The sequence below is a fragment of the Dipodomys spectabilis genome, unplaced genomic scaffold, assembly GCF_019054845.1.
Source record: "Dipodomys spectabilis isolate Male_0828 unplaced genomic scaffold, ASM1905484v1 ptg000006l, whole genome shotgun sequence".
Taxonomy (NCBI): domain Eukaryota; kingdom Metazoa; phylum Chordata; class Mammalia; order Rodentia; family Heteromyidae; genus Dipodomys; species Dipodomys spectabilis.
The window spans coordinates 6683627-6735000 of record NW_024870683.1 but is presented as its reverse complement, the minus strand read 5'-3'; the positions used below and the strand labels follow the sequence as shown (position 1 = coordinate 6735000).

The 51374-nt window shown below is 46.6% G+C and overlaps 2 protein-coding genes across 2 annotated transcripts; one reads left to right on the top strand and one right to left on the bottom strand.

Moving 5' to 3' along the window:
* The first annotated feature begins 6924 nt into the window (after positions 1–6924).
* Enho (energy homeostasis associated) lies at positions 6925–8903 on the top strand. The gene is made up of 2 exons (XM_042696771.1): positions 6925–7044; positions 8099–8903. Exon 2 carries the CDS (start codon positions 8260–8262, stop codon positions 8488–8490), a length of 231 nt encoding a protein of 76 aa, XP_042552705.1. The 5' UTR covers positions 6925–7044; positions 8099–8259; the 3' UTR covers positions 8491–8903.
* Positions 8904–9139: 236 nt separating this feature from the next.
* Positions 9140–51116, bottom strand: Dnai1 (dynein axonemal intermediate chain 1). The gene is given in 21 exon segments (XM_042698543.1): positions 9140–9246; positions 12204–12389; positions 15322–15421; positions 15503–15651; positions 16773–16852; positions 17492–17579; positions 17738–17827; positions 23209–23456; positions 31991–32034; positions 32347–32464; positions 36596–36680; positions 41698–41832; positions 43065–43124; positions 44037–44152; positions 44404–44523; positions 44787–44913; positions 46288–46368; positions 46558–46656; positions 50012–50044; positions 50643–50693; positions 51045–51116. Coding segments are annotated over 21 exon segments (2181 nt in total). The 3' UTR covers positions 9140–9147.
* Positions 51117–51374: the final 258 nt, after the last annotated feature.

Here is a 51374-nt window from a genome sequence, read left to right as displayed (position 1 = left end):
GCTGAGTTCTGAGGATTGTGGTTTGAGCCAGCTGGGACAGGAAAGTCTTTTAGATTCTTATCTCCAATAATGACCAAAAAAACCTGGAAGTGGTTCTGTGGTTCAAGTGCCAGAGAGCTAGTTTTGAGCACAAAAGCTCAGGGACAGTGCCCAGCTCTGAGTTCAAGCCCCAGCCCACCCCACCCCCACCATGCCACAGACATACACAGACACAAACACATTTCATCCATATTTCTGGCTCTGTTTCAGAGCACCAGGGAAACTGTTACCTTCCCCCCCCTTCCTCCTCCACTTTCTCCTCCTCCTCCTCCTCTTCTCCTTCTCTTCCTCCTCCTCCTCCTTCTCCTTCTCCTTCTTCTCATTCCCCCCTCTCTCTTTCTCTCTCTTGCCACTCCTGGGCTTGAATTCAAGGCCTGGGCACTGTTCCTGAGCTTTTCCTCAGCTCAAGGGCTCTATCACTTGAGCATAGCTCCCCTTCTGTTTTTTTAGTGGTTAATTGGAGATAAGAGTCTCGTGGACTTTTTTGCCCAAGCTGGCTTCAAACCACAAACCTCAGATTTCAGCCTCCTGAGTAGCTAGGACTACAGGCGTGAGCCACCTTAGTGCCCAGCACCTGTGTCTCTTAATGTGAGGTATGGCCATCACATTTATTTTGATCAGTGCAATGTGAGCAAAAACCAGTGTATGCTTTCCCTCATTTCCTTCCCCTGTAACAGTGGACAGACCCTGAAACTCATGTTAAGGAGGTGACATCATGACTAGATGATGGAATCTCTAACAGCCTGAATCCTTCAGTGACCACAGTGAGTAGCACAGCCCCACTCAACCCCATGCTGAAATTATAGCATGAAGAAGAAATAGATCTTTATTGTTTAAAGCCAGTGAAGTTCAGAGGTTATTTGTAATTACTATGCTACCTGGATAATCCTGATTGATATAGGTAGAAAGTAGACTGGACACAGGGCTTCGATTTCTGCCATTGTTAGTAGTAACATAAGTGTCCGGCTTTGGGGGTGGTAGTAGCAAGAGCAGTGGTTTCACATTGCAATAATGAGTTAGTACTACAGAAGTACCATTGTAAAATTGGCAGTCAAATTGAGCTCTCGGTACTCAGTGTTCAGTGTGGCAATGGCTGTGGTTTCCTCATCAGATCACGTGGGATGGTTTCAGCATTATTCCTAGAAGCTTAGCCTCAAGGCCATTTCCCCATCCCTCCTAACAATTTTCAGCTAAATAATCTCTTTTAACAAATCATTTTTTTCTGCTTCAATTATCCAGAGTGAATTCCACTATTTGTGAAAAAGAACCCCAACTGACAAAATTACTACTATATTTAAGAAATTTCAGATTCCATCGATTACAAGAGGCAAGTTATTTTGTGAACTCCTGAGGAAAAAAAAGAGACTAAAAATCTATTACATGTCATTACTTGAGAATCACATTGTTGTTTGAGCTGGGGAAAAATGCTCCTTAGAATCAATGAAATCTGTTCTTTTAGAAAGATTCTTATTGTTATTATAAAGGTGATGTACAGAGGGGTTGAAATATGTTCTTAACAAATGAAATTCACCAAATGAAATTGATAGTCAGCTGATTGTGGTTTTAAGTGAATTGTATGCATATACATGCCAAGTTCTGGGTTCCCAACACACACACACACACACACACACACATACCACTAATGAATCATCTTGAGCCAGACACTGATGGCTCATGCCTTCAATCCTAGCTACTTAAGAGGTTGAGGTTTGAGAGTCATAGTTCAAAGCCAGCCTGGGCAGTTCAGTCCATGAGACTCTTATCTCTAGTAAACACCAAAAAAAAAACAGCAAAAATAAAGAAGTAGCATGGTGGCTCAAAGTGGTAGAGTCCTAGCCTTGAGAGCAAAAGCTCAGGAACAGCACGCAGGCCCTGAATTCAAGCCCCATAACAAACAAAGGAAAAAAAGAAAAAAAAAGAATCTATGTTCTGCTGGGTGCCAGTGACTCAAACCTGTAATCCTAGCTAGTGAGGAGGCTGAGATCTGAGGATTGCAGTTCAAAGCCAGGCAGGGCAGGAATTCCATGAGACTCTTACCTCCAATTAACCACCAGAAAACCAGAGTGAAACTTTGGCTCAAAGAGCACTAACCTTGAGCAAAAAAAGCTCAGGGACAGCACTCAGACCCAGAGTTCAAGTGTCAGGACTAGCACAAAAAAGAAAAAGAAAAAAAAAAGAATCATCTTGGAATGAGAGCCTCATCCACACCCAGTCCTCATAAATGTGGAGATCTATGCTTGTTCTATCCAAGGATAATCTCTAACACTAGAAAGTACGGTGCTAATTAGAACAGTGTCCAACAGGAAATCCTCTGCAACCACCCTCTCAGAACACTCCAGGATCTTATTATCATTGTGGGAAAAACTGGAGGTAACCAGATTGGCTGACTGAGAAACTTCACAGCCCTTCAAAGAAGTAAATCAACAAACAGATGCCGTGAGGCTTTCTACTCCCATTATCGTGATTATTATATATAGTGCTGTGGATTCGTACACATTGCTTCCTTTTTATTTCATTTATTTCTTCCATTCCTAAATACTAGAACATTTTCTTGTGGGGGCGGGAAGTTTAAAAGTAGCCTTAAAGCAGTTAAAAGGTGGTGAGATTATTAGAAGTCATATTCATACTTCATGGAGAGCTAACTAGAGTACAATGGGACATTGGTCAGACAACCTACATTTGAAAAATGATAATCCTCTGATATAACCTTCAAGAACATCAGCTGAAGAAAGTAGGAATGTGTCACTGAGTTGGTCTTCATTAAAAAGAAGGTAAATTTATTAGTGTATGTATAATGAGATGGTTGGATTAAGTAGATGTGTTAGTTAGCATCCCATTAATGTAATGAACACTTGGCATAATCAACTTAAAGGTAAAGGTTTATTTTGGTTCCCAGGTTTGGAGGTTTCAGATTGGTTGTCATAGTTGCTTTTGGGCCTAGGTTGCGACAGCACTTATCAGAGCAGGCAGTGTATGGTACAGCAAAACTGTTCATTTCACAGTTGGGAGAAGAAAAAAAAGAGGAAGAGACCAGAGTTTCAAAATTCCCCTACAGGGCATACCTGAAATGACCTAAAGTCTCCTACAAGCCCCACCTTTTTTAATGTTTCTGCCACCTCCTATAAATACCAAGTGGTGACCAAGTTTTGTTTTGTTTTTAACACATGGACCCTTGAAAGACATTTCACATTCAAATTACAACAGAAGGTGAGGGTATTTTTGGAATCATATACATAGAAAATGATGTATAGACTGTAGTAAATATTCTATTTTGTTTATTTATGATCTCTTTTCTCCAGGAAACTACCCTATCCCCACTATTCGTAGGGTTATCCTATGAATCATGTTAATCAATTTGACCCTCATCCTTTGGTCACTGTGTTATGTGTGTGGGTGAGGGGGAGTTCTGGGGGCTTGAACTCAGGGCCTGGCTTCCATTTAGCTTCCAATTCTGGCTTTTTGGTGGTTAATGGGAGATAAAAGTGTCACAAACTTTCCTGCCTCACCTGACTTTGAGCCAATATCCTCAGATCTCAGCCTAGTTAATTAGGTTTACAGGTGTGAACACAGTCTCTTTGCCCACTGTTGATGGTCCCAAAGTTAAGCATCTAGATTGAGCGAACAGAGTACTTTCTAAGGAATTTGCAAACTGCCTCTAAAGAGTAGCAGCATCATTAGTAGCCATCACATTTGTCTTTGGATACCTAGACCTTAAGGTCTTAATATTTGGAATTGTTTGGAATTTTTTAACCATAGGGACCAGGAGAGCATTGAAAAGAGTTGGAAGGGGGTGGGGGGAGTGGGGGGGGTCGGGGTGGTGTGTGTGTGTATGACAGGAGTTTGGGGAAAGAGGAAAGGGGAAAGGAAGGAGGGAACATACCCGTGAGGAGAGAACTTCATGGCTTTTCAGTCTCTTGGTTGTTCTTCAATCCAGGCAGCCCTGTCTTTAGGCTTCAATATCTAATTCTAAATGTATCTTTTTTTCTTAAACCACTTTGTACTCTCCCTGGGTGAGCTCATGCAGTTTTCTGGCTTAACTACTACTCTGTTGCTGAAAACAGAAAAAAAAATGTTATCTTTAGCCTGGCCCTCCCTTCTGAACTCCAGACCTGTTTATCCAACTGCCCACTGAACACGTCTACTTGGGTGTTATACTGGTACCTCAGATAGATCATTTCCAAAACTGAATTCATCATTCCCCTTCCAAGTCTTGCTGAGAATCACCCCTCTCATGTATGCTCTATGGCAGGATATCACATCATAGTGTCTCCAATCACTACCTGGAGAGTTATCCCATACTTTTCCCTCCCTCTGATCACCTCCATCCACTTAAGTTTCCATGTTTTGAAGCTGAAGCTCCTAAATATCTTCAGTGTCTATTCTCTCCTGTTTGTTACAATCATTTTAGCCCCTCATTATTACCCCTGGCTTTCCCTATCAAATTGCCTTACCCTTTATATCAGCAGCCTCAAATCATCCTTCCAGTTTCTGGATATGATCATGTTATTCCTCTGCTCCAAATCCTTCAGTGGCTCCCCACTGTCCCCAGATAAAATACAAACTCCTACAGCTAGGTCACAAAATTCACTCACATTATACTCAGATGTGTGGTGATATGCCTCCTGTTTCCTATAACAGATCTGATCTTTCTCACAATGCCTTTCACCCTGCTGGGTATCAAGGGGAAAACTAAAATTAATCCATTCTGGTAAACTCCACAGGGCCCAAAGTTTATTTTAGACAGTCTCCAACTCTGTAGCTTTGGATGACTCAGTCTTTCAGATTATTTTATCCTTTGATTTCTCTTTTTCAATATAGAATCTAGATTTCTAGAGATCTTACGGCATGGGAAGGAAAAGGCCCTTAGCCACTTGGTCCTTGGGGTTATATCATGTATTTGCTGAGATGTGATTTGTCTGGTATAAATTAATTAGGGAAAAATAACCTCCTAATGTAATCAATCATCTTACAAATGAAGAAGCTAAAGCTGAGAGTCATTTGTCCAAGGTTGCCAAATTAGTGGCAGAACCAGTTATCAACACTACCTTGATGCCAGTAGACATTTAGCTATATAAGTCAAGTAAAAAGAGAAGTTTAAGACTAGAAGTCTTTTTTTTTTTTTTTTTTTCTGTCGGTTGTGGGGCTTGAAGTCTGGGCCTGGGCACTGCCCTCAACTCCAGCTCAAGGCTAGCACCCTACCACTTGAGCAACAGCGCCACTTCAGGCTTTCTGGTGGTTTATTGGTGATAGAGTCTCACAGATTTTCCTGCTTTGAACCGCAAGCCTCAGATCTCAGCCTCCATACAGGAGTGAGCCACCAGTGTCTGGATAAGACTACAAGTCTTAATGATATAGCTCCAAGGATGTGACGCTTCATGGAGGACATGTGAGATAAGAGAGCCCAAAGCAGAACATTTAAGACTCACTTGGAGCAGGGGGCCAGTGGCTGGCGCCTGTAATCCTAGCTAGGAGGCTGAGATCTGAGGATCATGGTTCAAAGCCAACCCCGGCAGGAAAGTCGTGAGACTAATCTCCAATAAACTACCAGAAAACAGGAAGTGGTGCTGTGGCTCAAGGAGCTGAGGACAGCACCCAGGCCCAGAGTTCAAGCCCCACTACTAACCCCCCCCTCAAAAAAAAGAATCACTAGGACTAGGAGTATAATGGGTGTGTGCAGATGCAAGGCTCTAGTCACTTAGGTTAGATTCATGGGGTTGGGGGAGGGAAAGAAGAGGTGGGGGGGAGTGTTGGGGCAAGGAAGGGAGGCAGGCAGAAGAAAAGACCTCACTGGCATATCTCCCTATCTGACGGCTCCTGTCCAAGCTATATTCCGCCTAGGAAGGTTTCTAGAATGGAGAATCAGAACCTCCACCAGGCTTGTATCTATTCCAGCCAGAGCTGAACCATTCTTCAGGGCACCCCGTCCTCTGTCTCAGGTTCCCCAACCACAGAAAAGCACAAGTTTGCCATCAACCCTGGGTAGGAGCTCAGTAAAATGCAACCGGAGAACTTTTATCACTGAAGATCCTCACACCACCTTCTAGGGCCATGGAATGGGGAACCAACTGCAAACCCTCTCGACTGGGGGGCGAAGGGTCCATACCTAGGTGAGAGTGGGATGCGCGAGACGGCAGTGGCTTCCTAGCTGAGAGTCTCCACCTTGGAGACGCAAAGCCTTCTTCCAAATGACGGTGACAGACCTCTCCCTGACATGGAAGGGCGATTTCACGTGTGTGTGTGTGTGTGTGTGTGTATGCGCGCGCGCAGTGACCTTGGCCTTGCACCGATGGGTATATAGCTATCTCAGGCGTGGAAGGCGCAAAGACAAGAAAGAAAAGAAAAAACCAAAATAGCGGGCTTCGCCCTGCCCGTGACAGCCTCCGCTGGATGAATGTACACAAAGTAGCGGGTTCAGCCCTCCTCCTGTCCGGCGGCACCGGGGCGGTCCCGTCCCACCCCAGCGCTGGGCCAATGGCGCGCGAGCTGGGAGAGGCCAGCCAATGGAAGCGCGGCAGCGGTGCGGCGATGGCTCCGCCCCCGGCGGGCCGAAGGCGCCGGCCACCCGGAGGCGGGGCTCGTCCGTGTTTTTGCGGCGGGCCGAGCTTGACCGAGCTCCGCCGACGACCGCCCGCCGTCCCGAGCTCAGCCGAACGCAGCCGAACGTAGCCGAGCCCAGCCGAACCCCGCGCCGCTCCCGCCGCCGCCGCCCGAGCGCCGCCGAGCGAGCGAGGGAGCGAGCGAGCAGCCCCGGCCGCGGGGGAGGCGCCGCCCCAGGGGGAGGAGGTGCCGGCTCGCCGCAGACCGCCCGCGGCAGAGGCCGCTCCGGTCGCGCTGTGGCGGGAGCGGCCGGCGGAGGCTGCACGGCGGAGGGGGAGGGCTGGGGGAGTGGACGTCGCCCCTGCCCGCCTCCCGCCGCCCCCCGCCCGCAGGCTCCCGAGCCTCAGCCGGCGCCGAGCATCCCGCTGCCCCGGACCTTCCCGCGGGAGCGCACCGGGCTCAACTCAGGTAAGGGGGCGCGCGGGCGCGGGGAGGGGGGAGGTCTTCCCCCCACGGGCACGGGGATCGAGACTTAGAGACCCGAGGTGGAGATAAAGACACAAAGACCCACATTGAGACTAGACACACAGCCCAGAGGGGGAGAGCAGACAGACACAAAGGCAGGGACACACGGGAGACACACAACCACGGAGACGGACCCCACGGAAAAGAGAGACACGTCCACGAGGACAGAGGGACGCACAGCCAGGAAGAGAACTGATGAAAGATAACATGGGCAGACTGGAAGAGAAACGAAGACACTCAGAGATGGGGACGCACACAAATATAAATTAGAGCTACCCAGAGCGACAGGCAGCCACACACAATCATAGAGGTGGCAATGCAGAAGCAGAGGCACACATCCAGCAAGAGAACAGGGAGACATACACACATACCTGACCCAGAGGAACAGTCCCAGGGAGAGGCGCACCTAGGGACATAGCCTTGGACACACCAAACCCACACATGCCTGCCAGGGCCTCCACAAAGTTCCCTCTGTGCAAGCTGGCGCCTCTGCAGGTCTCTGGGGCTTGGCTGGCAGCAATCCTGAGAGAGAGGAGGTAACCTGGCCATACCAAAGCTGGTCACAATTCCCTTCCTGGCTGGGTCTTGGACTTCCTCAGTCCACTCACCAAAAGGGTGCCTTTGTGGATGGAAGCTGAGTAGGCAGGGCTAGGCTGTGCCCACCAGGAGAATGAGATAGAGGAATCTGCCTGGATTGGGGGTGTAGTACAGTGGTAGAGTGTTTGCCTAGAATGCTCAAGGCCCTAGGTTCAGTCCCACCACTGCAAAAGCAAAGCAGAGGCTGGCTGCCCACTCCACCATCCCTATCCTGGCTACACCCACATTCAAGTGCCCAAAGCTAGGCCTTAGGATGAGGGTGTTGGCTTTGTGGGATATTTAAGTATGCTGGAACCCAAGGTCCTTTGCCAGGAAAGCGAACAATGTGAGAGGGGAGCTTTTCCACTCAGTCTTACCCATTCCTCCCTCACCATCCTCTCCTTTGCTCTGTACCCCCCAGGCTCAGGACTGCAGTTGGGCATCTCCACTGCCTAGGAATCATTGCCTGCACGGACAGAACAGCCTCCTTGGAAAGCTGGCCCTCCCGGAGTTTCGTCTCGGCATGGGCCTTGTCATTGAAGCAACTCTGCTATCTGCACTGGTCTGAGGGTGCTGCCCGTCATGGGGGCAGCCATCTCCCAGGGGGCTCTTATTGCCATCGTCTGCAACGGCCTCGTAGGCTTCTTGCTGCTGCTGCTTTGGGTCATTCTCTGCTGGGCCTGCCATTCTCGCTCTGCCGACGCCGATTCTCTGTCTGATTCTAGTCCTAACTCCAGCCCTGGCCCCTGTCCTGAGAAGGCACCACCACCCCAGAAACCTAGCCATGAAGGCAGCTACTTGCTGCAACCCTGAAGGTCCCTTGGTCTACCCTGGAGCCTGGGACGTGAATCTACCCCATTCAGAGCCTGGAATTAGGACTCCAGAGTTCAGCCAGCCTGGGGTCCAGAACTCTTGAGTCCAACCTGCTTGGAGCTGGACCCAGCCTGGCTTCAGGAGATAGGTGGTCCTAGATAGATAGGCCCAGAGTGGGGGTTCAGGCGTTGGTGCTAGGGCCAGGGCCATCTGGACTCTGCTCCATCCCAAGGTCCAAGGGCTGGGTTTACCCTTTCCCTAAGCTCAGTGCCTCTGGGCCCTCTAGGTTGGGGAAGCAAACTGGAACCCATGGCAATAATGGGAGGGTGTCCAGGCTGGGCCCCTCCTTTGGTCCTCCCACTGTTTGCTGGATAATAAATGGAACTACGGCTCTATCCTGAGATTTTTTCTCCTTCCTGAGGGCCCCACAGTAGCAAAATTAAAGATAGGAGGTGAGCTTTTAAACACAGGTTTATTTGTGCAAGTCAAAAGGGAGTAATGGTGGTTGAGGGTCAGGTTTGGGAGAAAGGTGTCAGAACCTTCAGGAGAAGGGCAGATGCAGGGGTAGGATCACAAGTTGGAAGCAGGCATCTGGTACCCAGCCCAGGACCTGGAATATATTAGTTCAATAAATGGGCAGAGACTGAGACCAGACCATCAGATCTTGGTTTTCACTTCCCTCACCAGGTTCAGTAGTTTGTCCAGTTTTGCGATCTCCACAGCTGGGCCCTTCTGAACTTCCTGCCCCTTCTTTTCCTGGGAGAGGGGAAATACAGGTTGGAGAAAAATGTAAGGGATAGCCTGCTTCTCTGGGTACCCACATTGACTCTTTGCCTAGCCTGCCCCAGTTGTGCCCTGCCCTGCCCTGCTCAATAAATACTGGATCCTTGCCACCTCCCTCTCCCTCCTTCACCAATCCTTCACTTTCTCAGGTTAGGTGACTCAAGGGTCTGGATAGGGGACTACAAGAAAGCATCAGCTTTTGCTGTGAACCTCAGCTAAATATGGGGTCTTGATGCTTCCAGGAGTGGGAGTAGAAACCATGATCTTCCAAGGACTAAGTTTTTAGGCAGGAAGAGCAGAGGCTCTGGGGAGGGACAGGATCTGGTTGTTGGGACTTCCTTCTACCAATAGAAGCTAATAGGTATGTGCTCGAGGAGGGAGAGAGATCATAGGTGCCCTCACCTAGTGCTCTCTTACCTAATATGTTCAGGTCAGGTTGGGGGTTCAAACCAGACTTGCTATGGTGGGAAAAGTGTCTCCTGTGCATGAAGGTGGATGGGATACCTATGTGATTCTAGGTATCGATGGCTGGGACTATCCCTCAGAAGAGAAGATGTGGCCTTTACCCTGCCCCCCACCTGCAAAGTACTCTAATGCTTCCACTGGTAAGTTGGGCCCTGAAAAAAAAAGGAGTTGGTTTGTGTCACTCTCTACTGTCCCGTTGGGATGTCGGCTATGCTGGAACAGGCTGGGCAGCAGCCATTTTGTGCTTTCCCTCTGATCCTGGACTCCTACACCCTTAACCAACTGTGCCCACTGCTCACTGGCACCTGCTGCAGTCATGCCCGGGTCTGGTCATGGCTGCAAGGTAGGGGGAGCCTGCAGGGGCAGTAGGCCCCTTTCTGGCCCCATCCAGGTTGCTAACACCATGCAGAGCTCAGATTTCCTCTTGCCTTGACCCCCAGCACCACTCCCAGATCGGCCCTTGCAGGCCATTGAAGCCCAGTGCAGAGGACAAGATCTTTTTCTCACTTCCCATATTCCCTCCTGACTGTTCAGTTTCTCTTCTTAGCCTTAACCCTATCCCCTGGGATTTAAGGGACCTGGTTTTTAGTTCTAGCTGTCATTAATTCCCCATATGACTTTAGGTAAATTCCTTGGTCTTTCCAAGCTTCAATTTCCCATGTACATAATGGTTAGGTTAAGACAGTCCTTTAACTTCTGAAGCTCCCCACGCAGGGAAGTCAGTCCTTATGGGAAAAGCAGGGAGTCTGCAGCTTACAGAGGAAGGTCTGTAGGGATGTCCACAGGACTTCCTTTCATACAAATCATGGGGTTACTGACAGAGAAAGAAATTTCACAGGAACTACTAATCTACTCAAGTACAAGCCCCCCGACTGTCCCTTACTCAGGTCCTCAGAGATACTCAAGTCCCAGCTTTGAATGGTCCTTGGTGTTAGAACTGTGGGAGATTCCTGCCTCCCCAGATCAGGGTGTGTAGGGCTCCCATCCATTTCTACCACCCTCTTGGTGTCATGGCTGTTTCTGTCCCCACAAGTGACCATCCTCCCAGAGGGTCGTCCAGCTCTGCCAGCTTAAGCCAGCTCCTCTTTCATTAAATTAAGAACAGATTTTATCTGTTCCACAAACTGCTGCCGCCTTCCCCCCTCCTGAGGCCAACTAGCTGGGCTCTGCAAGGAGATTCAGACCACGCCCTGCTCCCCCACCCCCTAAAGCCCACCACAGCCTCTGGGCCACAGCTGCAGGCGCTTAACAGCCTTTTGAGTATTTATAGCCAAGTCTACCCCCTCCTCCAGCTGGCTACAATTACAGCCCGGCCATACTCCTGGTCCTGGTGGGGAATAGACCAAGGCAGCACCGGAGCAATGGGGCATGGTCGCTGTCTGGGTGGAGGCACAGTGGGGAGAAGTCAGTAGCTGAGACAGGCCTCTGCTCCTGCCTCAAATTGCAGTAAATGCCTCAAATTGCAAACAGGAGGTAGTCATCAGGGCAGCTTGGCCCGACCCTGACCCTGGCCAGGAACCTGGCAGAAAGCAAAGCGCCATTTCCTATACAAATGGGCAGGACTCACCTCTTGCTTCTAGGCTGTAAATTTTTTAAGTTGGATGCTGGGTCTTTTGGTGTGAAGTCTGGATTCTATTTTTTTTTTTTCCAGTCCTGGGGCTTGAACTCAGAGCCTGGGTACTGTCCCTGAGTTTCTTTAGCTCAAGGCTAGCACTCTACCACTTGAGCCACAGCGCTACTTCTGGCTTTTTCTGTTTATGTGGTGCTGAGGAATCAAACCCAGGGCTTCATGCTTGCTAGGCAAACACTCTACCACTAAGACACATTCCCAGCCCTGAAGTCTGGATTCTTAAGTCTGAATTTGGACTCAAGGCTAGACTTTGAGATCATGGATATGTCTGTGGTCTATTTGAAACACTTGGGCTCTGGGCAGGGTCTCATACCTGTCAGAGACCACAAAAACTAGAGTTCAAAAGGAGGACTGCATAGCTGCTGACCTAGTTCTCTTTTCACAGCTCATTTCTTTCCTTCCCTGTGTAGACCTGAAGCTCCCAACCCAGGGACCACTGAAGCTGAAACCATGTAAGCCCAGCAATGAAGTCTTAGCTAAGCCTCCATTCTCCTACCTGGGTGACCTGTAATGCCCATAGCATCTTCCACTCCCAAAGATAATGATGCACACACACACACACACACACACACACACACACACACACACACACACACACACACACACCCAGGATGAGGCCTACTTTCTGACTGGGTACCTCCACACTGGCCCCACAATTAAGGGAGATGCAGCATGTCAATTGATCTGTTTCCTCACAAACCTGCTTCTCCTCTTAGCCTCTTTATTCTGCCAGTGATATCATCCTTATCTTGGATACTCTAAGCCAGAAACCTGTGGCTCCTCCCCCTTTTCTCATCCCCACCAGCTCCCTTCTCTCTAGTGGCAGAGCCCATACCTTTGGCATCTTGCGCAAGTTAGGTGAGAGTTTGAGGCAGGTGATATGCCCACGGTCATCACCCACAATGATGATAGGGTAGATGGGGTTGAACTTCACATGGGTGATCTTATTCTTCTTTTTGGCCACCACGGGCTGGTTGCAGATGGCTTCATACTTGTTGATGGCCAAGTCAAACACATGAGCCTGTGGAGAGGTTGGTGTCATCACACCTCTTCTGAGGTCCCCTACCCTAGAAGAACTAATTCCCTGAACTCTCTGGGGATACTAAAGCAGGCTAATGGTTAGCAACCAGAGCTGGAGGCAGGGGAGAAGAAATTTTGTGTCTCTGCTCATGTTTTGCTTGTGGTTAAGGAGTGAGAATAAAAGTGTAGTAGATTTTTTTAAAAAATATGTGTCCAAATCCTAAGGCTTGAACTCAAGAGTCTGGGCTCTCTCCCCTAGCATTTTTCCCCCTAGCACTCTACCATTTGGGCTACAGCTCTACTTTAGGTTTTTGAGGTGATTAATTGGAGATCAGAGTCTCACAGCCAGGCGCCAGTGGCTCACACCTATAATCCTAGCTACACAGGAGGCTGAGATCTGACAATCATGATTCAAAGCCCACCAGGGCAGGAAAGTCCTCAAGACTCTCCAATGAACCACCAGAAAAGCAGAAGTGGCGCTCTGGCTTAAGTGGTAGAGGGCTCACCTTGAGCTGAAGAGTTGAGGGACAGTGCCCAGGCCCAGAGTTCAAGCTCCAGGACCAAGAAGAAAAAAAAAAAGTCTCACAGACTTTCCTGAACCACAATCGTCAGATCTCAGCCTCCTGCATAGCTAGAATTATAAGCATGAGCAACCAGCACCCAGTATTAGGGGAAATTTTAAGTGCATACAGAATGAACAACAATAACAGCTACTATTTTTCTAGTCTAATGTAGATTAGACTAGATTGCTATGTAGTATATTCTGGACATACAAGTGCAAAGTTACATCATCTAGTTACACTCTGTAGGCAGTTCTGTTATTATCCCTATATTATAAATGAGTTAGAAGGTCTTTGAGGCTAACTTATTAGTAATTGGCAGAGCCATGTTTGTCCTGGTTAATAGAAGTAAAGTGCTCAGACTGCTGTAGACATGTAAGTACTCAATAAATGTTTGATGTCATCTTTGCCACACTCAAAAGTCCAAACCTCTATCAACTCTTGCCCTGACAACTACGGCAGCCTCCTACCTGGTCTCTCTGTTTCCCCTACAACCCATTCCCAGGCAATAGCCAGACTTCCTTTTAAAAAAAAGTAAAAATCCTCCCAGAGTTTCCTCCTTGCTTTCATGCTTATTCCCTTTGCTCACAGCACTGCAGCCACATTTCCTTCCTGTTCCTGAAGCCCTTCAGGCTCAGTCCTACCTCAGCGTGCTAGCACCAACTCTTCTTCAGTGTGGACGGTCCCCTACTGTCTTCCCAAGACTAGCCCCTTGTTACTCAGCTCTCAGCTTGAATGTCTCCTCTTCAAACAAGCCTTTCCTGATCATGCTAAAAGAAAAAGAAATACCCACTTCTTTTCTGTCTGTCTCTCTGTCTTGAAACTGGGACTGTGTAGCTCAGTTTAGCCTCCAACTCTCAATCTTCCTGCCTTAGCCTCCCTACTGCTGAGACTGTAAGAGTAAGCCACTAGTCCCTCCCATCTCTCTTTTGATGTCAGTCCTAGGGTTTGAGCTCAGGGCCTAGGCATTGTTCCTGACCTTTTGTGCTCAAGGCTAGTGTTCTACAACTTGAACCACAGCTACACTTTCAGTTTTATTGGTGTTTAATTGGAGATAAAAAGTCTCACAGACTTTCCTGCTTGGGCTGGCTTTGAACCACGATCTTCAGATCTTTGCTTCCTAAGTAGGCTTACAGACCTGAGGCATCAGTGCCTAGCTCCTCATTTTAATATGACACTCTTATCAAGTTGTAATTCACATACTATACATAAATGCCATCCATTTAAAGTATACAGTTTTGGGGTTTTTCCATAAATTCATTCCATCAATACCACCAATTTTAGAATGTTTTCATTACTCCAAAACAAACTTTGTACCCACTAGCAGTCACTCTCCATTTTCTCCCAACCCAGTTAGGCCTGTGCAACACAAATCTACTTTCCATCTCTATGGATTTGTCTCTCTTGAACATACCATATACTAGGATTCTAGGCAAATCTATTTTGAATATATCATGTAAGTGTGATCGAGTCATACAATGTATGTCCTTTTGTGTTGGGCTTATTTTACTTACCATAAAGTTTTCAAGAATCATCCATTGTTGTAGGATGTATTGGTATGTCATTCCTTGTCCTTACTGAATAGTAATACCTTTGTAAATTCAGTTTGCTTATCCATTCATCAGTTGGTGGACACATTCTCTGGCTATTACGAATAATGCTGCTATAAATATTTGTATTCACACATTGCCCTTTTTAAATCCTCTCCTCTTAACACTATGGGAATTTTAATGTTTCTTTTTGTCTTGCCCTTCACACTATAAGAGAAGCCCCATACGAACAGAGCTTGAATCACCAGGGCCTAGCTTTGAGTGGGCATCACAGTTGGCCCTTAGTAAGCTTCTATTTAGGGAATGGATGACTGACTGACTTTAGGGTGATGCCTTAATCACTATATTTTTTCCTTGGGGCAGCAGAAGCTTTTCCATTTATATCAAAGTCCATAAAGAGAACAGGTTTGTAAGAATGTTCTCATTTCTAAGCTTGTACTACTTCTCCCATTTTGCCAGTGAGAAACCCTTTCTCAAAATCAGCTTACATGCTTCCAGAGATGAAGAACTTACTACCTGATAGACACTATTGCAGCAACAGATCAATTCTGGTTCATAAGCTTTTCTTTAGCTAAAGTTGGCCCCTGCTACCATCTACCTCTCTTTCCAGGGACCTCAGAGAAGATAACTACTTGATGGCATCTCATCGCCCAGAGTTCTTTCTCCACTGAATCGAACACTCCTTTCCCTCCTTGAGGCCTCTTGCAATGAATGACTCATCTTCTGAGAATACAAGTCCTTAGGTCCCATGTTCCTTACTGACCTGAGATCCCTTACCAGATCTCTAGTAGGGGCTTAGCGGGAGGAAGAAGGGGTCACTCACCTTCCCATCTGTGGTGACTGCAGCAAACACAGTGGAAGAGTATGGTGCCCAGGCCACATCACCCACGGCTGAGTTCAGGTCATAGATGAACATGGGGGTCCTGCAGTAGAGGAGGAGGGAAGCCTGTGACACAAGGGCTGGCTCACAGTGCCAGAGCACAGGTGAGGGGCAGGCTCCTCACTTGATGGTGTGGTCCCAGATCTTCACTGTCCAGTCAGAACTGCAGGACATGAAGACTTTGCTGTGGTATGGGTTCCAGGTCACAGCATCCACTGCCATGTTGTGGGCATCATAGGTGTCTAGGAATTGGCTGGAGTAGGCTTTAGAGCACTGGTACAAAGATGGAGGTGGGAGAGGGGAGTCAGCAGCCACCCTTCCATGGAGGCCCTGAAGGATCTGAACCTGAGCCTGCTTTTCTGCCCTAGCCCATCTCACTGTCACAACTGAGTTGGTGCCAAGCTACTGGCTGCTTTTCCCATACTCTGTTCCCCCAGAGAGGAGGGAGGTATGTAGGAGTTGTGGTCAGGGTTGACCACAGAGCTTTCCTGGAGAGGGAAAGTGGCTGAGCCTTGGGATTCCAGGCCCATCAGAATAGGGCAGAGCTGGTCGCAGGCCCTGGAAAAGGTGAGGCTATATCATTTCTTCAGGCCAGGGCCTATGGATAGAAAGACTGCTGGGTCTACCACTTTATGGACGACATCCTGCCTTCCTGGTGCAGGCCAGAGGCAACTTGAAGCCCCAGATTTCCCATTCAGTTTCTGGCCCAGCCAGTGAGCCTCTCCCCCTCCCTATGGGAGACAGAGTGACAGACTAGTCTCTACGTTCTCTCCAGCCCGCTGGGGAGGCCTCAGGAAGGGGTAGAGAGGGGGGGGGGGAGCCTTTTTTACATTCAGACCAGCTCTGGCTGGGCCTCAGGGGCTCCCGGGAGGCTGCCTGTAATTAACATTCTGAGTCTCAGAGCCTAAGAAAAGCTTGCAGCCAGAGCTATTTCTGGATGGATGGAGGTTCAGAGGATGTTCACCTACTAACACTGAGACACTGCAGACACTGGTAGTGAGGTTGTGTCCTGCCGGCGGGGATGCACTGGTATTAGAGATCAATCTGCTTGTTACCTGGCCTTCAAAGCCCAGCTGAGTTCAGATTTCCACCACAGAGTCTGCCTAGAATGTTCCTATTCCCCCAGTCCGCATTCCCAGCTGCTTCTACCCCTAGGAAAGGAGGGACAGCCCAGAGGAGAAGAGACTGGACTGGGCTTAAAGCCACCCTCTAGATTGCCCTTTCCTGCCTGTAGCCCCTCTTCCTGCCACCCAAGCAGATTAAGAAATTCTCCCAGAATTGATGAGCATTGAGATGTGTCAGAACAGAATTCGCTGAGTATTGTCAACAACTTGGGATAAGTTCTCAAGTCCATATAGCCCTGCAAAGAACTGCCAGGGACAGAACTGCCTCACCTTGTAGATTTTCCCCTCCTCTGTGCCTACTAGGAACATGTAGTCGATCTCTCGGTGGAAGTCGAAAGCAGTGCCACAGCCTTGGGAGAAGAGGGAGTAGCCTCAGCCCAGTTCTCCAAGGGAGCCGTCTGCCCTACCCTAGCTGAGCCAGGAACAGCCTGTGACAAAATGAGCTACGAACATGGTCCCAGAGAGGGCTGGGACAAGGCTAAGCAAATTGCAAATTGGCACTCTGGTATGCTTGTCCCAGACAGGACTCTGCAACCGGCCAGGGGTTCTGCAGACAGGAATGAGGGGCTGGGTAAACAAGGCAGGGATTGAGTTAAACAGGGTCAGGGTCAGGGTAAACAGGGATGGGGTCTGCAAACAGGGGACGTGGTCTGTGCAAACAGGGATATGGTCTGCATAAACAAGGTAGGAATTGAGTAAACAGGGACTGGATCTGGGTAAACAGGGCCCAGATCTGCATAAACAGGGATGGATCTGCATAACAGTACCTGATCTGCATAAACAAGAACTGGGTCTGCAAATGGGGGAGGAACTGGAGAGGGTTTGCAAATGGCCAAGGGCTCAACTAACAGTCAGGCTTTTTCCTGTCTCTTCCTGTCTGGGCTCCAGCATATGTCTGGGAGGGAGTTCTGGGAAGGGGAGGTCTCTTATTGACTCTGAGGATGAACTGTGCAGCTAAGGCCTGGAGGTAAGAGGGATGGGGTTCCTACCCACAGTGTGTAACTGCAGTCCCTCAGGAATCTCTGTCGTGCTGCCTTCCACCTTCAGCTTGATGACATCTGTGTGAACCAGCTCACTCTGTAGTGGGAGAAGGCAGAAAGAGGAACGAGGGTTGGGCTAGGTCAGCAGGGCTGGAAGATTTCTTTTCCCTCATCCTTCATCCATTCCTCCCATCTACCTCCCCGCTTTTCCCCCCCACACCCTCTGACTTGCATAACTCTCGAAAAAGCAAGCACCTTTACTAGTGTCCAAGACACGATCCGACCGTCAGACGACACAGAGAAGAAGTTTAGGTTGTGGTCCATGTCGTCCTTCTGCCATTTTACCTGGAACATACCAACCCATAGTAAGCTCTGGGACTCTGCTTGGGGCTTGTGTAAGGGCTCTGAACAAGGCTCCCCATGCACCCACATGAATCTCAGAAACATGTTCTGGGAGCCTATTTCCTGAAATCCTATAATTGGCCCCCCTTACCTCCTCCAACCCAGCTCTCTCTCTCTCTTCCTGACCAATCTAGGATAATTGTGCCAGTCAGAGCATTGCCCTAATGTATTGGTTCAGAAGTGGAGGTGCCTAATTCCATTTTGGGTTGGGTTCTAGATGCCTAGCTGCAGGAAAATTAGGTTTCTGAGTTCTAAGCTACTTTCATAGACTCAGCCCTGCAAACAGTACCTTCACTTATAAAATGGAAGTCATAATAGCATAGGCTTGTTGTGAAAATAAATGAGATACTATAGAGAGAAAGGGTGGGAAAATGCAAAAAAAAAATGAGATACTATATGTAAAATCTTTAGGCCAGAGCACTGCATATTAAGTGTTAAATAAATGCCAACTAATGCGGCTAAAGTCTGGTGGTACACATCTCTAATCCCAGCATTTGGGAAACTGAGGCATGAGAGAATCCCAAATTCAAGGCCACCCGGGCTTCCATAACAAAAGTCTGTTTCAAAAATAAATCAATAACTAATGTTATAGCTAATATCCTCATTATTACCATCACCCTAGGATTTCAAACTCCAAGCTTCTGCAGAGGGCTTTTCCCTGTTTGCTTGGGAGTGGGTGAGGAAGGGGAGGAACTCACCCCACCTCCTGCCCTCCTCTTCTAGGCCTGGCCTTTCTCTAGGAACTGTCTCCTCTTTTCCAACCTTCACATGGACACTAGCTCCTGCTCCCAGAATTTTGCTCCCAAATCCCAGATTTAAGTTGTATTTCTCCATCTGCAAATCAGGGTTAATTATCCTGCCCCACCCATCTTCTCTGGGCTGGAAGCAAACATATGGGAAAGTGTTTTGGAGACAGAGCTGTTGTCTTATGAAGATGACACGCTTGAGGCTCAAGTTTCTGTTGCCAGATGTGGAGGCCTGGCCACGCCAAGTTCCAGAGAGATGGAGTGGGGCTGGGTGCCCAAAGCTTTCCATCCAGAGGCTCCTTCCAGACCGCCCATGCTGGGACCACTGTCCAGTGCCCTCCCCCTGTCACAAACAGAGGCCCAGTGAGGGAGGCCAAGAACCCAGTGCTGTCGTCTATAACCACAGCTGTCACCATGGCTGTTGTGGGGTGAGGAGAAAGGATTGCCTCTCTCCAACTACCACCCAAGCCTGGAAGGTCAGAGCTGGAGGAAGGGGGCTGAGTCCTGCCTAGGCTTGTTTGGATAATGGGTTGTTTTGTGCTCTCATGGTAGGGGGGGGGGGGGAGATGTCAGAATGCTGCACTGCCTTTAAGGCACAAGTCAGATACTGAGACTACTTCTTCTGTACAATGGTGGTCCCTCTAAAGGGAGGAGGGGACAAGGGGTGTCAAAAGCCAGGCTGTAAGAGGCGCTAGGGAGCTGCAAAAGGAAGTGTTTAATGAGCAGATGCCCTGCACTCAGGGAAATTGTATTTCACACCCCACTTAGCAGCCTGATGCCCAGTGGGGGGGTGGAGGGGTATATTTTCAAGTGACTGTGCATGTGTCACACACGTGCTTCTGGAGTAGAGGTGAGAGGGTAGGAATAAAGCAAGAGACAGAGTGGTAACTAGGCTAAAAGGAATGAGTAGAAACCCAAGGACTAGATAATAGAGAGAATGTGGAGCTGAAGCTTGCTTAATTGATTCTTCCTCTCCTGCCTTATCTGATTAGGGCAGAACAGCCTGGCCCCAGTCTCTGTTTTTCATCCTTCCTTCTCCCTTCCCAAGAACTGCATAACTCATACACAGCTCAGAGTGTTGCTAGTTAAGGCTTCATAGTAGGGCCGAAGCAGGGCTAGGCCACCCAGGAAGGCTCTCTAGGGAAGCAGTCGACTCTTCTGAGACATATCTCTTCTTACACACTTCTGTCATTGGCTCTAAAACCTTCTCTGGCTCCCCATTGCCAATGGAATAAACTTTCTGCCCCCACCTGGCACTGAAGTTCAAAACAACCTTTCCTACCTCCTCAAAGTACTCTGTACACAGTCCCTTAAAAAAAAAAGAAAAAGACCTAAGCCTGTGCCCATGGCTTGTGACTATAATCCTAGCTACACGGGAGGTTGAGATTTGAGGATCATGATTCAAAGGTAGCTTGGGCAGGAAAATCCGTGGGACTCTTTTATCTCTAGTTAACAAACAAAAAAGCTGTACATGGAGCTGTGACTCAGGTGGTAGAGTGCTAGCTTTGAGTACAAAAGCTCAGAGACAGCACCAGGACCAGCAAAAAAAAAAAAAAGAAAAAAAAGCCCTAGGCTCTGGTGTTTCTGGCATCTCACTCACCAGCCTGTCTGTCTTTCAAGCTCGAGGCTCTGAGAGCCAATTGCTTGGACCAGGCCTCCCACTGGGTGTCACAGGCTTTTTAGATTCACTTCTGGCCAAACCTGTTCCCTTCTGCCTTTCTACATCTGCGGATGCCTTGGTGGGCACACTAAACCTCAGCATCATTGATTCTTCTCTTTCCCCAGCTCCAACCAATCCCTGCCTTCTATCAGTTTGACTGCCCCAACAACTCTGCATCCATAGGCCACATCCCCATCTCCAGTGTGTTGCCCTTCCTTATTCTTTGGACTTTCTCAAGGTGTAACCAGAAGCACTTTCCAGGACTTTGCATGACCGTATACCTCTACCCTCTGATGACTGGGCAGCAATTTTTTTTTTTTTTTGGTCCATCGTGGGGCTTGAACTCTGGGCCTGGGTGCTGTCCCTGAGCTCTTCAGCTCAAGGCAAGTACTCTACCACTTGAGCCACAGCGCCACTTCCAGTTTTCAGTCATCAATTAGAGATAAGAATCTTATGGACTTTCCTGCCTGGGCTGGCTTTGAACCATGATCCTCAGATCTCAGCCTCCCGAGCAGCTAACATTACAGTCCTGAGCCACTGGCACCCAGCTGGGCAGCAATCTTCTGACCATGCCCAGGAGGAATCCTGAGGAGCCTTGAGAAGGTACCTTAAGGGATGGGAAGAATGATACCACTTACGCAAACAGGATCCTGATTTCATAGCAGGGCCACTCTCATCTTTTTTGTTGGTGGTGGTAGTTATGGGCTTGAACTCTGGACCTGGGTGCTGTCCCCGTGTTTTTGTGTGCAGAGCTAGTGCTCTATCACTTTGAGCCACAGCTCCACTTCCAGTTTTTAGTGGTTAATTGGAAATAAGAGTCTCACAGCCTTTCTTGCCCTGGGGTTGGCTTCAAGCTGTGATCCTCAGATATTGGCCTCCTGAGTAGCTAGGATTACAGGCATAAGCCACCAATGCCAGACTCATCTTTTGTTAAATATATTGTGCTTCTCTATTTAATATTTCATTTGAAATCGCTGCCTTCCATTACCCATGGTTCTTCCCTTGGATGAAGCACACTCAACAGTGCCAGCCCTTTCCTCGGGTGTTGCTCCCCTCTCCTCATCTTCACATGTGCTCTGAATGGTGATGTGTTGTTTCCAGCAGGTCACTGTGCTTGAAGCTCTGCGTCTGTACATGTCACCCCCTTTTGTGTTCACCTTTGGCTTACTAACACTCATCCTCACAATTCAGCTCAGCAGTTGCTTTCTCTAGAAAGACTTGCCTAGCCCTTCCTGGCCCTAGTCCCTACTCAGGACAGTGTGTGTGGACATCATACTCTTGTACTTATACTTTAGCACTTAGCATTCTGCCCTGCACTGGTCAGCTTGTGGCTGTGGTTATCTTCCCACCAGAACCCCAGAGACTACGCCCTGGAGTGTCCTTTAGTAGCCAGAGGAGGACTTACTGAATGGACAAGTGAATGAATGAATAGCTGATGGATGAATGAGGAGAGGAGGAAGGGAATGAAAGGAAAAGAATATGAAGTGCGTAGATGAATGAGTCACAGGTCCCTCATGGGTCATCTGCTATGGTTCTGGTCAAGAACCCTGACTTTTCTGCTTTGCAAAGGTGGTAGCCTTTTTTCCTGGCAGGATAATGGGGGAACAAGCAACCCCTGCCCAGGTGAGCTGTGATCTTCCTGGAACTTATACAGTGAAAAGGATAATATGTTTTCCTGTCCATTTTTTCCAGCCAACCAATCTGTTGTTTGATCTAGAGAACACAGTAGAGTAGGAATAGGGTGGATGGCCTAGGTCTCTCCCATCTCCTGGGTTTGGACAGTCATCAGTGTTTTAGCATTGGGTATCTGAGCTAGAAACTAGGGGAAGGATTAGCATTGTTTCCATCTGATTGATTCATTTCTCTTCTCCCTGGACTTTAAAGTCTCTATAGACATCTTTCTCAAGCCTGGAGATTGCCACCTGACTGGAGGTAACAGAATGGGAGGCAGACTTTTAGATGCAACCTCCTCTCCTCCTTGTGGAAAGTAAGGAGAAAGGTGTGGCTGTAGGGTTGCCTCCCTTTCAGCATAAGGCTCTACATAAAGCATGAGGCTGGGAGAGTTCCATGTCTCCTGTGCCTGCCTCTGCTCAGGCTTGTCTCAGATCCAGAGCCTGGAGCCAGCATCCATATATCTCTGGGAGCACAGGGCCAGCAGAGTTGGAGTACAGAGCCTGAAGGCTGTCAGGAACACAGGGCAGCAAAAGATAAGAGAACAGAGCCCAGTGCTGCCTGATAAGTCCAGAGACTTTGTGATAACTTGAGGCAGAAATCCAAACTTAAGTTCTCCCACCTATGTTTATGGGGTTAGGTGCAAACTTCAGAGGAGGAAACCTATGGGATGCAATGAGAAGAGCTTGCAAAGCTAGGGCCAAAACTAGAATTCTGAGAGTGAGACTATGAATTGTACTCCCAGTGGAGTAAGATGAGAGACAGAGTCAGGGTGAAATTCAGCCTCAATGTCTTGGCAATAATACATCAGGGACACCACCTATCCCTCCAGTACGTCTAGAGAAGAAAGGGGTGCTACAAGAGGCTCCAGAAAGACTTCATATACCAGATCCTCCAGCCTTACCCAGCGGGTAAACAATAGAAAACCTGTCTAGGAGCTTTTCAAAATCTAGCCCAGGCTTCAGATGACAGCCCCATGAGGATCTGAACTCCCTAACTCAACCAGAGTCTGTGAGGCCCTGCAGGCTTTCAGCTGAGACCTCTGAGTTACTGATTACCCCTTCTAGGAGACCCTTGGCAGACAAATGGAAGCCTCTTGCTGGGAGTTCAGGGGCAGACCCCAGCTCCCTGTCCTCACATCAAGTATCTCGGCCTTGCCTGTAATCTCTTTCCTTCCCATGGCCCCTCCTCCAGTGGTTCCTAGGCCCAGGTGCTGCTCCCATCCAGGTCCCTAGTCCAAAGCTGACCTGCCACACAGGGTCCGTGTGCTTGCCCGACTTTGCCGTGCTTCGGAAGCAGGGCTGAGAGTGGGGCTTCTTGAGGTTGTAAATGGCCACATTGCCGTCATAGTGGCCCACTACCACCAGGTAGGGATGGTCCACGTGCATGTCAAGACACATGATGCCGCTCTCACTGCTGAAGATGTATTCAGGAAAACTGGGGTTCTTCATGCTGTAGAGGAGCAGCATGCCCCGGCTTTGCTTCATGAAGTCATCTGTCCAGGGAAGATGGGCAGTTGTGGTTGGAAGATCCATCAGCTCTGCCAGGGAAGTCCCCTAGCCACTGTCTCACCAGATGGGAAACCCTTGCCCTGCTCTGCTGTTGGAGTGCATGGATTCCTCTGGTATTCATCTTCTCTAACTTGGATGTGGAACTATGAAATCTAGCCTGCCCCTCCTCAGGGCTCATGGAAGGATCCAAGAACCAATAAAAGTGACCTGGCTATAAAGGGCCAGTCATCCTCTTTAATCTCCCTGGGGCACAGGAAAGAGAGACCCAGGCTCATAGAATTGTTAAGTGGAAAAGTATGTGGACTTGGGAATTCTCTCTTAGTACCCTCAAAGGGATACAGATATCCAGGCCCGGGGGCAGGTTTCTGTCCCATAAATGCCTGAATAATGCCCACATCCCCCTAATCTCTCATCTAAGAGCCAGAGCTAATTTTGAATTAACATGTTATTTTATATAGTTAGTCCCAAGTTGGCCACCATGAATATCATCTCATTCCCTCAGGCTTCACAGTTCCTGTTACAGCCTGTGCTCTGGCTCTGGGTACTCTCCACAGAGAGACACAAGTCTCCAGCCAATCAGCCTTCCGCAGGCCCACTCAGCCTTGCCTCAGATTTTGGTGATCAACAAATCAACTCAGCACAGGTCCTCCTCCCTACCTTTCCCTACTTTCTTCTGATTCTGATATGCAGTCATGGAGCAGCATATAGTCCGAGCCTCAAGACCAGTTGTCTGTCACTGGTTGAGACCTCCTAGCTTCTTCCCTAACTAGAGCTGGGGAGTCAGAAGCTACTTTAATCACTAATTTAGGACAGCCCATGACAAAGCGGCCTTTTGACCTTTCCACTTAGTACTGTTCATGGTCCCTTTCTTTATCTGGCAACTGCAGGGACTGGCACCTCATAACCAGGTAGCCAGTCTTTTTTTTTATTGTGAAAATACTGTACAGAGGGGTTATAATTACATGGACAAGATAATGAGTACATTTCTTATCAAGCATTGTAACCTCCTCCTTTGTTTCCCCTTCCCATCCCTTCCCATCCTCCCCCTGCCCCCCCCCCCAATCCTCCCCATCCCCAGGTAGCCAGTCTTGAGGGGTGAAGACCATGGGTGGGAGAGACAGGGAGACAATCCCAACTTTGCTAATTTTGTTGACTCATTCTGTATTATTTTGGGTGGTACCCAAGTTTGAATTCATGGCCTCAACTATTTCTGAAGAAGTCAGCTTTCCCTTACTGTAACTAATCCTCACCAGCTCTGAGACTGCCGGGGAAGCCCTCCTCAGATTACTTGCAAAGGAGGCCACGCGTGCAAGGAAGGTCTGCACCTAGGGTGGAAGTTTCCAGGGTCAGGCTGGAGCTATGGAGAGGGTATGCTGCGGTTCAGAAAGGAAATGCTTCTGCTCCAGACAAAATGACTCTCCAAGGAAAGAGGGGGAGTTTGGGGCCCTCCAGATCCCCTGAAACCAAAGCTGGAACACCCTGGGCCTGGATCCGTCTCAAAAGCCAGCTGAGGACTAGCCTTGATATAGAAAGGGGGATGGAGCTGGGATGTGCCCCAAGGGGGATCGGACTCTCTAAGGAAGAGATCTGCTGCTGGCTGAGAGTATTATCTTTTTTGCCCAGAACACAAAGCACTTAAAATAGGCAATGTGACCCTCACTTTAGCTCCTTTTGTTTATCAAGAAAATCTGAGAATCTGATCTCAGCTGCCCCCTGCAAGGTCAAAGACACTCCACTGCTAGATGCTCCAGTAGGCCAGAGGTGATCATGATTCTGTTCTGTCCTTGATGCTGGTCAAAACCAACAGAGGAAGAACAGGTAGACAGCCAAGGAAATGGGTAAATGAGTGAAGGCTCAATATAAGGACTTAGATGCCATCTTTATTGTACCAGGAGTCAAAATTGGACACAGCCCATACAACTGTTTTTTACTAGGCACCAGGGCCTGGACCCTTGAGGGACAGCAGTGATGACTTAATTTCTCTAGAGAAATACTTAGCACCCATTTCCCCCTACATGCATGCTTATGTGTATCAATGACCAATGGAGCCAGGGAAGGAAGGTTGGAGGGTATAAGCTGGCTTAATAACTCTCACTGGAGAATATTTGACCCATTCATGGAACCACTGGGATTAGAAACTGGAATTACCCTAATTTCATAAATGGGGAAACAGGCCTAGAGGAAAGTAATGGTGTGCTCAGCTACATGACACATGTCACATGGTATTTGCCATGACCCATATCCTTTTTCATAGCTGAAATTATCCTGCTTAAGAAATCTGGTCTTTAGCTGGAGGTGGACAAAGGAGAAGGAGGAGGACAGATCTAATGGGGTGGTGGTTAGTGGCCAACCCAATCCAATCCCTCCAGGTTCTAGATAGAATGTAAAAGGGACAGGGAGGGCAGTCAAGCACGATTAAAGGGAGTAACTGTGCAGAATAAAGCAGGGATAGCCAGGTACTGGTGGCTCCTGCTTGTAATCCTAGATACTCAGGAGGCTGAGATCTGATGATCCAGACTGGGCAAGAAAGGCTATGAGACTAATCTCCAATTAACTACCAGAAAATCAGAAGTAGAGTTGTGGCTCCAAGTGGTAGAGCACTAACCTTGAGCAAAAGAGCTCAGAGACAGGACCCAGGCCCTGGGTTCAAGCCCCACAACCGACCAATAAAAAAAAAAAGGAATAAAGCAGGGATTTCAGGAGAGAGGGACACAGAGCCACCAGTCATACAAACTCCTGGGCCATACGCAAGCTCTACTCTCAACCTCACATTAGTGGTTCTTGGCGGGAAGCTAGTCCCTAATCCTGGCTAGACTACATGTTTCAGGAATTCTAATTCAGGGATTTTCCTGCCAAACTATACTAGGAAAGTATTTAACTGGTATTTCCTCTCAGTTGGACTCTTTTTGTGGGGGAGAGGGTGAGTTTGAACTCAGAGCCTCCCGCTTGCTAGGCAGATGCTCTACCACTTGAGCCATTCCACCAACCTTTTGACTATATCTTATACTGTGGACTCCTCATCCCTGACTCTAGTGCCATCTCTGAGACCTCACTATTCTATTTTCCAGTGTGACATCATAGCCTAACTGTCCCAACATATCATTATCTTATCTTCTAAAAGCCCTCACTTAAATGATATCATTATACAAACTACTAATGGTCTTCATGTGATATCATCATTCAGTGACATCACTGCCCAATCCTCCAACATCCTTAATGTCACCAATCAGGGCACCAGCAGTCTAATGATATCATTGCTTAGCCATCCAACATTCCCAGTACAACATCACCAACCAGTCACCAGAAGTACCAGCAGTGACATGGAACATCCTCACCCAAGCCATCCACCGTGTCTCAGCTCTCAATGTAGAATCCCACCAGACTCAAGGCTTGCAGAGCCTTGGCTCTTGGTCCCTGGGATACTTAGTTGGAATACCACAAACTTCCTAAGCAATCAGAGAAAAGCTATAGAGTCCAGTAATCACCAGATTATGAGGAACTGAAAGCAGGTCTTTTCTTGGCCTTCCATGAAGAACAGAGGGAACATATCTGGCTTGCTCGTTTTTTTGGTAAAAGAGCTGCCTTCGGTTTACCCTGTTGCCCAGTAGATAACAGCTGTAGATCATGGAGGCCCACTCTAGAACATTCTGGCTGTCAGGAGAACCCTCAGCTTCTATTCAGGACTTAAGAGAGAGTGAAGCAAGTCGAGGGCATGTTGGGGCATGGGGCTAAATCCAGGTCAGTGATCAGTAAGAAGTAGATGCCAAACTGCAAAGACAAGGATACCATGCCAGCCAGTAGGTCTTCTTGTACAGTGGCATCCTAAACGAGGCCAGCCCTGGACTGGCTCCAAGGCAGCAGCTGTTTGATGACTCCCTTATTTAGTCATACAAGAGGTACTTGGAGGCAATGTTCGGTAGGCAGAATAATGTCCTCCCCCCCAAATGTCCACATCCTAATCCCCAGTCCTATAAATATGTCACTTCGCACGGCAAAAGAGACTTTGCAGATGTGATTAAGTTGAAGATCTTGAGACGGGGAGATTATCCTGGATTATCTGGGTGGATTTAATGTAATCACAAGGGTTCTTATAAGGGAAAGAGGGAGGCAGAGGAGTCAGAGGATGAGATGTGACGACAAAAGCAGATGTCAGAATGATGCCATTGCTGGCTGGAAGAGGGCCACTAGCCGTGGAATGCAGGCAGTCTCGAGAAGCTGGGGGGGAAAAAAAAGGAAACAGGTGCTCCCTGCAGACTCCAGACCTGATTTTAGCTCTGTGAAGCCCACTTTGAACTTCTCACCCCCAGAACTGTAAGATAAGAATTTCATTGTTTAAGCCATTATGTTTGTGGTCATTTGGTCCGAGCAGAAACAAGAAGGAGGCAACAATGCTTGATAAGAATTGACTCATTATCTTGCCCATGTAATTGTAACCCCTCTGTACGGTATTTTCACAATAAAAACAAATCAAAACAACAACAACAACAAAGAAATGAATATTAGAGGCATTCAGGAAAGGCTGACCCAAACTCTAGTTTCAGAAGTCAGAGATGGCAGCTTTTGGGGGGATGATTCAGAAGCCATTCTAGAAATCAGGGGGATGAATGTAACAATATTCAACATTTCTGATGATAATAATGAATGCTCCCTGTTTCCCATACCCTAGCCTGCTACTTTGGATTCCAAGAACAGAGATACCCTCTGTGTAGGGATTTTCAGTCTCCAGAGGCAAAGGACAGAGCCCAAGGCTGGTCATGAAAAGGGTCATGAGTCACTAGAGGGTTCCAAACCTCAAACATGGCCCAGAGGCTCTGCAGCCAAGCCGGGCTCAGGCTCCCAGGCTTTTCCAGGCCCTCTTGTTGGATTAGAAGTCTTATTTAAGCAGTATAGAAAGCACGAACAAGGCCTCGCAGACAAAATACATCAAGGGGACATTTAATTTGATTTAGGGAAAAATGAGGCAAACATTTGGGAACCTAAATAACTAGCCAGTAATTAAACTAACAACGGGAATGTCCTTGCACTACAACCCAGCAAGCACCGTGGCCTTTATGGACTGTATTTACAAAGAGACCTGACAACATAATTAGTCCTGTAAATTTTACGCAGCCTGCAGCCGAGGAGTGATGGATTTTGTGTGTGGAGGATGAGCAGGGAGAAATGAGGTGGATGAATTTCCATTTTCAGTAAATGAAATTAACACTGCTTAATTAGTGAAGCTGACAAATAAATGATCAGGAAAGATTTAAATCCCTATGAGTGCATCTCTGGCCCGGGCAAGCTCCTATGGTGAGACAGAACAGATTTAGTGCTGGGGGTTAGGGTCTGCATGGATTCCTTTTAAGCATGTGGCCCCCAGAGAGGGGCTAGACTGAGGCACAACTGGCTCTTCCTGTTCTTCCCATATTTGACCTGCTGACAAGTTTCTTGTCCCATCTCTTGTATGATAACCTCAGGAACTCACAGAGTTTCTATGATGTGTTCCACCATGCCTGCCTGGCAGACCATGGAGAATACCCATTTCTCTGCTATGAACTGGCTAATGAGCTAGAAAGGACTCCTTTGGTGTAGTAGGCTGAGATAACTGCATCCCAGCCATCTCTTTTTGGACTCGTTGCCTTTTGTCTTCCAACATTCCTCCACTTGCTTTTACCTGCTTATAGCCTCTTTCTCTATAAGGAGCCTGGCCCTAGGGAACATCCCTGTCCCTGCTTTTTTATCTGTGTGTGTGTGTGTGTGTGTGTGTGTGTGTGTGTGTTAGTCCTAAGGCTTGAACCTTGAACTCGGGGCCTGGGTGCTGTCCCTGAACTTCTTTTGCTCAAGGTAACATTCTACTATTTGAGCCACAGCTCCACTTCTAGCTTTTTGGTGGTTAATTGGAGATAGGAATCTCATGGACTTTCCTGCCTGTGGTTGGCTTAGAACATCAATCTTCAGACCTCAGCCTCCAGAGTAGCTAGGATTATAGACACAATCCACTGATGCCCAGCTCTATCTCTGCCTTCAACTAGCCTAACGTACTGGTAACCAGCCACTCTAGAAGGGAGGCAGGTGTGGATGCTTCTGTGATGCTGCAGGAAGTTACCTGGACTCCCTTTTCTCTACCTGCTTGGTCCTGACCTGACTCCAGGCAACCTTTCCCACCCCATGATGGGATCTAGGCCTGGTCCTCCCTACAGTACATGCCTAATCCCATTATCAAAGTTTTATGTAGCTGGGTCACAGAATGAACATCTGGGAATTCCAGGCAAAAGGAGGTTTATGAGGTCTAGACTAAGCTTACAAGGGTCAAACCCAGCAATAAACCCAGTGTTTGTCTACACAAGGCACAATCTTTTTTATGGGAGATTGATATTTGCGAGCTTCCAAAGACTGATAGAAGCTGGTGAGCTCAGCTACTCCGTACAATGACCCCATCTGGCAACTAGGGTGCCCTCTGCCTGCCTCAGCTGTGCACTGTTTCTTCCATGAAGACACCCAAACACCCAGGAGTGTGGGCCTCCCAGGAGTGACTTCAGGAATAGATTCAGGAGCCTTTCAGAGCCTTTCTAAGCCCACACTGGCTGTTCAGGCCTTTGCTGATGGTACTAAAAGATGCACGACTCTGTAATAGATGAAAGCTGCCATCAAGCTCATCTGAAAGCTGGCCAGCAACTCCTGAGCTACTGCCAACCACTGCAAATATCACAGCCACTGACACTGGATCCTACCACCTAAGAGAGATTCCTCAGCTTCCCTATTCTGCTCCAGTCTCCCAAAGGTGTTTCAGGAAAGCCAGGGGGAAGAACAACAGACAGATCAACAACAACCCACTTTCATGAGCAAGTGGTTCTTATGGCTGGCAGGACACGTTAACTTCTTTTCTCTGTGTGCCTCACAGTGGCATTGCGATGGAGGCCTGGCAGTTTGTCAGCTCTATGTGTCACCCATGAGGAGACTAAGTCTCAGGAGTACATTCCTGAGAACCAGTTCTCCAGGGGAAAGTCTATAGCTGCCTGTGGGGACCACTCAGGTACACGCTGTGGCTAAAAAGACCAAGGGAGGGCAGAGACCTTTCCTGGGTAAGTACCTAAGCAAAGGAGGCCACTAGGTCTGTCAGCTTGAGGTCATGTATTTGTGAGAGGTGAGTTACCCTTCTCTACAGTTCCTGACCAAGTTTGTTTTCCATGGATAGCTTCCCATGACCCCAACCAGCTGACACTACTTCTAAACATGGGTGGAGGTAGAGGAGGCTAGAACTAACATTTTCTCCTCCCACCTTCTGGGGAACACTCACCCCCTCCTCACCCCCAACCCCACACACCTCAGTCTTGGGCAGACAGCCTGGGCCTGGAGCATTTTCACAGGGGGCTCCACACCCACTCCTGGGAGGGCCCGCCCAAGCCTCAGGCCCTGTTCCAGGCCCAGTAGCTGCAGCAGAGGGGGAGGAATGTTCTAGTTCCTTGCCAGAGGGGGAGGGCGCTTCCCATTTGGCAGCAGCCCACCCTCAGGAGTAGGGACACAAAGCAGGCATTTAGGGCATCCTCAAAGGCAGCCCAGACCACAAGACTGGGAGCAGCTCCAAGGTCTCCTCCCTGAGAGGAATGACAAACACCAACTCCTCCCTTCAACCCCTGCAAACACCTCCTCCCCCATCCTGGTCAAAAAATGGGCGGACAGACGATCTAAGGGGCAGCGACCAGGAGCTTGTATGCTTGCCAGCCAGCAGCAGCTTGGAGAATGGAGAGGTTTTTCTGTTTGCAGAGGCTGATCCTCCTAGCCAGAGAACAAGCTGTTAGCATTAGAGAAGTACGCCTGAACATGGGGAGCCTGAACGCAGGGCCCTCTCCCGTTAGGAAGGGGGAATGTCCAGGCCAGTACAGCAGTAGGGGCTTTTACTTGAGCCAAGTAACATTTGGAAAAGCAAATAGTCCAGTCACAGTTACCACCATGGGCTACCTCCCTATCTTGTCTGATTCTTGACAGGGAGTCTTCAGAGCTTCAAAAACTCTCCCCAACTCACCCTCGCCTCCATTCTGCTCCAGGGCCTGGTGAGGAGGAAGTAGAGGAGGAGGAGAGGGCCTCGATCTAATTCTCCTGTGTCCTTCTACCTCTCTCTCACGTCTCCCAGCCTCCAATCTGAAGCCTACAATTCCTCCTTACATAGGCCTCCTTGTCCTTCTTGAGTTTCTTCAATGGTTTTCCTTGAAGAGTTTTGTTGGAATGGCTTAACAAGTCTTTTAAGGGCTGACTCAAGCCCCCTGAACAGCTTTATTTCTTGCCATCCCGCATGCTTCTAGACTTAGCCCACATTGGCTTCTCTGCTAGGATGATCTCCCTCTCTTTCTCTGAGACCCAGTGGACATATTCAGTTTGATAAATTCCTAAAGCCAACACTAAATGCCCATACAATTGTAATCTTCACTATCAGATTGTGATTGTGTTCTATTTCTCACACATGGGAAGGAACTCTGAACAGAGTAGGAACCTAGTGTTTGTTCTTTACATGAACAAATGAATGAATAGCTAGATCACTTACAGGAGCCGTGTCCCACTGCAAACAGATCATTGTACTTTGGATTCCTGCAAAAGAAATGTGGACCTATTGGCACACAAAGTAGACCTTGTAGCTCTTATATAGTTAATGATCTTTCTCAGGGCCACTGATGCCTAAATACACTGCCGACATCTACTATCCAGCCTAGACCCTTACCACCTGGGAAACCCTGACTGATCCTGCAGTCTAATAAGAATCCCCATTCTGGACTTCCATAGTACCACATTTCACAATCAATGTGGTTAAGTGCAATAAAAAGGGTAGCTCAGGGCTTGGCACCAGGTACATGCCACAGATACCCGGGATGGCTCTAGGATTGCTGCAATGCCTGTACTCACCAGCAGAGGGCGGTAACAGCCAGGCGCTTGGCTTTGTCATTTTGGAACTTCCAGAGTGGCAGTAGCGTACCCTCCTGGTCTCGGTATTCGTCAGCAGCATCCTCATAGTACTTAAAATCTTAAACATGAATAAGCAGAATCAGATCTCAGACTGCCATTTTGCAGCAAACCAAGGTCAAACGCTTGTCTCTTCTTGGACAATACAACAAACCTTTCTGTATTTGGATGTGGGAAAAAGAGTACCTATCTCAAAAGACTTGTGAAAATATATTTTCAGTTAACACATGCAAAGTGCTTAAAAAAATGCTCCGTACACAGTGAGTTCTCTCGGTCTGTTACCAACTGTTACCATCATTGTTACTGGGCAAATTACAATAAAGCAGCTTTGTGTGCATGGATAGAGTCCCAGGTTGGTTTCAGTACTTATCCTCATGAATTTCTTTCTGCCCTTGGGAAGGTTCAGATTGGAGTGACCAGATTTCAAGGGCTCAGCTGCCAGAGACTGATTAATACTTCTTTTAATTCTGCTTCCCAAATCCCTGAAAGGCAGCCCCACTTCATAGTCATTGCCAACCCTCACTATAATAAAGCTACCTGGATCCCCATGGATCCCCCAGAATCTTCATCCATCCTCAAAACTGTCTCTTCCCATTTCTCCAAGCAAGGAAGAAGCTCTATCTTTCCACCTGTCTAACCAGCAACCTGGGTAAGCTTTGACTGATTTTTTTCTAGTATGTCTCATATTTTCCTCCTATCTTTTTAATCCATTCATTTCTGTCCAAACCCACAGCCACTACCTATGTTCAGGTTTCAATGATCTATCACTTGGTTAGTACACACATCCTCTAACTGGTCTCCCTCACTCTGTGAGCCATCCTGCAGATCATGTTTCAATCAACCAGATGAGTGAGAGCAAACAACCTCTTCACTACATCAACCCTCTCACCACAGTGAGACCTCTCAATGGCTCTCCTTGCACAGGGACTCCTTAGTCACTAGGTCTACATCATTTTGAGCCATCTGTTCACATGTGATCTGTACCAAGTGTCTGTATTCATGAATCAAATGGTGTCAGGTATCAGTGTGTTTCTACATGACTTTCCATGACTAAAATGTCATGTTCATGACAGACTCCTAACCTGCTTCTGACCTAGATTAATCTCTTCCTCCTCTGTAACATCTTCCTTGTCTTTTTTCTTCTTTTGTGTGTGTGTGTGTGTGTGTGTGTGTGTGTGTGCACGCATGTGCACGTGCGTGTGTGTGCATGTGTGCACAGCACATGCCCTGGTAACAGAACTCGAACACAAAACAGGGGCACTGTCCCTTAGCTTTTTTGCTCAAGGCTGGCAGTCTACCACTTGAGTCACAGTTCCACTTATGGCTTTTTGGTGGTTAATTGGAGATAAATGTCTCACAAACTGTCCTGCCTGGGCAGGCTTCAAGCCATAATACTCAGATCTCAGCCTCTTGAGTAGCTAGGATTGCAGGTGTAAGGCACTAGCTCTTGTTCGTTTGTCCTTTTCTTTTTGTTTTTGAAATGAGCTCTCCTTTTTGGCCAGTCCTGGGGCTTGAACTCAGGGCCTGGGCACTGTCCCTGAGCTTCTTTTGCTCAAGGCCTGAGCCACGGTATTACTGCTGCCTTTTTCTGTTTATGTGGTACTGAAGAATTGAACCTAGGGCTTCATGCATGCTAAACAAGCACTCTGCCACTAAGCTACATTTCCAGGATGGTCCTGAACGCTTGAGTTTAAAGCTTCCTCCTACCTCAGCCTCCCAAGTAGCTGGGACTATACTCATGTACCACCTCACCTACTTGTTTTGAGTACAGTTAATTTCTCTTCTCTGTTCCAACCCTGCCTCTCCTCTCCATTACACTGGCCTTAGGCCTGGCTTTCCCATTTCACAGCAGGAATCATGTTATATTCGTCTCAGGGTCACATAGCACAGGGATAGCCACACAACAAATATAAGAAATAAAGTAACAATGGGACCAATTAGAGAATGAACTCTCTCATCCAGCAGGGCCAAGGACATGCTCAGGCTTGCCCCAGCCATTCTCACAATACACCTCTCCCCTGCCCCCACCCCCCCTACACTGTGGTACTACATTCAAAACGAAAAAAAAAAAAAAAATTAGAGTGGCCAGAAAGGTGTCAGCCTTGATCAGATCAGAGAGTCCTGAGCTTGGGTATCTTTAAAAAATACTTCATTTCAAAGAGGAGATTAATTGGTAACACTTCTCTATTCTATTTTCACTTCTTCATGATTACACTTTCCCAAAGGGAAAATACTATACAATTCAAAGAAATCAAAGTTCAATGCATTTTTATGTGACTGTGGTCTTATAAATGAAAGTGGTTCACAAGGCCAATTTCTCCATGGATATTAATCAGGTTTGCAGCTCTTTGGTGGGCCACTTGTACAGACTGGGTTTCAGGAAGCCAAGCTGTGTGAGTGACAAATTCATTCACAGCTGCTCTGTACTTTGACAGCTTTGAAAAGCACTCAAGGTCGTTTTCCAGCCTGAATGATAACTAGGGGGCTTGTTTAGGCTGCTGGTCTTGGCAGCCTTAGTTTCTATGTCCCCTGGGTGAGCAATGAGCATCAAGTCACCAAGACGAGCCCTAGGCTGTCAGCAAAGGAGACCAGCCAGAAGCAAGGAGTTGCCAACTCTGGGGAGGCAGCTGCTCCAAATAAATGCACAACCTCTCAAGGAAATACAAGCCACTTGGGAATGTGCTGTTCATGCCATGGGAAGGATTCCATTTCCCTGGCACTGTCAAAGACACCAGAATTTCCCAGGCTCCCAGGATTTAAGTGTTTCTGAATCAATCCCTTTCTTTGCTTCATCACTAATTAATCACCAGGATAGATCTAGTGAATGTGTGTATTTGAAATGTCTCCTCCCTGTTCAGTGGTTCTGTAGCCTAATGGTAAAGTTTTTAAGCAATGGATCCAAGGGGCCTGTGCTCAAGTTCTGGTTTTTACCACTCACATCCCCCACTAGCTATAATTTTGAACAAATGGCAACATCCCAGCCTGAGTTTTTCATCTATAAAATTAGATAATGGGTTGAGGAGATAGCTCTTTGGTAGAGTGCTTGACGAAGTGAGGTTCAATCTCCAGCATAAAAAAAAGAGGAAAAAACCCACAACATAAACAACAAACAACAAATAGCTGAATATGTCAGACTATTTTTGCCAGCATAATAGTAGTTGAGTGTACTAGGAGGCTAAACAGGAGAATCAAGAGTTTAAGGCCAGCCTAGGACTACAAAGTGAGACCTTGTCTCAAAAATAAAAGAGAGATAATAATGGTAGATGTCAGCCAAAAAAAATATGTAAAATGTACCACACAATGCCCAACATATAGGCCATTCCCAGTGAACACTTGCTCTCCTTTTTCTCTACCCCTTATAATGAAAGCTGGTCTGATGTGGTAGGGCCCATTCCATACCATTCCTTCACCTCTGTCCCTGTATTCTCCACAATCACATCTTCCTCCTGGTCCACTCTCACTGGGCTGTGTCCTAGCTGACAGATGCTAGTTTCTCTGATTGGTATTCAAGACCCTTAATAAACTGGCTCCAACTGCCCCTTAACTTTCAGCTTTCCAACAGCTCCTGTTAGGGTCAATTAGCCTGCTGTCCTTTGTCCCCAGGGTCTATTCATACTCATTCTCACTGCCAAGTCCCTGCTTGTGCCATCTTCTGTCCAGAACATTCTCCCTTCTGCTATCCTCCCACTCAGATGCTGCTTATCCCATAGCATCTAGCTCAACCTTCCTGAAGCCTTTCTTGTCAGCTTCCACTCATCCCTTATTTGCCCTCTTCTTTTCTTGGGAGATCCCCAGAGCAGTTTCTATCCTTACATTCTAGCATCATAGTAACCCTAAGAAATCTGGGTGGTGAAGACAACACAGAATGAGGAAGCTGAAGATCTAGGTTCAAGTCCTCTTTGCCACTAACTAGCCAGGTGGCCTTGGCCCTCATTGCCTTGAAAGCAAAGTCAGCAGTCATTTTCACTCTGCCTGCTTCCCAGAACCATTGGGAAGATGATGTTAGATCATTATGGGAAGGTGCTTCTGTGCTACAGCACGGTAAGATCGCATCACTATACGCATTGTCCCTTATGGCATTGTCCATGGTTGCCTTGCATCAGCCTCGTCTCTTCACTGACATCCAGAAGAGGAAGGGATTCTCTTTCCTACTTTATATATTTTTTTGCATCTGTAGGGTCATTAATCTTACCTTGAGCAACATCATCATATGTATTCTGGTTGACCATGCGCTCCACAATTTTAGCAGCTTGGGACACTTTTGTGATATCATCACTCTGTGGGGTGACAGAAGCCACATATTCTCTTAAGCCAGGACAGATGCCCCAAGACAGAACCCAGACTCATAACTGATTTAGCTATGCCTTCCTGCTGTCTGCCATCATGCCTCCATGCCATAGTACCCACCCAGATAGCGCTATTATTATTATTATTATTATTATTATTTTGTGGCCAGTCCTGGGACTTGAACTCAGGGCCTGGGTTCTGTCCCTGAGCCTCTCTGTGCTCAAGGTTAGCACTCTACCACTTTAGTCACTTCCAGCTTTTTCTGCTTATGTGGTAGTAAGGAATTGAACCCAGAGCTTTGTGCATGCTAGGCAAGCACTCTACCACTAAGCTACATTCCCAGCCCCCAGATAGCTCTATAATGGTATCTCTGCATGGCTCTAGTTCACCCTACCGCTGTATTTAGGAGCCCTTCCGTCACAGGTGGAAAAAGGGGTCTAAATTTGTGATTTCAAGCACGTGCATAGAGCTGGCTTCATGTTCCTTTATTCAGTACTTATTTTGGAAAATGCCTTTTCCATCTCTGAGTGTAAGGCAAAACATCTAAGTTATAAGTTAGTCCTTTGCTCTTGAGAGAGCAGATAAGAATCAGTTCAGGGCCTTTCTAGCGGGATACAGAGAGATTTCATCAGCTCAGAAAGTGACAGATTCCCCTTAAAGGTCTCAGAGATCTTCTGGTCCAATCCTTCCTTTAGTCACAGGCTGAGGAAGTCACAGAGGCCCAAAGATGGGGAGAGATATGCTTGTAATCCAATAGACCTGCCCACTGCCAGAGGAAGCAGAACGTTTGACATCAAGGAAAATAACTCATTCTGAACTAAAAAGCAAGAGTATCATTGTGTGAAATTCCACAAGGTAAACCACTTGGGAGCCTAGTAAAGGAGCCAAGAGTTTAGGGGAGGCTGAGTGGGATCTAGTCATCCAGAGAGCCAGTGGCTCCTGACGATCAATCAGCTGTCCTGGGAGTGGTAACACCAGTAGTTTAAAAAGTGGATTCTAAGCCAGGCACTGGTGGCTCAAGCCTGTAATCGTAGCTACTCAGGAGGCTGAGATCTGAGAATCACAGTTCAAAACCAACCCAGGCAGAAAGTCCGTGAGACTCTTATCTCCATTTAGCCACCAGAAAACCAGAAGTGAGGCTGTGGCTTAAAGTGGTAGAGCACTTGAGCAAAAAGAGCTAAGGAACAGTGTCCAGGCCCTTAGCTGAAGCTCTGCAAACAAAAATGGCAACAAAATAAGTGTATTCTAGAACCTCACAGATCTATCTATCTATCTGTCTGTCTGTCTGTCTGTCAATCTATCTATCTATCTATTCTTTTATTCATTCATCCAGAGTTTTGTTATGTTATGCAGCCCAGACTGATCTCAAACATAAAATCCTCTCCCCAAACACTAGGATTTCAAGTAGGCATCACCAAGAGTGGCTTAAAAACCTGCATTCCTATTCTATCCCAATGTTTGGAAGCCAGGCAGTAACCTTGAGCAACTTCTCTAAGTTGCAGAGTCCTTTTGACAAAGGGGGATGAATGGCAGCATCTGCCATTTTGTCAGATCATTGAGAAGATTGGACATAATATTACATGTGTTGGGATTTGACACAGTTCCTGGTGGTAATGGGTGAAGGAGTGTCAGGGCGAAAGGCGGCATCATGAGGTGAAGGCTTGGAAAGTTGCATGTCGGGAAATGGTCCTGTGAGGGCATTTTGCCACACCTCAAACTGGCTCCAAATGGACCAAGAAGTGTGACAGTACATACAGTCAGAACAAAGTTAATGAGACCTTAACTCAGAAATAAAATATGAGGGTTGTATGCCTCACTCAAGTAGTAGAGTGTTTGCCTAGCATGGGTGAGATTCTAAGTTCAATTTTCAGCACCATAAAAAGGAAACAAAAAGGAAGGCATTGTGTATTTGTAATAATAGTCCTCAGAATTTATCTGGGTCCTAGCTCCTACACCTACTCCTTAACCCAAAGCACCATCCTCTCCCCCTTGGCAGTTTCCCAGCATGCTTAACTCTTCCCTATGTAAGGTAGAAGTCTCTCTGATCAGATGGCCAATTAGTTGAAGTTTGCTTCTACGAATAGTTCTGACTCTATGTGATAGTCATGAAGTGTTGTGTGCCCAATGACAGCACTTCTGCTGTAATCGGACAGTGCCTCATTTCCTCCAGTGAGCACTCCCCAAGTATCCTCTACCAAGCTCCATCAGCCATAGCATGGCATATTAATAACAGGCAAGTACTCTGTTAGAAGTTGTACATACGTTATCATGGGTTCTCCCAACCATCTTGTAAAGCAGGTATCATCTGAATGGCTTAATGAGTGGGGAAATGGAAGTTTCAGAAAACCCCAGTTAATGCCCTGGTACCAGTGGCTCACAACTAGCTACTCAGGAGGCTGAGATCTGAGGATCGCAGTTCAAAGGCAGCCAGAGAAGAAAAGTCCCATGAGACTCTTATATCCAATTAACCACTCAAAAACCAGAAGTGGAGCTTGAGCAAAAGAGCTCAGGGGCAGCACCTCAGCCCATGAGCGCAAGCCCCATGACTGGAGAGAGAGAGAGAGAGAGAGAGAGAGAGAGAGAGAGAGAGAGAGAGAACAGAGAGAGAAACACACACACACACACACACACAGAACCTTAGCTAATAAGGGTCAAAGCAATGATACAAGCATAAGTCTTTGGTTTCTAGCACCTACTCTCTTGTTCTGCATGGAAATCTATTACCTCCTCAATCAGATTACCCTCTCATGATCCTAGGAGACTCAGGGCTACGGATATGTGCCAAGGATAGAATACAGGTGGCTCTCCCCTCTCTTGTAATGGATGCCATGCTACTTGAGCAGTCACATCTTTTTTTATTGTTTCTTCATAAGCTTGTGGCCTTCCTCCCACTCCTGCCTAATATTTCAGACCAGACAAACTTACATTCAGTACTGTGCATTTAGTGAAGTCATTAAGGATACCATGGTCTCCCTCGCAGGAGAGCTTCTTACAGAGTATCATAAACTTACTCTCTTTTCTTCCCTCATGTACCTGATTTTTATTTTACTTGTTATTTTTATTTTTTATCCTTTCTCTCTCTCTCTCTCTTTCTTTCTTTCTTTCTTCTTTCCTTTTTGGCAGTACTGGGTTTGAAATCAGGACCTTGGGCATACTAGGAAGGCACCCTGTCCCTTAAGCTATACCCCCAGCTATACCTATGTTTTTTCTTTTTGGGGGGGGGGGGTCCTGTCGTGGGCCTGAACTCTGGGCCTGGGTGCTGTCCCTCAGCTCTTCAGCTCAAGGCTAGCGCTCTACCACTTGAGCCACAGCACCACTTCCGGCTTTTTTTTCTGCTTATGTGGTGCTGAGGAATCGAACCCAGGGCCTCATGCATGCAAGGCAAGCGCTCTACCACTGAGCCACCTTCCCAGCCCATGTTTATTCTTTTTTAACCAACCTAAACAGACTTGGATCTTTGAGAAAAAGGTGTTATTCTATTCATTCACTGAGCCTGGACAAAGAGAAAGTCATTTACTTTTCTCACTGTATTTCACAGTCAGCCTACTTTAATAACGGGATTTCCAGTTAGAACTCAATTCATTTTTTAGGAAAGATTGCACACCATTGCACTTCCTGATAAGTGATTGTATGCTATACTCAATGACGTGCCTCCACTGTAGCATCTTCATCCAAAGGGCTGGAAACTTCCTGTATCATAGTCTTACATGTCAGTCAAGCTGGAAGATCCCAGTCTGAAAGAAGGAGTGGGGACTGTCCTCTCTGAGGTATTTGTTTTACACCAAACTCTGTCAGGGCTGAGACCCCAGCTCAGTTTTCAGTCTCAGCCAAAGGATCTTTTTCTATTGGATTCTAAATCTTAATGATTGTATTTGAGGTTTCTGCAACCATGGGTACCAGCACAGTCCATAATCAAAATCTGATGGATCTTCATAAGTGCCCTGACCCGGGACAGAGCCCTTTTGAAGCCTCTAACCTCTGGGGAACGATACAGTATGAGCCAAGAATCTGCACAGAACAGCCTTAGGGCAGGGACTCTATTCTTTCACCTCAGAGTTCCAGTACCCAGCATGGTCATGATCACTAGGTTCCACCCTAACAGATATATTGGAACAAATTTCTATGAAGCCATAACAAGAGACCTTCTAACATTCCCTCAAAAATGACACCATCAGGTTAGAGAACAGAGGATTGAGAGGAAGGGAGCATACTTCAAAGGAAGCAGAACTTCCTTCAATGGATCTGGTTTATTCTGAAGTGGAGCTCCAGCTTCTACTTCCCTGAGAGTGGCTCTGTGGGAGCTGTCCGTGGTGCTGAAGTCTGCCCCCAGCTTCCTCTGGCTCTTTTTCATTGCAGACCCAACCCGTCCTCATCTTAACATGGACCTGGCCTCCAACCCAGATTTCTCACTGCTGAAGGGTAGGCTTTAAACATCTCCCTATGGTGACTCTTCCTTCAGTGACTACTCATCACTAGATTACTATTCTGTGTGGTTCCACAAATATATGCTGGCTATGCCCCTGTAAGCCTCCACTCTTGATCTTTAAAATGACTCTTACATGGCTCCTCATGGTAAACCCAGCATATTGCCCATGATAGTACCTGTGCTTATCTCTGACATAGCTATTGGCTCTTAAGACCCACCTTAAATATCAGGCACAATTAAACCCAAGGATTTAAAGCAGAAAAGCTTCTTACCCACCCAAATCTTTTGGAAGTGGTATCTTGTCCTCACCTTCTACCCCTATCCTAGGCAGATTATTTCTTCTTGATATCTATATAATGGTTTTAAGAAAGTTCATGGCTTCTTTGGGCCTATATAAAATTGGCGAAGGACACAAAATGCCAGAGGCAATTGTATTTCTCCTCATATCATGCCCCAAAGAAAGAACTATTCACACTTCAACATTAGCTGTCTTCTTAAGTATTAGTGAAGCCCTTCCCAGTCAGGCTTCCATCTACCCAGAGACTGTTGCCTGACTGAGACATTCCGTGACAGAGACAAACCTGGGACTCCATGGATGTTAGCTTCCTTGAGGCCCTCTTCCCTGTTTTTTTAGCCACTGGAGTCTTTGCCTTTTCTTTCTCTTTGGTCTTTTCCAGCTTTTCAAGTTCATCCATGTAGGCATCATAGATTTCCCACTAGACAAGGACAAGATGAGAGCGTCATCACCCAACCAGCTTCTCTTCAGCATTCCAACTTGAGGAATTGGCCATGAACATGTCACAAGTCAACATAGTATCCTCTGTTCTTCCTAGTGTAATTATGTATTCAGTGTCTGTCTTCCCTGCTAGCCCTCGGCTTTGGAACAAGACTGAAGGCACTCTCAAGGACACTTCTGATCTGGCCTACCAACACTGGAGCCCAGTGTCTCAGTCTTTAGGTAGAGAGCAGCACTGCCTTAGCCTGAAGTCTCCACTGGTCAAAACAAACCAGCAAACATCAGCTGGCTAACATCTTTGTTAGTGACCAATAAGACTCTGAATTAGGAAATTGAAAACATGTCTCCCCCATCAAAAAAAAAATACTGGCTCAGGCCAGCTATCTATAGCACTGATCATAGCTCAGAATTAGAAAGAAATAAAAGATGAGAACCCCTGCTAAGTGGACCTGAAGAAAGGGAAGTCCAATGACAACAGCTGAGGAAGCAAAGGATCTGGTGCTGGGACAATGCAACAGACCAGACTGGGCAGTCACTGCCACCTGGAGGCCAGATAGGCACACCTTACATTTAAAAACTCACACATAGGCCAATATTTACTCTGCAGAATATGTCAGCATAGGCTAATCTTACTGAGAACTCTCCAAGAATCCTGTGAGGCCACTTTCATTCTCTCTTGACAGAGAAAGAAACTGAAACATGTGTTGCTCAAAATCTAATCACTGGAATAGCAGAGTTACAGCCTAAGTTTAGGTCTCCTAGCTCCAGATCCTGCCCAAATCAGCATGGTCATCTAGGAGTACTTGAGGGGGCGGTAGGAGAGTCTACAAGTGCCAAAGGCTTTTGGAAGGGCAATGTTAGACTACTAAGTCAGCTACAGGGTGCCATGGGCTCCAAAGAGTCCATGAGAATAATTACCATCACCCAGTCTGGAGAAAGCTCCAGAAACCATGTGTACTTTTGGCTGGGACAGCCTTGCTCTGTGTGATGGCATGTAGCTAGCTGATCTAGAGCTTGCTATGTGGAGACCTACTGTATGCTGTACCTGGTGTTTAGAAACTGAATGCTCAGGACAATGAGAAGATAGGTGGATAGATGAGGACAGACTGACAGAGGAGTCCTTAACTAGGCTTGTCTCCTTTGCTGCTGAAAGTGACAAGGATGAATGGCACTAGGGATAATGATGGGTTTCAGGCCAACCCAGGGTCTTACCTGATTGGCTGTGGCTGAAAAGTTTGCCCTGGGAGGAGGCTCCATCTGGCATTCTCGGTCCTAGAGAACAATGATACAGGAAATTCACAGAAAACCCTCAATTCCTCCTCACTCCAATTTAGGAGATGGTTGAGGAAGGGGTAGGACACAAATCTGGGAAAATAAAGAAAGGGATTGAATAATGCATTCAAAGCCCACATTCTTTCCATTCTGGCCTCTTTCAGAAGAAGCTGAAGCTAGAAAGCATGACAATGTAGACTTATTGTCTCTGTTTTAACCAAGATAAATTCCAAGTGGTGGATGAACAGATCTACAAAAAGCCAAGATGTCACCAGCTTCCAACAGGCTCTGGAACTATTATCCCATATTCTGAAAAGGCTTCTTTCTAATACTGGAGTCTTTGGCTCCACTAGGGAAAGTCACTCTCCCCCATGATATATCATCCAGATTAGCTGATGTCAACATAAGGGACCATAAAGAGTGTAAATCTTTGCCCTCCATCGCAGATTCATTTCTGTCAAACACTGCTCTTGTTTGTGAATCTCGTACCTAAAACCTTGTAAGGCTCCCTCAGCTTGGTTCTCAAGATCTTCCATACTTACAAATCAGAGAACCTTCTAGATTTAGTTAGTCTACCACAGAGACTATCAACTTCAGTTGGACTGATTCCTAGGCCCCCTTCACCCTTAGCATGATGTGACATTGTCTGTCCCTCCCAAGTGCAGTTTTCTATTCCTTAGCCAAAGCTTAGTTTTAGTCTCTTTGGAGTTTGCAAGATTCATACACTCCTTGTCACTCCACTTGAATTGCCCAGATGGCTTACAAGGACTTTAATGTATGCCCCAGCTCTCCTTAGAGAGGTAAAACTGTGGTCTTCCCTGCCACGCTTGCTAACTTGAGGACTGCTAGGATGGGATCAGGTTTGCTTCTCCCCTGCTATACAAAACAGTGTCAAAATAAAGGAGACTGTACCCGAAGAGGGTTGTTTAAAGTCTGTGATGCCCTCTCACTGAAGTTAAACTGGTTAGTGAGTTTTCGCTCCTTGGGCTGCACAGGAGCCATAAATTCTTCTTCAATTACTTTTTCAGCTGCCTGAAAAGAAATAAAGATCCAGAGGACAAGCTGTAAGAGGAAGGCAGTGGGAATTCAGGAGAATCAGGCATAAGGGGCATTCCTGAAGTTGGATAGAATGCGGGTGGGAGAGGTGATGCTACAGACACATTGGAATCTGCAGCCTCTAAAGTCTCACGTTTGCCTCCCTCCTTCTGTCCTGAACCACCCCTGCAGCCTCTATCCACAGTTTTCCCTGGAAGGAGTGGGTCAGAGAGTAACAGCATACACACTTCAGTTACAGGCACATCTGTTTGACTGCCAGCTTCTGTTCCTGGTTCCTTTGGTTCTTCCTCTTCTTCAAGGACTTCTGTGTCTGAAACCACCTGCTTGATGGACTCCTGGGAACCTTGGTTGAAAATTTCCAATAAGCCAAAGTCCAGGCCTGTTCCTCCATTCCCTGGCAGGATGGCTTTTTTGGTGCCTGCCTGTCAGAACCTGTATGTCCTTGAGTTTTTAGCCTGGGTATTAGAGGATAACTCTTGGGCCTGTCCCAGACACTATGTAAGTGAAGGCTCTGCCATGTTCTGGCATAGGAATCAACTCTTTGGAAAGCCCAGACAAAGGGGACTAGGTTCAAGATTTCAGCCTCAGGCTGGTCCACAGTCCTACCTGCCACTAATTCATTGCGGTAGTTCTGCCGCCGTCCTTCGTCAGAGTCTTTGGGAATCAAGTTGCCCACCTGGCTGAAGTGAACTGCAAGTTGGCTCACAAACCCAATAGGCTTATATGTGCCTTCCTAAAAAGAGAGGAAGATGAGTAAGACCAGGGATCCCCAAAAGGGATGCTGTCAGAATGTAGTCTTCCTTTATTTTCTAAGGCTAGACAACTCATTTCTGTTAAAAGAAATACAATTCACCAACTCTTCCATTAACTTGAAGTTTTCACCAAATTTCAGTTTAAAGAAGCAAATGTAATCCAGCATTTAAAAAAGTTCTCATCAAATATTTCTTTCTAAATACCCTCTGCTTCCAACTTGAAGCAGTTCCACATTTTCTGATCACTGGTTCAGGTGCTTTGTCTCCTCTGTCTACACCAAGGATCCTAATCCATCTGCCTTACCACAGACCCTGGGCAGAGCAGATATAAGCACCAAATGCACCTTCACGACCCTACCTCCACTATTCTCAGTAGATACCAAGTCCAGCTGGATATACAATTCCTACATTAAAGCAACATAATGATTATATATGATATTCTATGAAAATTTCTAACTAAACAAGAGACATGGCTCATGTCTACATTCCCAGCTACTTGAAAGGTGATCAGGAGGGTTCTGATTCAAAGCTAATCTAGCCAAAAAGCTTGAGAAACACCATCTCAGTCCATAAGCTTGGCATAGGATCTGTGCCTCTCATACCAACAATGTGGGAAGCATAAATAGGAAGATTAAAATCCAGGCTAGCCTGGGGATAAAAATGGAAACTCTTAAGCTGGGCGCTGGTGGTTCACGCCTGTAATCGTAGCTACTCAGGAGGCTGAGATCTGAGGATCATGGTTCAAAGCCAGCCCAGGCAGGAAAGTCCATGAGACTCTTATCTCCAATAAACCACTAGAAAAACCAGAAGTGGCGCTGTGGCTCAAGTGGTAGAGCACTCGCCTTGAGCTGAAGAGCTGAGGGATAGTGCACAAGCCCAGAATTCAAGCCCCATGACTGCCAAAAAAATATAAATAAATAAATAAATAAAATTGAGACTCCTGTTTGAAAAAGAATAAAACCAAAAATAGCAGAGGATACAAATGATAAAGTGCCTGCCTAATAAGCACAAGGCCTAGTTCAAATCTCAGTAGCAAAAGAAAAAGAAAAATCCAATATAGGATCTAACACTAAGACATAGTAAACATGGAACAAATAGGTTCAAAATAGAAGAAGAAACAGAGGCACTGGTAGCTCACACCAGTAATTCTAGCTAACCAGGAGGCTGAGATCTGAGGATCACAGTTCAAAACCAGCTGTGGCAGAAAACTCCATGAGATTCCTATCTCCAATTATCCAGCAAAAAGACAGAACTAGACGTGTGACTCCTCTAATATGTAAAAGGCATTTGTAATGTGACAAGTCACTGCTTCTCCAAGGAGATACAGAGGCCTTGCCCAAAGAGGGACGACTTACTTTGAAGCTGTACCTGACAATATTCTGGGGTGCGTGTGGGTTGTTGGCTGTTAGGATCCGAGTGAACTCTTCCTTCAACTCCTGAGGGAGAGAAATACCAAGAGGATCATGCACTAGATCCCTGCCACTCTCTCTGAGGTTTAGGCCCCCCAGGGTGCCAGTAAGAGTCTCACATTCAGGCTTGTGCAGGCTTCTAATCCATACTATGGAAGACAATAACTCTGAAGCTGAAGAGGTGGTAGGAGCAAGGCTAGGAGATTGTTCACTCACCGCTTCTGTCAGCTCTAGCTGGTCAGGGGGTCTAACTGTGACTTTGGACTGGTTCCAGTCATCGGTCCCTTCTCCCACTTCAGTCCCTGAATCTTCATCCTGGGACAGAAACCTTACATGAGGGTGATATTGATTAAGGTACATTGTACTAGTAAATTAACATGTTGAATTGAAATCCTTTTGTACAACTATTTAAAGATAATACAATTTAAAAACACAACAAAACAAATCACCTCACATGAGGGTCTGGAGTGTCTGATCGTCTGAGACAAGTGAGGAATGCTACAGGAAACCTCTTTATTCATGAAACTTCCCCGAAGCCAAGCTCTGCCTATTGTACATAGAATATAAAATGTACAATAGATTCCTCCATGGAAGAGTCCAAAGGGACTGCCCAGGCCAGAGGTCTCGTTGCCTTGAAAACCACAGCCCTGAGGGTCAGGGCTTAAGCTGAAATATTGTGGTGGGTTCTGGCCACAGCGGTGGGACCAGAACTGGCTCCTACCTTCTCCCTTCCCTTTAGCTTAGAAAGAAAAGTCCAGACCAGCGAGCTACCAAATGTAAGTCTTCATGAAAAAGTGGTTTAGACTCCAGAAAAGATGCCAAGCTGCTCTTTAGACTGCTCTACTCTAATTTATCCTTGATCCTCTACTTTGCTAGCTTACAATAAGTTACTCTTGTTTTCTCTTGTACTTGATTACTTTTTGTTTTTTATTGTGAAAATACTGTACAGAGGGGTTACAATTACATGGGCAAGATAATGAGTACATTTCTTATCAAGCATTGTTGCCTCCTCCTTTGTTTACCCTTCCCATCCTTTCCCATCTCCCCCCCCACATGCCCCACCCCCCCTGCCACCCCGCCACCCCAACCCCCCCCCTCCCTCGCCAAGGTTGGAAAGTTCATTTTTCTTTTCTTTTTTTGGGGGGTCCAGTTGTGGGGCCTGAACTCTGGGCCTGGGTGCTGTCCCTCAGCTCTTCAGCCCAAGGCTAGCACTCTACCACTTGAGCCACAACGCCACTTTCGGCTTTTTTCTTTTTGCTTATGTGGTGCTGAGGAATCGAACCCAGGGCCTCAGGCATGCAAGGCAAGCGCTTTACCACTGGGCCACCTTCCCAGCCCGTAAAGTTCATTTTTCAACGTAACAATTTGTACATCTCATTGCTGCAATAGGTCCATCTGTATCCCTATTTAAACAATTTGTTTTTTCCCTTCCCCTCCATAAATTATACCAACATCAAATACAGTGAAAGCAGGGGTTATACCGTGGGGGAAGGACATACAAAGCAACACAGAAATAAATCATCTTATAGGGCTGGGAAGGTGGCTCAGTGGTAGAGCGCTTGCCTTGCATGCCTGAGGCCCTGGGTTCGATTCCTCAGCACCACATAAGCAAAAAGAAAAAAAGCCGGAAGTGGCTCAAGTGTTAGAGCACTAGCCTTGAGTTGAAGAGCTGAGGGATAGCACCCAGGCCCAGAGTTCAGGCCCCATGACCTGACCCCCCCCCCAAAAAAAAAAGAAAAAAAAGAAATCATCTTATAAATATGTTAGAAACAATTGCACGAAAGCAAAAACATTTCATTTCACCTAACATCAAATTATCTGACCTTTTATGCTTGTCTCAGACATATACTAGTTATTGCAAATAAAGGAAACCATGGGACCTATGTTTCTTTGAGCCTGGCTTACTTCACTTAATATAATTTTTTCCAGGTCTTCCCATTTCCTAACAAATGGGGCAATGTCATTCTTTCTGATGGAGGCATAGAATTCCATTGTGTTTATATACCACATTTTCTTGATCCATTCATCTACTGCAGGGCATCTGGGTTGGTTCCATATCTTAGCTATGGTAAATAATGCTGCAATAAACATAGTTGTGCTGGGAGCTTTAGTATGGTCTGGTCTGTGATCATTTGGGTAAATGCCCAAAAGTGGGATTGCTGGGTCATAGGGGAGCTCTATGTGGAGTCTTTTGACGACCTTCCATACTACTTTCCAAAGTGGTTGAACAAGTTTACACTCCCACCAACAATGCAGTAGGGTTCCCTTCTGTCCACATCCCCTCCAGCATCGTACTTGATTACTTTAAGCCAAAACTCAAGGTCTAGAAGTTTTGCCTTTTCTGACAGACAGGTAACTACCAGGCCATTCTATCTATCTATCTATCTATCTATCTATCTATCTATCTATCTATCTATCTATCTATCTATCTATCTCTATCTATCTATCTATCTATCTATCTATCTATCTATCTATCTATCTATCTATCTAATCTATCGTGATGTAGGGCCTAGGCCGGATAGATAGATAGATGATCTACAGATAGATAAATATCTATCTATCTACTAGGCCTTAAGGGCCTACATCACGATAGATAGATAGATAGATAAATAGATAGATAGATAGATAGATAGATAGATAGATACATAGATACATAGATACATAGATACATAGATACATAGATACATAGATACATAGATACATAGATACATAGATAGATAGACTTTAAGTTCACCCTCACCAACAATCAAAGATATATAAAATAAAGCAATGTTTCCCCCACCCCAAAAAAATCTGGAAAGTTATAAAACAAAAACCAAATCAAACTGGCATCCAGTATTGGTGAAACTGTGAAAGCAGGCACCCATAAAGGAACATGACCTTTCTATACAGCAGTTTGGAAAAATTTACCAAAGCTTGCCTAATGGCTGTTTCTATTCTTTCTATTTCTATTCTTTGATTCAAATTTCTATATGTGCAAATTTATATTAAAGATTTTAGGAACATGCCCAAAGATTTAGGTGTGTGAATTTATATACTAAAAAGATATGTCTAAAAAGAGGTCTAAATGTCCAGCAATAGGTATGCTTGAAAAATTATGATAGGGCCTTAAGGAATATATATCAAAACATTATGTAGTAAATCCAACAGTGCTATAGAAGTATGTTTATTAGCAATGGAAAATACTCTAAATGGTTTATTTGAAACAACAGGTTATACAGTAATACATACATAGTGTGATTCTGTGTAAAAAATAACATATGTAATTTTCATATATTCATAAAAATATCTAGGATGATACAATATCATATGTTAACTAGAAGGTTATTCCAGGGTGGTAGGTTTAAGGGTAATTTTGTTTTTTGGTCATGGGGCTTGAATTCTGGGCCTGGACACCGTCCCTCAGCTCTTCAGCTCAAGGCTAGCACTCTATCACTTGAACCACAGCACCACTTCTGGCTTTTTCTGCGTATGTGGTGCTGAGGAATCGAACCCAGGGCCTCATGCATGCAAGGCAAGCACTCTACCACTGAGCCACCTTCCCGGCCCTTTAAGGGTAATTTTAATGTTTTATCTTGTTTGAATTTTCCAAAAATATATAGATATATTTCCAACATAAAAGGTGCCATGAGCACCTTGGGAGAAACTGGTGGAGTCGGTCAGCACTTACTCTCTTCCTGGCTCCTCTGCTCACATTGACGCTCTGGAGGAAAAAGGAGAGAAACAGAAGGCAAAGTCACAAGCCAATTGATGTGGGAATATCATAAATAGTATCACAGAGAGTTTTCTATCCAAAACCTTGCAGATAAAGGTTGTTAAACTTTCTCAAGTCTCAAAAACAGTTCTCTAACACTCTCAGTGGGAACACGTGTTCCTTGGTCCTGCCATGGGGCCTGTCTGAGGCAATCCTGTTTTAGCGTCAGTGAGACTAACTTACAAGGAATAACTGGGTACACTTGGCACTAGACTTTCCTCCCTTCCTTCCTTCCTTCCTTCCTTCTTGCCTGCCTGCCTGCCTCCCTGCCTGCCTGCCTGCCTGCCTTCTTGCCTTTCTGCCTTCCTGCCTTCCTGCCTTCCTTCCTCCTCTTCTTTCTTTCCCTTCCTTCCTTCCTTCCTACTTCTCTCCCTTCCTCTCTTCTTCCCTCTCTCCCTCCCTCCCTCCCTCTCTTCCCATTCCCCCTCTCTTTCAGTACAAGGCTTGAATTCAGGGCTTATTGCTTCCTTTGTTGGTACTCTACCACTTGAGCCAATCCTCTAACCCTGCTTTTTGTTGGTGTTTGTATAAGGAGCAAGCCTGTGACCTCCTCTCTCAGCTTCTTGGTTTATGATGGGATCCTCTTCCCACACAATCTCTACCATCTACCATGAAGGCCTTAACAAAGTTAGCTGAGGCAGTAGCCATGCCCTTGAACCTCCAGAACTGTGAGCTAAAAGAAACATGCCTCAGTTATTTTGTTATAGTGACAAAATGCTGGCTAACCCAAACAATGTGCAATTCAAGTTGATAAACTTTGGTGGTGTATTTCTTTATTTGTTAGGCACTAGTCTAAGCAGTGGGACAGAGACAGCTGAGAAAGAGAGAGAGGGGGAGAGAGAGAGCCTCTTCCCTCGTTTATTCAAGGTTCACAGAAGTCTGGTGAGTGTAATCTGTGTTTGTCGCTTTCAGTCACTTAGCATGTTCCTTGGAAAGCTAACTCTGTCACAAGTTGCTGCAAGGATGCATAGGGGTACCCACTCAGTCTGGAGTGCTCAGGAAAGTTTCCAGAGGTGGCCATTTCTTAACTGGGTATCACAGGACAAGATGCACTGTCTAAGTAGAGATGTTTTTCAGAAGGAGAAAATAGCATTTGCAGAGGCAAGGGAAGAACAATCACAGGCATAGTAAACCATTCTACAATACAATTCCAACAATATATCTATATCATACAGATAGCGTGTTTCAGGTCATCAAGCATGAGGGGATCTGCAGAGGACAGAGATGTGAGGGAGGGGAAGGTTTGAAAGAAGTCAGTCTAGAGCATGCACTGAGTTAA

Excerpts from the sequence above, each read along its gene's own strand:
- Enho (XM_042696771.1), top strand. The coding sequence starts at position 8,260 with ATGGGGGCAGCCATCTCCCAGGGGGCTCTTATTGCCATCGTCTGCAAC.